Source organism: Condylostylus longicornis, unplaced genomic scaffold, assembly GCF_029603195.1.
Source record: "Condylostylus longicornis isolate FDR11 unplaced genomic scaffold, ASM2960319v2 ptg000081l, whole genome shotgun sequence".
NCBI lineage: Eukaryota > Metazoa > Arthropoda > Insecta > Diptera > Dolichopodidae > Condylostylus > Condylostylus longicornis.
This window is the reverse complement of record NW_026578049.1, coordinates 3,641,778-3,700,383: the sequence shown is the minus strand read 5'-3', so window position 1 is coordinate 3,700,383 and position 58,606 is coordinate 3,641,778. Positions and strand designations below refer to the sequence as shown.

Sequence of the window (58,606 nt, the reverse complement as noted above, 5' to 3'; positions counted from 1 at the left end):
ATTATTTTCTTTTTCAGTTTTACTTTCATTTGCTTTATATAAAGGCTTTCTGCATTAATGGTGTTGTATCCGGTGAACGATATATTTTAGAAAATATATATACGCATACATAACATTATATAAGACCTTATTGTACAATTATATTTTATGTTTTATAATGGTCATAATAAAGAAATTTTATGTATATAGACCAATGTTATATTCAAATTTTGAGGAAATTTACATAAAAAATTTTCAAAAAAATTAAAATATTTCATGAAATTTTTAGGAAAAAATTAACATAAAAAAGATATTATAAAGTTTTATTACCCTCTCCTTGAATTAATTATAAGTTTTAACACAATATTTATTGAATTATAATTAAAATATTGCAAGTGCAAGCTGTTTTTTGTCAAATCAATTCACAACGCTTTTTGGTAGATTATCCCACTTTGTTCAAGTCTGCCGTTTCCAAAACGATTAAATAACGTTTTGGAAACGGCAGACATCTTTTCGAACCAACGTGTAGAGGTGCATAGATAGAGCAACGATTAGTTATATCAGTTTCCCTATACAAGACGGTCGGTTGTTCATACCCCACATACATTTCCAGTAACATTATTAACTGGAAATTAAATATAAATATGTTCAATTAATTTTACCTTACACCACAAATAATAATTTTCAGGATACGTTCACATTTAAAAGTTGAAATATTTTCAAATGCAAAGGCTTATGTGCAAAATTTCATACCCATATACACGGATATAATAAATGATATTAAAGTTTTTTATTATCTTTTCTATCCTCTTAAGAAAAATATTTAATAATTTTCACATCTCATAATAATATTCTTCATCCATTATTACATTAAAAATCATTTATTAAATAAAATTATACAAAGTGTTCCAGTTTTGAAGACAAATTAATTTATCAAAGCAGATTTCTCAATATATGTTTGTTCTACTTTATTCTACTCTATAAGTGTAATTAACATAAACCCAAAATGACCCTAGTAACTAATATATCCTTATAATAGAACATCTTTTACATTATTTAGACCAAAGTATATATTTTATATGTTTTAAAAGGAAATGTGTTATTTTATAAATCACGAGTTTGATCATCTATATTATTTTACTATATAAGGCTAATAAATTTTATGTTATTAATTATTTGAAAATATTATTCATAAAAGTAATAAAATTTGCAATTTCGTTTTATAAAGCGTTGTTAAATTCCATATACTGCATAATATATGCACATTAAATTATATACATTCAATATAAAATTGCAATAAAAATTCTACTTTCTAATTTAAAAATAAACCAAAGGGGCAATATAAAATTTTAAAGTTTATTAATCTGCTCGATGTTTTATTAAAAATTTATTAATAGAACGCAAAGAAAATAAAATGAAACTGTTATTTTTAAATATGAAACTGCATGGGGGAAAACTGATGCAATTGACAAAACTTCTTATATTTCAAGAAATAACTAATTTCCTTGTATTTAAATAACGTTACTACTTTCCACAACTAAGATACAACACTAATTCTTGTAATTTTTCGCGTAATTGCATCAATTCGCAGAGTTTTGAATTTCTGAAACTAATTACTTAATTACAATAAATTTTCGGGTGTACGAGTAACTCACATTAATATTTTGCTGACTTTTACAAAATATTGCCAGTTATTGTGACTAATATTAATCTACCCGATAATAAAAAGAAATTTTTGAAAATTTGATAAAACTTGTATTAAAATATTTTACCAATTTCTCAATGATCATCGAGAATAATTTTAATATTCTACATATTTTTACCTTGTCCTTATTTCATAAATTTAAATAAATTAAAGATTTATATTCAAAATTTATTCATAATTTGATTAAAACCAAAATATTAAATTGAAATAAAATAAAAATTAATAGAAAAACTTCTATGAAATTTATAAATTTTAAATATCCTGTAGAATTAATATTAATTATTGGTATGTATAATTGATTAATTACTCAAACAAATATAATTTCGTAAAAAAATATTCATAATTTAAATTTCTATAAATCAATAGAATTTTTAGTAAGATTAGGTCAACTTTATGCTCATATAATTTTAACGTTGGAAATTTCATGTCCTTTTTCATTCATTCCTTATTTTTAAAGATTTTTAATTCTAATTTCCTCTTTTACTTTTCTTTATACCTACTCAAATATTTACTGAACTCAATAAGAATTTAAAATGAAAATATTTTAAAAATCGAAAAAATACAAAAAAAAATGGAAAAAATTTTAACTGTTATGCAATTAACCGCAATTTAGTACAATAAAAAAATTTACAGTTCTGTGTGTAATTCTTATAGAGATGCACAAAATTATTCTGTTATATTCAACTTATTATGATCGTAATTTTTACACTTACACAAATTTATATGTTGATATACATATACATTTATTAATATTCCAATATTTTAATAAAAATTAATTTAATTCAGTTATTTAAATAAAAAAAATAATGACCGAATTTTGAAAAATTTTCCATTTTATTTAAAAATTATATTCATATATTTATTTTTATTTATTTATGTTAAATATATTTTAAACGTTAATTAGATTTAGAAATTTTTATTATTATTTTCAATTTAATCTATTTTTATTTTTATATTTTTATAGTCATAAAATTAAATACACAATTTTTCTTTTGTCTTTTACTTTAGCTATATGAAAATTTCAAGAAGAATCCGAAAACAGGTTAAAAATTAAAATTTAATAACAGTTAAATTTTTAATTCATTAATATGATGGTGATGGTGGGTATAATACTAAAGATAAAATATAAAAAAAAATTATCCGCCTACTGATATGCCGCGTTAAACTTTACCGTTCGAATACCAAAATTAGACTGATTTTACCTTTGAAAGAAAATTTTCAAATTGAAATACCAAATTGTTTTTTATTTTTTTTTTTCTCTTTTTTTTTTGTTTGTTGCTTTCCTATTTTTTGTTTTTATGTGCCAACGAAAGTAAAAAATAACTACACAAAATATTATACAAGTTGCATGATAGAATTTTGTATAATTGTATGAGTAAAGGTATAACGTATTTATTAATCCTGTATGGCTGTATATAAATAAGAATGAGAGAATTGCTGCAAAAGTAACTGTAGGCAACACTGTTAAAAGAAATATTTAGTCTGAATAAGAATTTAATACACAACATAATCTGTTTGTCTTCTAAGCAAAAAGGAGAATAATAAAATAACAAAATAATGGTTCATCCTTGATCTTTCTCAAAGTGCAATATGTTGCGTAAGTATGTAAGTGTTAAAATGCTGTTATAATAGATGATTTCAAAAAATATTTTATCAAATTAACTCTTTAAATTTATTTTTATGTTCTGACGGTATTATTGGTGTAAATAGGAAAAAACAACAAAAATTTAAAATTTAAATTCAACCCTCTTGTATAATTTGCTCACTCTTTTCATTCTGGAGAAAAAAATAGAATGGAAAGAGTGATCGACGGATAAACACGCTTTCGGGAAACTAAAGTTTTTTTTGCAAAGTACGATCACAAGAACGAATCAAGTAAAATGTGTAAGATTCAAGTATGAATTCTTGTACAGGCTATTAGAGTAATGAAAACTTAAGGCACTCCTTAGAAATCTCGGCCTTAAAAGTTAAAAAATAATTAAATAATTATAGGGTCAATTTAAATTCATTACCATTGAAAAATGGAATTTTTTTAATTGACAATTAAAAAAAATGGAAACATTTATATACATCAAGGCAAATTACGACTTATTAAAATTATCATAGCTGCATATTCTTTTGTGCTTCTACCAAACGTTATATCCTCTCCCATATCATACAGGTAATATTGCAATTATGTTCTAAACAGGAAAAAATTAACTTCATAATATTTCTAAGTCAATATTTTTGTACATACTCCTATTTGTTTATGCAGAATTAATACCAACTCAAAAAAATAATGTACAATTGAAATTTATTTTTAGTTTAATAGGGCAAAATAATATTATTTTCGTTGAGTTTTCAATCTCAAATTAATGCTCAAAAAAAAAGAGAGAGTAAATAAATATAGAGAGAAAATTGTATAAACTGAATTTAGTATATATACCTATACAGTTGATTAAGCATGTACATGTGCTATGCATGATTATTATTATGAATTTTCCGGTAAAACAACAAGTGTTTCAATTTTCTCTTCATGATTTTTATGTTTTATTTTGTTCGACTCAAACATCTTCTTCAAACCAAATGTTCGAAATGCACAAAGATTTTATAAATAACGAGTTACTCTAAATTTGCATTTACCACAATGAAATATGAATTTTACAGTTTTTTTTGGCTTATAGGAAAGCAAAATTACAGACTATTTCAGGCAACAGTGTAGTTTTTCAAACAAATGTTTAAAAACTATCATAATAAATAGGAAATAAATAGGAAATTATGATTCTAGAAAAAGTTGAAAGGACGAAATAAGAAACATTTGCAAGTTCTCAATTGTATTTTATAATTTAAACATTTTTGTAAGAAAATAACATTTTGTGAGTCTATAATTTTTTAAGGCAAAATATAGCTTTTCTTCCAAAGAAATATAATTTTACAAAATGAGAAAATACTGTTCATTCAATGTAAATCCAAAGCTATTCTATCTTAAAATTTACAAAATACCATAAATATGTGTGCGTCCCGGACGAATAGAGAATCAGAATAAAACTTTTAAAGATGTTTTATTCCAGTTTTGTGTAAAATATGCTCAACAAACATGAAATACAGCATAATATTTTATAAAATACGACTAAGTATGATAATTCGAAATTTATTTAAATAATTTAAAATTAATTATCAATTAAAATGAGTTTAAATTATTAATTATTACCCAATTTTCGAAGATTATCATTAAAATACCATTTATAATTAAAAACTCTAGCAATAAATGAATATTAATTAATAAAGTATATACTGACATTATCAGAAACCAATTGATATTGTCAATTTAATTTTATTATGTTGACTATGTATTACAAACACGTGTATATGTTCTCAACATTATTTTTTCAATTCAACTCTATTTTTTCAATAAATTTTCTATCTTTAAATTAAAAATATATGCTTTACTGGCTTTATAAAAATTCAATATGCTTTGGAACCCTTTCTTTACAAAATGAAAAAAAAAAAAACACAAACAAACAACAAAATTAATTCCAAAATTTATTACCTTTAAGGTTTTTTAATATCTTAAAAAACAAACAGCCAGTTAAAAAAAAAAAACAAAAACAAAAAGCTTAAAAAGTCATTAATGTGATGGAGTTGGGAAAATTTATTACCAAATTATTCAAACGTTTTTGTGCAAAACATTAAAATTGATTTACTGGTGTTATAATCACTACCATAATCCTTTAGAAACTCATAATTAATTTAGTTTATTTTTTTTAACCCTTTTTCTTTTCCTTTCTGTTTCTTTGTTTTTATTTTCTACCTCTAATTTTATTACTCTTCTTATTATTTACATTTTTTTACTGCTATTCATTTCAAAAAAGTTTAATTTGTTTATCCTTTTGGACAATGATAGTGAAATATTTTCCTAGGATTCTGGTATTTTTAAACCGAATATATAAAATAAATAATAAAATCTAAACAAACAATCCTTAAATCCATTTTAAGGAAAATTTCATTCATTTACATTTTGTATACATACATATTTTTAATGTTTTTACATATAAATACATAGTATTATACATGTTTATACAATATAATATATATGTGAATGTATATGTGTACATTACAATTTATATGTGTCAATTATATCCTAGCACAATTTTATTACTTTTTTGTATATTGTATACAAAATTTTGAGTACCCAATAATGTAGATAAATGCTGCAACATAAATTGTTTACTTAGAAATTTTATGCAAACAAATAATTAATATCAAAGCTTTTCCATATATGATTTCTTCAGAAAAAGCAATTAAAATTAATTATAAAATATTGAAAAGTGAATTTTAAATAAAAAACTATTAAATATCGACCGCAATTTTATATATAAATTCTCTAGATTTTACTTTCAAATACCAATATAATTTAATCTAATTGGTTTGGTGAAGATAAACTCGAGGTGATTGCAAGAAAATTTGAAGTTTATCTTGAAAAATATGATTTCGGCTCTTAGTAGAAGCTAACTTTCCACATTCAAATCTTTCCAAAAACACTTCACTATACTATGCTTTGTCAACAACCAGAATTTGCGCAAAAGTTTACTATTTATTTGTTTATTATTCAGTTAAGCTTCAGTTGCTACATTTCGATTTTTAAAATGGATTCAGATGATAGATGGTCGGACCTGAAATATCGATGAATGACAGATATGTCACCAAAAAATAGTCCCGTTTGAATTTCTCCAACACAAAAAAATATATTTCCGTGGTAAACTCTATATATATGAAATTTGATGCAATCACAGTTCCACTCTTATGATAACACGTATATTACAGCAATGAATTCAATAATAATTTAAATAATATTTATTACCTAAAACTCCATGATCACAACTGGAACAATTTCTGCTTGACAGTATGCGATTCGCTTAATACGATTTCTGCTTCGCCCATTTTCTCATTCATTTTCCTATATGGTTAAGATAGGTAATCTATAGCTTTATTTTTCATACTAATAATTAAAAATTTATAGATCAAAATTTAAATATTCTTCACAGCTATCCTTCATTGGTGTAAATATACCCTTATATATAACATTTAATATACTCTTAAATTTTAAATGATTTTTAATACGAACAACATGAAAATTATTCTTCAATAATAAAATTAACATAATTTCATTTTCATATCTATTTTCATAGCTAAATTTAATAGCATTGATGTATGAATTTTTATAAATTTCTGTCAAAAAAAAGTACTTAATTTAACCTTTTTTTCCTTTAATACACTAAAATACCATCATAATCCAACACAAATTATAGAAAACCATTAAAACTTTGACCTTTTATCGTATTATGTTAATGGTTATAGAATAATCCATTGAATTTACCTTGTTAAAGTAGATATTTGTATGTAGTTTTAAAACTTGTTGAAATAAATTTGTTGCAATACTAAATATCTTATGCCGTAAAACTCATCTTCTTATATGTATACACACTCACAACCAGTTCAAATAAAATATATTGGATTATTTTTCATAATTTATCCGTATTAATGATTTTTTCTTTATATGAACTTAAAAAAACTTTTAAATATTTTATAAGATTACAATTATTTTTTAGTATCTGTATTTTTTTTTACTCATAAACTGGAGTTACCTATCCAACTTTTGTACATTCTTGTTCTCAGATATTCTTACGTTTAGATATTAAGGATCAGTGTTTGTAAGAGTAAAAAGTATTAAGATTATAGTGTAAAAATAAACATAAAAATTTTTTGGGGAGATAATCATTATCGAAAAGGCAAAAGTTTTTGAAAAGAAATAATTTTTTATTTACTTCAATCTAATGTTTCGATGTTGCACAGCTTCAGTTGAGAAAGAAAACTGTATAATTGAATTCGAATTTTTTCGGGCAATGAACCAAATTTGTTCAAAAACAGAATTGGTAGTTTTGGTTTGCAATCTGCGTTTTATGTAGTTATTTGAAGAAATATTAAAACACAAATTTATTTTCACCGAAATCTTACCGAAAACACAGTGAAATTGTACCGGATTTATATTTATTTTAATATCGTTTCCGTTCGAACATCAAAATTGTATGATTTTAAATTTTGATAATCGAAATATTTTCCTCCATATTGTTTTAACAATTTAAAAGGAAAACATGAAGGCGAACAATTTCATTTCTAAGCTCCGAAAAAGAATGGTCAATGTCAAACCAAATTTGAAGGAGTCATATCCATTTATGTATTCAAACTCTCATATTAAAAAAACCTTCTAAAGCGGATCATTATAGATAAACATTAAATGAAGAATATGCTCTAAACATATATGGGCAACTAGCAAAACGAAACTCTTTTGCCAGATAAATAATTTTTGATTTCACTATCTTTGAATTTTTTTTTCGACAAACTTGTAATGATTGCAAAACTTTTATGACTTTGCTTTTCTAATTTTACTTACACTTTATATTATAACACTATTATAGAGAGAAAAAAAAAAGGTTTTTAGTTTCATTCAAAGTTATAAAATAGTTTTGGCCATAAATTTCCAAAATTTTCGAAAATGAATTTTTATTATAATACAAGCACATATACACATACATATAGTTAGGTATAAATTTATATTTACCACTCACAAACTGTTGCGTTTATGGAATTTTAATAATTATTAAATGCTTGGCAAAAAATATAGTAAGCAAAAGTATATATTTTAATGATAATTGGTAATTTATAATTTGATAATTTTTTTGGACTAGAAATGTCGTTATTCCATCTTATGCGTTTAAAATAATCCCATTATTAAAGAAATACGCGTTTAACGCATAATATTTGTCTGATATCCAAGAGTCGAATATGAAATTATACTTTAGATTGTTTAATTTCAAAAGTATTCAGTGTTATACATTAAACTAGATTTAATTATACAACAAGACACTTAACAGGTTGAAGAGATCATCGCAGCTACCAAAATTTATTGTAACATTCCAATTTAAAAGGAAAAAGGGAAGCAACAAGCCCGAAAAACTGAAAGCTAATTACCGTACGTAGGTAAAAAAGTCCTTTTCAGTTCAAAAAACAAAGGCTGTCACCATGCATTCTGGCAACAAAATCTACTCTATTGATCAGTAACCCGTTCAAGTTTGTGCTTATGGTAATTTAAGTTATATTCCAGTAATTTCAGTTTTAAGAAATCATCTTGTTCCTATTTAGTTTTGAATACTTTTCGTGTCTAACAAATCGGAAATTAAAAGTTTGTTTTAGTATATAGTGATTATAAATGAAAAGTTTGGACAAATATTGCAATTTAACTTTGTTCACTTTGTCCAAATGTCACAAAAACTTATAAATTTCTTTAAAAATAGGAATTTTTTTTTCAGAATTAAAATTTACATTTTAAAAATGCTGCAAGGCCAAGAGCTATTATCATAAAAAAAAAATCCATTTTTCTTGTTTGAATTCATTTTTTAAATTCCTTGTTTTTTTTCACTTTATAGTAATTTACGATTTTATGACAATGAATTTCCTATTTCTTCCAAACAAAATTTTTATTCTTTACCATGTTCCGTAATAAAAACATTCAGCCTAGGTCAATTATTAGTTTATTGCAATAATAAAGACGATATAAAAAAAAAATAAATTTTTATATTCGGACACTACTCGTATACACACATACAATCGCAATCAGGAAAAAAAATAGTGTTGCCAATTTATAAAAATAGTAGTTAAAATTTTTATTGCAGAGGTTACACAATTTTTCTACAATAGAAAGGGTTTTTGTAGAAGTCGCATGATCTTTTTAAAATTCTCGATTTAGGCAAATTATATTTAGTGCTTGTGAACTTATAATACTGCTAGATCCACAAAATCCCACACCCTTACGAGAACCAGCTCGAACTTTTCAGAAACCGACTAAGGTCCTTCGCATTTGCATTCGTCAGATCCGTAGTCCGTAAAAACGCCTGATCCTTGTCAAAGCTGGACATGAGCAAAGGAAATGCACCACCGTTTCCTCTCCCTCCTTGCCACAGCAGCTTCTGGTGTATTCACCAATAAGACAGTGACCTATTATGATCCCCATTACAACTCCAATATTTCATTGTAAGTATATATTTGATTACAAAATTATTGCGAATATTGCTTCTCACGAAAGCTTCTCACGAAGAAGAAAAAAAAACACGTTCATCATGATTACCATTTTAAATCACAATAAATGGCAACACTTTAATCGACATTTCATATGCACATTTCTGTCATTATCCTTGTGAATTATTTGTTAGTACATACATATATTTTTTTTTACAATCAAATAAATTTATTCAGCATAAATAAAAAATTCTAATACAATGGTTTGGTTTTTCTTGTTTCATAACTTTGTTTAAAATTTACTTTCTAACATAAAAATGAAAACAACAATTAAAACAATTAATTTTCTTTTTTTACATTCCTTATTTTCTCCCAGTACTCGTATAACACTATAGTCTCAATCGAACAGAAAGGAAAATACAATGTTAAATAAAAAAGAATTGAAAATTTCAAAAATTTTTATTTTATTATTTTTTTATTTAAATTATTCTAAGACTTTAAATTTAAATTATACAATAATTTCAAATATTATTTCAAAATCAATTATTAATTATCAAATTGAAATTATTTTTATATTCAAAAACAATAGAATAAATGAAATTTTTCAAAATGATTATAATAATGAATTACTAAATAGAAAATTTTATAATACGAGTATTGTAGAAGAAACAGCAGCAATATTATTTGTAAATAAATTTAATGAAAATTTTGAAAAATATTTTATAATGAATTATTCAAAACAATCTTTATGTATTTTAGCAATTGATAATAATGAAAATAATAATAAAATATTAAATGTATTTAGTAAGGCTTTAACAAAAAATCATATAACAAAAACAATAATATTTTATATGATAAAAATTGAAAATCTTAATGAAATTCAATGGATTTTCAATTGGTGTTGGAAAAATCATTTTTTAAATATTATACTTATTGTTGAATTAAATGATAAACAAGAAATATTAACATATAATCCATTTCAAAAATTTAATATTATAAATATTACTAAAAATTATTTACAAAATAAAGAATTATTTCCAATAAAATTTAAAAATATTTTTGGTTATAATTTAAAAACAAATATTCAAAATGATCCACCCAGAATGTATCAATATTTTGATAGGTAAGTGAACATAAATATACATAATATAATATATAATTATTTAATTTATAAATAGAAATATAAATAGCAAATATGTAAAAATTAAAATTTGGATATTGAATAAATATTTACAAAAAAATGTTAAAATAATATGAAATTCTGTAATTCTGAAGAATTTCAAAATATACAATATCAATGAATAGAATTCATTCACTAATTTTGGCATACATGGATTCTTGTCATGGGTAATTTTTCAGAAATTTCATTGGAAAAAAATATGCTTATTAGTTTTATTCCGCCTATCTATAATAAGTTCTATTTTAATAAAATTTTATTAAAAACCACATCATTTTTGTGGAGAAAAATTTTCCAAGTAATTTTTTTCTACACTTTAAAGGTATAAATACACTTTCGCTTTCCGAATTATTGCCCCTTAATATTTACACAAATTTGTATGACAAATTTTGTCCTCAACTTCTTCAACACTAAAAATTTAATAGTAGCCATAATTTTACCCAAAAGCATACAGATATGCCTAAACTAAATTAATTAATAATATGTAAGAAAGGAAATGTGCAATTTTGCAAACCCAAATTTTGATCAACAGCATTTTCGAATTTGAATTTGATGAAATACGGGCACTATAACGAAAAATTTTATCATTATCAAATATTGTTAATAATTTAAAATTAATTCTAAAATTAAAAATTCATAGTGGTTACAATGCAGCAAATTAACAAATATTATATTAAAAATTTTGTCTAGACTATTAATTAATTTTATATTTACATTATCGTATTTGAAATGTGGTTTTAAAAATGGTTTTATTATTTATAATTTGCATATTTGTAAATTTACAATTTCTATTTTCTTAATCAAATTTCATTTAATTAATTTTTAATAAAATTTTATTTTATATTTTTTTAATATCTATATTATAGAAAGCATAAAAAATTCATCAATTCTGGTTATATAAAACATTTTTATGAAGAATTTTTAAAATATATTAATGGTACATTAATTATTAAAAAATATTTTAAACAAAATGAATGGCAACTTGACTCCGATATAAAATTATTACAAAATGAAATAATTGATATTTCAATGGATTTGTATCCATTATTATTAAATTTATTAAATAATTTAACGTATACAAATCCAAGAACAATATCAAGTTGGAAAATAATGATACCGTCAAGTAATGAAATATTACCATATAAATATTTTATAAGACCATTTCAATTCAATTTATGGTTTTTAATAATTATTTTTATATTTATATTAACATTAATTAATGCATTAACACTATATTTAATAAATGGTAAATTAGATTTAAGTAAATCATTTTATATGATAATATTATATTTATGTTATTTACCAATATCATCACAATTAAAATTTTATAATATATCTAAAATATTAATGAAATCTAAAAAATCTCGACATTTCGCATCATATAATAAATTTAATTGGAAAATTTTAATTACAACAATTCCATATATTAAATTTGGTTTTATATTAGTGGTTTTATATCAAGCCTATTTAAATAGTTATTTAATTAGTCGTATATTTAATAAAAATATTAATGATTTTAATGATATTATTAAAAATGATATAAAAATTGCTACATTTAAAACAGAATTTAAATTAATCTTACAATCGGGTAATTATAGTGAAAAATTTTTAAAACAATTTTTTATTATGAATTTTCAAGAATTTGAAGAGAAACGTTCAAAATTAAATTTATCACATGGTTATACAGTTAAAAGAGATAAAGGTAAATATTATTTATCACAGATTAAAAAACAACAATATCCAATAATGAGATTAATCGATCAACCATTATCAAATTTACATTTTGCATTTCCATTACATATCAATTGTCCATTTTCAGATATTTTAGAAAATTTTACAAGTAAAATTCAACAATCTGGTCTAGTTCAAAAATGGTTTTATGATTCGATTTTTGAATGTCATCAATATGATTTTCTAAATTATATTGAAGAAACAACAACTATATCTGAAAATGAATGTAATATTGGTTCTATTAGTTGTTTTAGACAAATAACATTGAATTATTTACAAAGTGCATGGATGTTATTAGTAATTGGACTAATAATAAGTGGACTAGCATTTTTAGCTGAAAAATATTATTATAAAAGTATTTTAGCAAAAAAAATAACAAATAAAAGAAAAATTAATAAAAGAAAATATTTTTTTTATACTCGTAAAATGTAAAATATACGCATAACTTATATTTTCTTTAAAAATTCATTAAATATGTGCACTATCCGAGCAATTAGGCAAAACTGACTAAGTCAGTTTTCATAAACTAATTTAAAAAATAAATTTTTTACTTAATTTTTTACTAGATTTTCGAAATTTTGTATATTTTTGAAAAAAAAAATAAAAATAGGGCCTAATATACTTTTACGGACACAATTTAAAATTTGACTATCATAAAAATTTTTCGAATCGTTATTATTATTGTTATTGTTACAGATACGTCATGTTTTATTACAGTAGTTGGAAAAATTTCATTAATATAGTTGTAAATATATTATTTATTTTATACATGTATGCTTTCTTATGTATTTAAAACTATTATATAAAAATAAATAAATAAAAAAATTAAAAAAATAAATTGGGTTTTATTTTTTGTAGTTTTTCATTCAGGATTTAAGTATTTAAGATTAAACCAACAAGAAACTAATTTGAAATAATTTTTTGAAATCAAATCTCTTAATTTAATTGATGTTAAATTTTATATTGAAAATTATTACAAATTTCGAAAAGGAAAATTTCTACCTGGACGCTTTTAACTTATTACAGTTATTACTTTACATTTAAACTTATTACAGTATTTGTTTCCAATATTTTTATGTTTATTTAAATATTTTTACTGTTTATATTATTTTATATTTTTCGAATATTTAATTAATTCTAATTAAATAAATTTATTAAATTTCACATTATTAATAATCTCGAATCACATAGGCTAACTATTCTTTTATCAACTAAAATATTTTCCTTTTTTTTTGCAATTCGTATTAATATTGTATAAATAATAAATCGACGCACTGATAATTTAGTTCAGTCAAATACGGTTCCCTAAAATGAATTTTAAAATGGTTATTTGTAAGAGTATACTACAGAATTCTTTTATAAACCAGAAAATTAATATAAAGACTTCAAACCAATTCCATTATTTATTCTAACTTGTTCGTTGTTTTACAGAATAAATTTACAGAAACTTATACAATATAATCGGAAAACTTTACAACTGAAATACAGTTGATCTATACCTCTTTAAAAAATGCGAAAGCTTTGCAATTCGTAGTTTTAGCGTAAATAATTTGCTGAGTTTTGCGTTTACGTTTTTTTTCTAGCGCATTCTAAAAGCAAAGTTTAAATAGAACAAAGCTAAAACTATATTTCAAATATTTTAATATTTTTACAAAAGCTTTTTTTTTTAATTCTAAAATTGTAACATAAAATAAACATATTATAGTGAGTAGTGACGTATGTATACAATGTGAATTCTGCGTAAGTGCCATTATTATGATTATGCACGTAGTTGAACTAATATATAATAATATACATATGTATATGCCACATATTTATACAATACATTGTCAGTATAACACATGTAATCTACAAATATATTATTTATACGCTTTCTAACACGCATTACGTATGTGCATAATTATTCATCTAAATTTATACTTGATCAATATTATCAACAAGTTGCTGTTGTAAGATTATTAGCACATACTAAAACATGAACTTGCATACTAAAAATATTACAAAGTTGCAATTTTTTTTTTTCGTGATACGTAATTTTTCTAAAAAAAATGTATATATATATGTTCCATTATAATTACAAATTGACAATAATTTACTTTTCCTTGAATGTTGGAAAAAATAGATATATTTCGGAGTTTATAAAGGTTAAAATTAAGGTGCACTTAACATTAAGGTAATTAAGTTAAAAGTTACAACCCATTTTGTAAATATGATAAACATAGTGACCTAAGGTTCTATCAAAATAAAGCCTAATGCGTTGATCAGTTTTGAAAATAAAAAATCCGAAAACATCATAAAACCTTAACATGTAACTTAAATAACCGGACTAAAGTTTTTATGTTTAGTAAAATGGAACACTCCATTTTGTTTTGAAAAATTAACACTCATATTTATTAAAACTTGAGCTTTAAAAAGAAGTATCTAAAATCCTCGAAAAAAAAACAATCGATATTTGTTTTTTTGTTATTCGTATCGGTTTTGCATAATAAAATTGCAAATGAGTTTTACGCAGTCACACTCTTCTACGTATAACATTACTTTTAACAACACTTTTATCTTCCATAATTTGTCACGAAAATCGATAATAACATTAAAGGTTAATAGATGATATAATGTAAGGTACGTATATCGACATGTAAGGATTTTTATTCTTCAGACACATTTCTTTTATATTGTCGTGTTAAAATAATATCAGAATTTGCCACTTGTTAGTTTATTTATATCTGAAATATTTGTCTTAAGCAGATATTATTAATTATGTGAAGAGGTTAAAGAATTTATTTTTAGAATTTAAGAAAGTTCAATTTATTGATCAAACATTTAAATTCTAATAAAGTAGAATTTTTGAGAAAGAACGTTTGGAAAAGTTTCTTATACAGTCACTAAAACTCAAACTCTTCAAGAGTTACATAATCACTTCATAACCACTTTCCGTGATGCTTATTAAAAGATGGTTCTTTTAAAAAAATTATTTGAAAAATATTGTCGCAAAAAAAAGCAATTAAAACCTGGAGAAATCTTAGATCAAGTAATCTCACAATCGTCATCTTCAGAATGTCTTTTATATAAGTTAGCTGATTACAAAAGGGGTAAGTAAAATTTGATCTTTTTCTTTTATTAAAATATTTTATACTTTTCAAATTATTCTTTTTTTAGGAGGGGATCTCATCGATGCAATTCAAATATCCGGTTCTCTTGCCGTTGAACAATTAATCCGAGAACAGTTTGGTGTTTTTCTTTATAATAATGGTAAAGGTGAAATTATCAATAGAGCAGAATTTTTAAAATGGAAATATCGAGATAATAAAACAGTCATAATACCAATTGAGAAATCATTATCATCACATGATCCGTTAGGTAAATGGGTCGATCATAAAGCATGTTGGCAAATGCAATATCGTGGCTCATTGGGTGAAACTTTATTACATGTACTTATTATATGTGATACAAAAATACATACAAAATTAGCTCGTATACTATTAAAAGCATTCCCATCGATGGCAATCGATATTATAGAAGGTGAAGAATATTTAGGTGCAAGCGCCTTACATTTAGCTATTGCGTATAGTAACAGTGATTTGGTAGCTGATTTAATTGCAGCTGGAGCAAATGTTCATCAGCGAGCTTTGGGGAGCTTTTTTTTGCCGAGAGATCAACAACGCGATCATCCAGCAAAACATACTGACTATGAAGGTTTGGCATATATGGGTGAATACCCGTTGGCATGGGCTGCATGTTGCGCTGAAGAAACAGTATACAATTTATTAATTGATGCTGGAGCAGATCCAGATGCACAAGATTCATTCGGTAACATGATATTACATATGGTTGTCGTATGTGACAAATTGGTAAGAAATTATATATATATATGGATAAACCATTAATTTTCAAATAATAAATCGAATAAATTCATATTTTATACGTATTTCAATTTTATATCGTCGAACTTAGGATATGTTTGGTTATGCTTTACGTCATCCCATAACATCAGCTAAAAATGGAATATTAAACAAACAAGGATTAACACCATTAACATTAGCATGTAAACTTGGGCGAGCAGAAGTTTTTCGTGAAATGTTGGAACTTTCCTCAAGAGAATTTTGGAGATATAGTAATATTACTTGTTCCGGATATCCATTAGCTGCTCTAGACACTCTTCTGCCAGATGGAAGGACAAGTAAGTTGATAATTCTGAAAGTAAACCACTTGGTTTAACCAATTTGTTATTTAGATTGGAATTCAGCTCTTTTTATTATTCTAAATGGAACTAAAGAGGAACATCTAGATATGTTAGATGGAGGAATTATACAGCGTCTTCTTGAAGAGAAGTGGAAAACATTTGCTCACAGACAATTTCTTAAAAGACTATTAATTTTGTTTGTACATTTATTTTTTCTGTCGTGTTCGGTTTATTTAAGACCCGAAAATAATGAAACAGCTAATGCAGAAAAAGAAAAGGAAGAGAACGATAACGATTATGATATTCGGCAACTAATGAGATACGCGTGTGAAATGACAACTTTAATTGGTGTAATCAGTTTTGTTGTATTTCAACAAGGTGATGAGATAAAAAATCAAGGATTTCAAGCTTTCTTAAAACAATTGAGAAATGCGCCAGCAAAAGCAATTTTTTTGGTATCAAATTTGCTAATTATTTCATGCATACCATTCCGTATCATGGGGGATGTAGAAACTGAAGAAGCTATTTTAATTTTAGCCGTTCCAGGAAGTTGGTTTTTATTAATGTTTTTTGCAGGAGCCATCCGTTTGACAGGTCCATTTGTTACTATGATTTATTCAATGTTAACTGGTGATATGTTTACTTTCGGCATTATTTATTCAATTCTTTTAGTAGGATTTTCTCAAGCATTTTACTTTCTGTACAAAGGGCATCCGGAAAGAGAAAAATCTCTCTTCAATAACTTTGGAAGTACATGGATGGCTTTATTTCATACCACTTTAGGTGATTATAATTATCCAGAACTAAATCAAACCTCATATCCGAATTTGGCGAAAAGTGTTTTTGTTATATTTGTAATTTTTGTTCCTATTTTGCTGTTGAACATGTTAATCGCTATGATGGGCAACACATATGCTTTGGTTATTGAAAGATCTGAAAAAGAGTGGATGAAACAATGGGCAAAAATTGTTGTTACGTTAGAAAGAGCAGTACCACAAGCGGATGCGCAAAAATATTTAGAAGCATATTCCATTCCGCTAGGTACAACTGACGATGGTCAAGAACAAAGAGGTGTGATGGTTATAAAAAGTAAAAGTAAAACTCGAGCCAAACAGAGAAAAGGTGCACTTAATAATTGGAAACGAGTCGGACGGGTTACATTAGCTGCATTAAAAAAGAAAAACTTATCGGGAGAACAAATGCGACGACAAATGTGGGGAACAGGAGTAAACACTTCTCCAGCTAAAGTGAGTTCAAGGAAAACTCGGGACCCTCAAGATATTTTATATGAAACAAATAGTGCAATGTACGCCGTAGCTGATGCTTGCTTATTTACTCATGATATTTTAATAGCACCTGAAGCCCCCAAAGAACAACCACTACCAGAACAAGAAAAAAAGAAGAAAAAGAAAGGAAAACAAGTGTCAAAAATTAATTTGCAAGCAACTAAAACCACTTTTAATGTTGATCCCAATACTGGGGAACTAAAACGCACTACTGAAATTATAGGAGACCCTTTAAGAGATCTTGTTTTAATGTCGGAGAAGGAAGCAGAGGAAACAGATCCTACCCAAATACAAACATTAGCTCATCGCGCATCCCTAATTGGTAGCGAAGAAATAAAAATACAAGTAGTTACTCCAGCTGTTCAACCAAGTCAGCCATCAACTCCAACAAGTTTAGCACCACCACAACCCTTACCATCAATTACACCGCCACCTTTACCTTCAACACCACCACCTACAATTACAACCACACCTGCTTTAAAATCAGAAACACCAACACTGACTCCTCAACAAGCCAATTTACCCGAAAATCAAATGACAGACAATTTACACGCCATGTTTACTGAAGCTACTCTAGATCCTGAAAAAGAAAAAGAATTTTACCGAAAGCTTGAAGCTCTTGAAGATACTGATGATAGTGATGCACTTATTGAGCGTCCACCTCTCGGCAGAATATCTTTGATCCGTCGAGCTAAGTCTGCTATATCAAAAAGTTCCGCCCAAAGGTCGGCACCCAATGATAAATTGACTTCTAGTTTTAATTTTGCTTGGGATTCACAAGTATAAAAATAAAATAAGTTTATTAATTCAGAATTCAAAAAGAAATTTAATTTTGTTTTTATATTAAGACCCCAAAAGTTGCTTTCCGACCAGTACAGGAATCTGTAATTCAAATTGAAGATTACAAGGATGAGAATGAAATCGTTACAGTAGATGATGTAAAACAAAAAATGAATGAATTTCATTTGAGAAGACGACCCGACTTGGAACGTGAATTTCGTGTTAAAAAATCAAGAGGACCAAGATATAAGAACAAGTTAATTGTAATTATTATTTTGTTTTTTCTAAAAAAAATTTATTGTTATACAATTACAGAGTTTCGCCGGAAAATACTGCCAACGAGGGCAGATATAAATCAGGATCACATTCTCAATCAAGTGATGAAGCACACAATCCCTTAGAACCCTGGAGCACCAGAAATTTACAAAACATTAATCAAATTTTAAAGCAAAAATGAAGTTCTGTTTACAATAGTTTTTAAGATAAAAATCATTCGTGCACAATAGTTTCTTCTTGAAATAGTTCTACAGTTTAAAATGCAAAAATATCACTAATATAGTAAATTATATTGAAAATGAAATAAAACACGATATTCATTGCGTTGTTATATCTCACATAGTTTTTATTGCAAAGTTTGCTCTTCCTCTTCATAACTTAAAAAGGTAATAATAAATGATCGAAGAATGGGGTATAAATTAAACATCAAGTAGGAAATAGTTGGTTCCTATTTATTTTTCTTATTACTTAAAAAGCATTTCTTATTACAATAAAAAGTAATCGTCGGTTAGTTCATTCTATTAAGCACTCCATTCATTAGTTTATTCATTACATACATACATTCTATTCTATTTTTATATAAATTAATTTTATATAAAAATCTAAGCTGTATTATGAACTATCGTATGAACAATAGGTTCGCGTAGCTACCATATATAACCTTAAGAGTTAATTTTAAATATTCAAAAAAGTAACAAAGCAAGCTGCATAAAAGTTAACACACCTTAAAAATATTGCTTAGCTGGATCACTATGATTTGATTTTATAATCAGATTTTCATTGCGTAGTTATACCCTAAGGTTAATTGAAATATTTGTACTTGTTGTTTTTTTCAATACGTCGATAATAATAGTTCCGGATTTTTTTTTTAGCCTTAAGATTAGTTTTCAATAGCTTTTATAAATGACACTGAAAATTATCTGTACATATTTTAACATAATGATTATTACTTTAAATTTTATAATAAAATTATTTTTAAAGTACTACATATTTATATTCACGCTCCACTTAGTTTATTAAAAAATAGAATTAGGAACAGCTATGTATTTCTGATAAAGCGAAAATTACAAACAATAAATCTTATAAATGAAATAGCATCAAAAGAAGGAAGAAAATTTGATATGGTCGCAGCTTGTGCATAACCAATTGCATTTTGTATTTTCTAAATAATATTCATAATAAATTAATAATAAGCGTTGCTAAAGCTTCCTTAAAGAACTTTGAAAAGTTTCAAAATTAATTTATTAAAAACTGTCCATATCAGGAAAAAATAAATGAAGAACAATATTATTGGCTACTTTATAAATTTAAATTAATATTATAATTAATTCTCCCGGGGTTTATTCCTAAAATATTAACTTAAGTAAAACAAACTTGTACCTATGATTTTTATTGTTGTATATTTATGTGCACAGCATGCTCCATAGTTAACAATAGTTAACAATCGATTTATCTTAACATTTTTTTTTTAATTAATTTTAAATTATTTTTAATAAAAACAGGTCATGTATTGCTTATTATAGATAATTTTAAATTCAAATTCGAATATTATTCTTTTTCGGATTTCTTTTATCTTTGTTATTTAGGAGACCTCAAGAAAAAATTCTAATTTTTCTGTAATTAAATATTAAAATGTCAGATTTAGTCTTTTGCTGCGCATAATGAAATTAAAGGAACCAAATTTTGGTACTGTAAAATTTTGTGGTAACGTTGCCGCACTTTTGATATTCAGAACAACTAGAGCTTAAATGTTAAGTGCGGTAAAGTTGTAATTGCGGTTTTAATGTTAATTGCGGTAAGTAAATTTATACATAATTTTACCCTGATATAAAATTTTCTGCGCCTGCTCAGATATTCGTTTTAATTAACAGTTTTTTCTTCAAATAACAATTATTAATGGACTGTTTTAATATTTTTAAAAATTACATACATATTCATTTTTCCGACTAAATAAAACTCTTTATACCACAAAATATCACTCAATCAATAAATTAATACAATATGAAGGTACCGCTTATAATGAATGCAATTATGGTCTATCTAATTTAAAACATATTTACTTGTATATAAAAAGAATAAAACATTAAATAATTTCCAATAATTGTTTGAATTTCCGACATTTAAGAGCTAAAAAAATGAAGCGATTATTTTCTACATGTGTTTTTTTAATATTACGTAATAATATTATAATAATTATGTAAAATTTTATGCAATTAAATATTAATTTTATTTTTGAATATTTTATACAGTTATAAGTCTAATTAATTTATCAGAAAGTCATCTTCCCACTTCTTGTGGGATATGTTCAAAATGTGAGGTAACTTGTGAAAATCCTTGTCCAATGGGTGATAAAGGAGCCAAAGGTGAACCTGGTACAGAAGGAGAACCCGGAAACGATGGTAATGTTTGTTACAAAATCAAATATTTTAATTTGTGAATGTTTTTTTTTTCGTAATTTTATGAAAAATAACAAAATTATGTATGTAATTTATTTATATAGGACGTAGAGGGCCGGTAGGACCTCCAGGGCCAGCTGGACCGAAAGGTGAACCAGGTATATGTACTTGTCCTGAACAGAGACCAACTTATGATAAGAAAACCTACTATCCTTCAAAATTCCATGGTCATCATGGCTAATAAGTGAATGACAATATCTTACATATATTTTTTTTTTTTAATTAAGTTTTGTGAAATAATAATAAATTTTTAAAATATAATAAATAAATTTTGTATATCAATGGTATTTGTTTGAATTAAACAAAAAAAAGAAATGTTTGTGAATGGACATTTAATTTTCTTTTTCAACAATTAAAAAAATTATAATCCACCCAAAAAAAAATTAACTTTGATAGCAATGATCGAAAACAAATCAAATTGAAAAAATATTAAGTTCTTCTAATTAATTTTCCGCCTTTTAATTTTACTATAAAATCAATGACTTTCATTATTTATATAAAGGAAAATGGAACCATGAGAACCAAGAAAATTCACTATTAAATTGTTAATATCATTATTTTAATAATATTAAATAAAAAACTAAATTTGAAATCAATTAAAATGTCAAAATGAAAAATGCTTTTAATGGATTTCCCTTAATCATTTAAGGAATATAGGCATGTACATAAGAATGTTAGAAACCATATAAATGACATGAGGAATGAAAAAGGTCATTGTAACAAAATATGTTTTTTACGGTTTTCCTGATTATTTATTTCTCTAAGAAAATCCTAATTTAATGCTATTGGATTTAGTTATATAGTTCATTGCAAAAGTAGTTTTATATAGTTCTTACTTAATTGTTAAAATAGCTGTACCTATATATTTAGGTATTTTTTGTTTAGCTTATGGTACAAAATTTTCAAATCAACAAATACATTAATTATTCCCGAAAATATTACAGTAAAGTAAGCAATGTAAGCCTATAATTAATAATAATAATAATTCCAATATAGCTCCCTGTAAGAAATTTTCACTAATTTAATAAATCTAATTTAATATTTTTATTTTCAAATTAATGTCATGTACATACTTAATCTATATAATTAGAATTTTACTCTACAAATTTTACTAAATTTGTATTATTCGAAAATTTTTATGCACTTTAATATTTCAATACATTTTTACTAATATAAGGCAAGATTTTTCTTCTTCATGAAATTTTTGCTATTATAATATAACAATATTATTTTTTATATCATTGGTTTCAAAGTTCGGAACCTTAAATATGACAATTAATAGCCATATTTTCGCTTATTCCAAATGATATATAATTTACCAAAATTATGTACAATGAAGAACCTTATTTCTTATACATATCATTCATACTATTCCGCAATCAACATCAGTTGTATTTTGTACAAGAAAGAATATGACTGCGTCTTTGTATACTCTTATTAAAATGACTATATGCTGTTCTGTCATCCTATTTACATAGATAGCATCCATAACAGTTCACAGCTCTTCTCATTACATTGTATTTTTATTTTGTCTTTAGTAAATTTAAAACTTGTTTGTGGTCAATGTATGAAACTTTGTTTTTAAAACTTCAGAATACTAAAAATATAATTTTGTTTTTTCAATAAAAATATTTTAACAATAAATTTATTAAATATTTTTTCTTTTACAATGCATGTTCACTGAATGAATGATAAAATAAGCACAAACTTTTTTTAAGTGAAATACTTAAAATACTTAAAAATCACATTATGCGTGAAAGTTTTCAAAAATAAAAATTAAATATTTGGTGTAAAAAAGAAAAAAAAAACAAATAGAAAAAAAAAAAGATTTTCTCACAAGTTTTCAATATTTTTTTTCTCTTCAATTTCTGTTATATTTTAATGTTGTCACAATATAAAAAACTTTCTTAAACGATTCTTTTTTTTTATTTAATTTTTTTTAAAGAATTTACTTACTTTTTAAAAAGTTTTCCATAAACAAAGAAAGTAAAATTATTTTTTTTCAAATTTTCACACTAAAATAAATTTAATACGCTTTTAAAAAATTTTTTTTTTGTTATTATAGTTCAAATATGTCTCAAAAAAAGAAGAAAAAAAAATGTCATCCGAAATGTCAATGATTTCACCTGCCAAATTTCTAATCTAAATTGTATGTCAAATTTTAAACACATACACGTACCCACATAGTTATGACTTACTTTACAATAAAATGAAGAAGTTTCTTTACATTTTAAAGCCGATTATGAAGAGTTCAATATAAATTACACAAAGTATAAATAAAAAATAAAATTCTATACTAATTCACAACATTACGCTAAGAGCATTGGATTCAAAAAAAAAATTCAAAAGTTAAGCAAATTTAAAACTGCAAAACAGAATAAATTTAAACAAAATTAAATAAATAAATAAAGAAGAATTAATGTCGTTCATGAATTCGGATCATGTCAAATTGTTAAGAACATTTTCATTAAAAAACGCAAGCTTTTAAAACGATAAAATATTTGCAAAACTGTATTCGCCTTAAAAATCTCCTATGTATGTATATTGTCTAGTTTAACAAAAGTGTTGTACAAGATTATGAAAATATTCTTTTTGCTTTTAAATTTTAAGGGCGGAAATTAAGCTTATACCTGTAAAACAATGTAAATTTTCGCAGAGATTCATATAATCCGAATTCCCTTAAATACTCGTCAGCTATAGTTCCGGTTGCAAACTGAAATCAAATGAAGGAAACACAGACCAGCAGACTAAAATCTCACCTGAAATAGTTTGTTAGTTTTTTTCTACCACTCAATATGCGAAATTATTTATTTATTTATGTACATCTATTTTACTTACAAATAAGAATATGTCAGTTATACACCCCACTCCGGCTACAATAGTTAGTTTGCTCTTATGTTAATAATGCGATAGAAAAATAACATCCAAATTATAATATGTACATGGCATATCAAAATATTCCACAATTTTTGCATACTTTTAGGACGTGAACATAAATTAAAACAAGTATTAATGTAATAAACGAACTTATTGGCTAATCAGTGCAGCTAAAATAAATAATTAACCATATTTTTTAATGTGAAGAAATTTATCTCTAACTTTATGCTATTATATCAAAAACTATCGCAGGCGCTATCGTTAAGCACAAATCTATAGCACAATATTGATCGTGATGAATGAATTTCATTATTTTATACGAAATTTTTTAACTGTTACAATATCGCTATCAAATGCATACATCTGGAACTCTTATGTTCTTATACCTATTTAGAGTTTTTAACTTTTTTCTAATTTTTTAAACATAAAATAAATTAGATTATCTAACTTTCACTCTCTATATGTCGTAATGAAAATAAATTAAAATATAAAAATAACCTACCCAAATTTTTTTTTTCTTTTCAAACAAAATTTAAGAAAATTTTAAATCAAAATTTAAAAATTTTATTCTAAAACATCTTCTAAAGAACATGTTAAATTTTTTTTTTCAGAAAACTAATGAAATTAAAGTTTAAAGTTCACAAAAGATCATTTGAATGTTTCTATACGCATAAACTTGTCTTTATACACAAAACTATAAATAAATTTTGCAAACAAAAAGCAAAAAAAAGAAATGTTTATTTCCTCATACAGTATATAAGTAAAGTCTAAAACCCTATCAACACTAAAACTTTTATAATCGAATAATATACTATTTAAAGTCAATTAATTAAGTTTTAAAATGGAATTTACACATTTTTCACTTAAAATTAATTTTACCCTAATGACTAACTTTAATATTATAAAGAACTGAATATATAAAACATTCTAAGATTTAAATTTAAATTTATTGTATTATATTTTTGAATTTTCGATTTTAATACTATGAAAATCTAAAATACTTAAATGTGTACTACAAAATGATTTTTTTAAACAAATTAAATTTTTAGCGTAATTTTCATGTGGTGCAGTAGCAACTTTAATACCAAAAATTGCAATTTTATGCTATTGAAACATTATAGTTTAATTGTATTAAATAAACCGAATTATTTTGCATATATAGAACAGATAGTTGCGATGCGTAATGAAACTCACAACTAAATTACTATTCTACTCGTAAAATTCTAATCAAATCTAACACAAATTAAAAATTATATCAAGGGCACTTATAATATATTAAAGACTCATATTTATTATCAATGAACTTTGCAAGATGCATAAAATGTGATTAATTATACGAAATCATAAAAATTTATTATTGCTCTAATTTGCTTATCAATCAAGTCAATTACTTCGTGCATCATTTGGAAAAAAAAAGCTTTCATTGTGCTTGATATTTCAATACTAGACAAAAAAATCTAATTTATTGTGTCTTGGATCTTGTTATTATTAACATTAAAACTCGTATGCTTGAGCCTTTTTCCTTTTCTTGCAAAAATGAAAATCCTATAATTTTCTTAACATTAAAACTATTAATTTTCTATATTTAATTTTTTTTTAATTTTTAAATATTGAAAACTTTTAAGTTTTTTTAAGAAAATTTTTCTCTTACAGTTTAAAGAATTTTAAGGAAATTTTCGCAAAACTTTTTATTTTTATTTATTTTGGTTTTCATTTTTTTTTATAATTTTATTACTTGTCCTTATTTTTAGCTTTGTATATAATATTTTGTATGTGTATAATGTGTGTGTGTATGCTTATTATACCATACATCTGCTTTGTTAAAGAAAATGGAATTTTGTTTTTTTTGGGTAGATTTTTTTTAAATTTTTACTTTTTTATGATTTTAGAATTCATAAAATTTTCAAAATAAAAAAACTCATTTGATAGCCATTTTATTTACTGTGGGTGTCATTTAAGGTTTTCTTTAAAAATAATTGCCCCATATTTGTTATATTTTCGTTTCTGCCGTTTTCTTGCATTAAAATTCAAATTTTTCATAATTATCAATTTGATTTTAATTTTTTTCGTTTTATTGGGACTTCAAAAATGTCAATTGACATTTTGTGGAATATTCTTAAAATGTTCTTAAAATTTAAGAACAAATGTTAAAAACTGATCATGATCAAATTTACTAAATTAAGTATAAATCAGCAGGTAATTTGCAAAAGCATGATAAGTCGGACTTTATTGATGGGGAATTATTAATTGCGGCCAATTAATTAAAAATTAAACAATTTCTTCCAGTAAGACTTTATGCGACATTTACCAAAAAAAAAATCACAATAGCCACGAAACTTTCAATATGCTAAAGCTTTTTTTGATATACACTTGCAGCCACCTACACAGTATTTTAGATATTCCAAGTAGGTAACCGAGTTGATCAAGCCTTTTGAATCCAATTATATTAGCATATTCTCGGAAGCATCGACGGCATATATTCAAACTACACTTGTGAATTACATTAAATATTTTTTATTTCAACAATAAAATATCAAACAAAGAAGCTTGGTAACACTTTAATAAAACACATCAAAGTAAACGCTATGAAATGCTAAAAAAGTCCTATATTTTTTAAACACGATAGATAATTAAATATCTAAGTTTCCTCAATAATTGACTAGAAATTAATAAACTTAATCTGGAAATTGAAATTAATATTAGAGAAAAATAATTTTCCAAAAAAAATTTAAAATGATACACCTTATCTTTACAGTCTATAGAATATGACATTATCCTATTAATAAAAAAAAAATGTACAATAATACGTGTACACATAATCTGTACATATACATATGTACAGTGTAAAATCTGTACATACATCACTACATGTTGGCACACACATAGTCGAATCGAATGTAAAGAGTTTTTGTATGATTGTATAAACACCAATAAACGTGTTAAAAATAAGTTGATTTTTTTATTCTTTTATCTAGATTTTTAAATTTTTTACTACTGTTGTTGTTACAATATTACATGTCTTTATGTATTCTAATAGAATATTCAGACATTGTATACAATATTTTTGATAACTTACTATATTCTTTAAAAATGAAATAAAAAAAAAAGAAAAATATACATGTAAAGTTTAAATTGTTAGCTCTCAACACATTACAGAATTGAGAGACTACAAAATACTTTAAAAATATTTAATGACCGGCTACTTTTGGGTATTGAATTCTAAAAAATTTGATTTTATAAATATTCTTGCGTACAATAATTAAAATACTTAAGACCTGAGCCAACAAGCTAAAAAAACGTTTTTATTCGTTGTAAATCAAAAATAAAACTTTTGTGAACGAGAACAAGTGCAACAAAAATTCGGTGACCAAATCATGATTTAAAGCAAACTAAATTTTACTACACAATAAATGGAAAATGATTTTTTCTGTACTGCCTATAAAAATTTATTTTATTTAATAATAATTTAAAGAAAAGAGTGTAGTGCCTTAAAGAAAAGCTGACAAAACAAAAATAAAAAATCAAGAATCGATAACAAAAATATAATATAGAATTATACAATTTAATTCATACATGATTTCCGAAAAATAAGTAAAAGATTCTAAATAGTATATAAAAACAGCACATTTCTCTTTAATCAACTTTGAAAAATTCTGTTATATCAAAGTCACACAAGTCGGAGTATTAGAATGTACACGCGGAAACGGTGTCTCGATCGGCTTTCAATGCTTTTCCAATCAGAACGAAAAAATCTCCAATTTCTGAAGAATAATTTTAAAATTTTAGAACAGTCGCATTAAATTGTTTTGCAATATACATAATTTTCGAAAATCTATTCTATTTGCAAAATGACAATGGAATGAATTTAATACACTCACTATCGCTTATCTACTCCTGTGTACTTGTTTGTACTATTGAACTTGTTTGTATCAGTTGAAACATTCTAATTTACGCCTTTCGAAAATACACCTTTTTTTTAATTCGCCAAAAGCAGGAAAATTGTATTTTCTTTCTCTCTGTGAAACAGCATAGTCAAACATTATAACTACAAAAGAGCCGCCAGAATTATCGGTAATTTCAAATTTTTTATATTAATTGTTTATTATATTTTTTATGACACTAGGTAAGCTTACTAAATTCATCAATTTGTTGCGGTTTCTTTTAATTTTGTTCTCCTCCTAATCGTATGCAACTATTTTGACATATTAGTGTGATATTAGCCGAATAATGTTAAAAATTATTCAAAGAAATATTGAAGTTGAATATATAATTGAATAACATATTAAAAATATAAAAAAAAATTGTACTATTCGGGCAGACATTCTTACCCAATAAATAAGGAAATTATAATTTTTAAAAATCTAAACGTATACGAATTTTCTCCCTCAAAAATCAAACCAAAATAAGAAAAATTTTTTAGTTATTGAACTCAATATTGTAATATATGTATGTATTTAAATATATATAGTACATATATATTTACATGTACGACATTAATACAAGTCTGTATAAAGTATTATAAGAAGTACACAGAAATATAAAATTTTGAAATTGGTATCATGTCTGATAAACAGCCATGTGTTACTGATATTAATATATTCGCGTTCATATTAAAAGTTGTTCAATGCATAAAAATAAGGTGTAAGTATGTTTTGGTTATTTTTTCTTTTTTATTTTCTAAATTATTATACCTACGTTGAGAATCAATGAATGGTGGCGGTCTTTAAAGAAAATATCAATAAGAAACTGTTATATAATATAAAGGATCGAATTTTAGCTCAGTTTTTTCCTTTACAGACGTTTGTAAAGCACATTTATTGTATGTACGTTATGTTTAGGTAATTCACTTTAGGTAATACACTTTTGCTTTCTTTATATAAACTCTTTTATTCGGAAATCTAAATGAAAGATTTGTGAAACGAATTAATAACATTTGAAAAGAAAAAAAAACGAAAAGGATTTTGAAAGGCTTTTTAAAACGTAATAAGAGTGTTAGTATGTATATGTATGCATATATATATAAGGTAAAACCAAATAAATTAATTTTAAAGCAAAGTTTGTGTCTTCAATTGTAATATAAATGTAAAAATATTTCAATTGTGTTAGAGTTGTTTTTTTTTGTGCAAATACATAGGTCTAAATAAATGGTTACTTTATTTAATATAAGTTAGGTGGTCGTCGGTTCAACGAGGTACTCGAATTACACAATATAACACATATGTTTCATTTAATTATTTAATTTACAATAATTTAAGTTAATAGATCCGTATTACATTGACAACTTCCAAACAAAATAGTTAGATATATGCGATATTTACTAAATATACTAAACGAAGTGTTATATTTTAATTTTTAGCTTTATTTTAGCCTATTATAATAACTTTTAGATAAGAACGTTCTTATATCCATACTAGAATCTATTACATCCCTTCTTTTTAAATTATGAGATTCTTACAGTAATGATAATGCTCGCCACTGGTCAAAAATTTATGCATACAATTATACTATCGTTCCTTAATTTTCTTCTTCACAGTGTCACAATTATAGTAATCATAATTTTATAATAAACTCTTTTATATCAAGTTTAAATTATTCCTTGTTAAATACAATATACATATAATATGCAATCAAAAAATATTACATAATTATGCATTGAATATACATAATTACGTAAATATTGCAGATATTCAATTATATTGTATACTAATTATTATACAGTCAATAAAGACATTTCATATTAACATATAAACTTTATTTTAATGTCATACATAAAAGTATTGCTTTCATGAAATTAATAAAGCACAATATTTTTATGATAATTTGTCACAATTTAATTAATTCAACGACAGGTGAGTTCCTTATATATACGTTCCTTTAATTATAACAACTTTTTAAGTTATTAAGTAGCGGTTAATAATGATACTATACTTTTAAAAGTTCTTTTGAAAGGAAATGAAATATACACATGTATGAACATATACATAGAATGTAATATTATATAATTTTCAATTAATATACAATTAAGGTGAACAGGAGTGCATATAATTGGATACATACACATATAAGTATATGCATATATATACGTAAACGATATTATTTACGACATAATTGATATGCAAAGACAAATACGATATGTCGCATGTTTAAAAGCAAATAATGGTTATACATATACGAGCCACGCAATTTATAATTTAATGTAGAGATACTTTTTAGATACTTTAATCCGTTTATATGATATGTATGTAATAACATAATAATATATATGAAGATATACATATATTCAAAAATATGAATAAGTTTTTTAAAATAAAATTTCTCCAATCAACTTCTTATAATTAGACTTGAACGAAATTTAAAATATTTAAATACAATTTAGATACTATTTTTATATTATTCAATAGGACCAGGTTTATTCAACAGGAAATTATGCAACGTACTATAATTTGTGTACGATTGAGAACATAACATGCTTTTCTATTCAATAATATTTCTATTAATTTTATTCATTAGACACACGCACAATATTAATGAATGATGATATTGATATTGTTATGTAATAAGAATAAAATTTTTGAAAACAATTCACAATAATTCATGCCCCTCTGTTCAAATAAACATAAATGGTATAATGACATCAAATGTTGTGCATCTCTTCTTAGCAAACATATTACAGCAAATTAAAATTACTAATGTATTTTCTCTTTTAATAATTCTCTTTATCGTAAAATTTCTTCTTACTCTTCTTTAAATTTAACATTTCATATATTGTAATCATGGCCAAATTAAATGCATTTTAATTCACTTGTGTCAACAAAATATATTTAAAATAATCCGAATATTTCTACATCCATATTCAATAATAATGTAATAATAAATAATTTGAAAAATTTAGTATTAAAAAATTATTTGAAACGGTAACAACTACAAAATACTTGTAAAAAATTATTTTAAAAATTTTATTATTGAAAAAATGAATATCGGGTATTTATTAGAAATATTTGCATTAACCGCACCGTTTCGATCATATTTTTATCAATGGAAAGAATTTTTACAAATTTTTAAAGTTTTTCAAGAGACTTTACTTAATGTTCAAGTGGATTTAGCTAGAGTTCGACCAGAAATAAATTTTCTTTGTAAAAATACGTACGTTATATTTTTAATTATAAAATAAATTTTTTAATAATAATAAAGAATTTTTCTTTTTTTCTATATAATTTTATATATAGTTATAAAAATCAACCATTTGATATAAGTTTATCACAACCGGATTCATTTCAATTATTAAATTCAAATTTTCCATTAGCATTTATTTTGCATGGTTGGCAAGATGATGGTGAAAGTGATTATTTAACAAATTTACAAAAAGGTATTATTAAAATAATTTTAATTAAAATTAAATTATAATACTAGTATTATTTTAAATATTACATATTATATAGAATGGGTTAGATATCAAAAAATTAATGTTTGTACAGTTGATTGGGGTACAATGGCTAATGGAAATTATAAACGTTCTATGTTAAGTATTTTTGATGTTGGATTAACTATATCCGATTTAATAATAAAATTAAGACCATATGGTTTTGTACCAAATGATATAACATTAGTTGGTTATTCATTGGGTGCACATGCTGCCGGTTTTGCTGGTAAACTATTAAATGGAAGTTTAAATGAAATAATTGGTTTAGATCCAGCTGGACCATTATTTACATTACCATCAGATGTTGGAACTGATTATCGTTTAGATAAAAGTGATGCAAAATTTGTACAAGTAATACATACAGCTGGTGGTACACTTGGTACATCATTAAAATGTGGTCATGCTGATTTTTATCCAAATGGTGGTGTATCACCGCAAACAAATTGTGTTTTTACAAAATTTACCGATGAACCAAAAACAAGTAAGAATTTAAATAATATTTAAATTTTAAATGGAAAATGGAATGGTGTGTATGTGCGTCTCTGCAAAACTAAAAATTGTGTAGAATTTATTCTTGTATACAAAAAATTCCAATATTTTAATTTTATGTGTTATATTAAATTTCAATTCTTTAAATAATTCGTTCAAATACGTGCCTATGTTTAATATTTATTAATTATTGAAATAATTGAATAGTCCAAAATCGAATATTCTTTTTAAATAGAAAAAGAAATTTATTTTCTATTGACAAAATTTGAAGTTATAATGGTTTAATCCCAAAAGACATACACAAAAAACCTATATTTTTCAACCTTGAATAATTCAAAAGATCCAACTTAATTAATATTGACACATCTGTGATGCAAACTATTTACAAATTTTGTATTATATATTAATTTTATATATTTACTTATTGTTTACATATGAAAGAAAGTTTTTTAATATACAGGAAGCTTAACTGCTATGTAGTTATCATACAAAGTGCAGTGTTGTAACTAGTTACTGTTATGTAAAAAAAAATTGAAAATAACAACAAAAACATATGCTTTAAAATTTTTCTGTTTTTTTCTCTTCTTTTCTCAAAAAAATTCTCTTTTACTTTCATATTATATAATACATACGCCGCTCCGTATGTCTAATCCGTATAATAATTTGTATAATGTTAAATTTTTATTGAATAAAAAATTAATCAACAGAATAAATGAATAATTCGATTTTTCAACTGAAATATTTAAAGATTTTTTTAATTATAACAAATTAAATACTTAATTACAATACTGCTACTGTTTGTCTGAGTGGGGCTAGACGCCGAGAAACTTTTTAAAATTACTCTCCATTTTACTTCAATTTAGTTTGGCCAATGAATATTGTTTTCTTTTAAATAGGATTTGTGCAATGAGACAATTATTAACTTCTGTTATACAAATGCTATTCATACTACAAATACTATTCATATTTGAGGCACCTTTATGCGCAATCATTTCCTTTTTCGCTTACACTATCTTTAAAACAAGAAGAGCCTCAATGGTTAAAACACACTTAATATTCAAATAAATCTTTTCTATTCTCTTACTTTACTTATCTTCTATTACAAAAGCCGATCACTTTTTATATCACTAGCATTCGTGAAATTTATGAAGCACTCCTCATACAAATTTGCGTATGATTTCTTTAAGGGTATCTTTCTACATTGAAAGTTTTATATAACCTTTTACACTTTTTATCACACAGAACTTTTGAAAAATGCCCTCAAAGGATCTTTAACACTTTTAGTTTGTGATATTTTAAAAATTATCTGCAATTTATTTTCTACTTCTATATGTTCTTATGTTATGCATAGTATATGCTCAAGTAAAGAAATATGACCCAAATCTTTGCAAAATCTGATTATTTCCATAATATTTATTGTATCCATAATATTTATTGTATTGCAAATACACACTTTAATAAATTTAAAACATCATAAAATTATTACAATAGAATAAAATAATAATAATTAAATTTTAATAAGTACATGGTCTGCACCATTTTTCCACAGCTTAATTAAATATTATAATTTTTATGTTATAAATAATATTTTGTAAACGCAATATAACATTGTCTAACGTTCCCATTTAATATTTAATATTTACATCATATATTTGTATATTATAAGTTACTGTATGTATATATGCATACACATTTGTAAAATAAATTTTACTTACATATGTATTTGTTTTTTTTTTAGATCCAGTTGGGTGTAGTCATACAATGGCTGTAAAATTCTTTGAAATCTCTATGAATCCAGAATATCCTTTCAATGGATGGCACTGTTCCAGTTATCAGGCATATATTTTTGGTTTATGTTTATTTAAAAGTAATAGCCGCTTTGGTATACATTCAGAAAGAATACCAGGAAATTATTTTTTTACTACATCAGTAAGTTATCCGTATGTTCAAAGGGTAGTTGTATAAATTTTTATTATAGAAGTATATACAAATACAGACACTACGCATTTTTAAATATGCTTAAAAATTTTACAAAATAATAATTAATTTAAAATATAATAGAATAGAATATTTTTGTATCACATTTAATAATATTATTATGTATGTTTATTATGTAATTAATTTATTAGATTAAAATTTTCCGTATATTTTTTTGTAATAAGAATAAAAATAATGAATTTAATTATACATTTTAATTATGCTGCACTAAAAATAACTTAATTCAAGTGTTATTACCAAAAGTTTACATAAATTTTCGAAAATAAATACAAATTTTCACTATTAGAACGTCTTTTTGAGGAAACACTTTCTAATTATTAAACTAACCGCAAATTCTTTAACGTCAAAATTTTGTTCTTAGTCTTCAAACTGTCTGACGTATAAAACTTTTACGGACAGAAATGTAGTAAACTTTTTACCCGTAATTGACTTTGAATTTTTTTGATCATTTGCAAACATCAAAACAAAAAAAAATTTTTTTTTAGATTTAAAATAATTTTATACTTACATATTAAAAATTAACAAAAAAATATTTTTTATATTTTATTTTAACGTAATAATAGTCACTCAATACATCAAATTTATTTACTGAATTACTACGTCAGACTGTCTGCATGTAAAAAAAAAATCTACAATTTTGACGCTTAGTTGACTTTTTTTAAACGTTTAAGAATTTAAACTTTGACTGAAAGTAAAAACGCAGTAGAATATTCGTAAACTCAGACAAGTCAGATTTTATAAAATTTGACGTTTAAGAATTTACCATATATAATAGCAAATCCCAAGAGGATCGCATTTCATTTTCAAATATGTAATTGCAAAGAAAACTTTTGTTTGTGAATTTTTGTTGAAACAAGGAGATCTAAAGATCAAAAAGGACTGTCGTTTATGAGAGCTTTTAGTGTCTTTTCGTTTTCTTTTGCTCCGATGCTTCACTATTAAATAAAAAATTCAGGCTTACAAATTATGAATACATACGAAAAGCTGATTTTGTAATTAGCCATTTTACATTTTCTATATATAGTACTAATACTCTATTTCGCGAATACTGTGGTTATATCAAGTAAAGATGTTAAATTAGTAATGAATGTAATATATGTATGTATGTAATATATGTATGTACATATGTACATATGTCTGCAGGTATGAATGAATTATGTAATGAGTTAGTCATGCACTTGCACATCAAATTTATTCCAAAAAAAAATCACGCTTATAGGTATTAGTAAATTTTTAAGAATCAGGGAACATAATACTTTCTATAAAATGAATTTGTATTTTAAATTATTAAACAGCAAATCCTGATCTAATATTCCAAAATTAAATGCATAAATTCTTAATTCCCTTATATACCAAAGTTAATTCCATAACTTTTTGTTTCGTCCTTTATCAAATAATGGCAATGAAAACTTTAATAGTGAAATGTTTTATTGCTATCAATGAATATCATGAAATTGTTCAAATACCATAATAAACCTTCGAGTCTGATATATTGAAAATTGGAAAGATAAAAACGCCATTCTTTAAGACATTTAAATGACATTTCAAATAATTATTTTATATTTGAAAAATATTTTATTAGTTTAAGATTTTTAAAATTTCAAAAAATTTTAAAATCTTTAGACATAAATGTATGTGTGCAAATTCAAATAAAAATTTAAATTAATTTTATTATTGAAGGTCGACATAAATTTTAACGTCACCATAAAAAATGCATTTTATTTTATTTCTAAAATTTAAATAATAAATTTGAATTTTTTGACAATGATAATAAAATAGAATCGACACACATATTATGACAGTTTATCTACATATGTACATATATTTACATTTATCTATACCTATCCCAAAGGTCGGTAAATATTAGTATGTTCTTCCCTTAAGTTCTTGCTAAATATGAAAAAACTCCACTTTCTACCTTGAAAAATAGTAAAAAAAAAAATCTAACATATTTCATTCTTATTGAATAGCCATAATTTTATCTTTCGTACTTTTTTTCAAGATAGAAGACATCTATCTTGTTGTTTTTTATTGGAAAAATAGAAACTTTAAAATGTTCATGTTTACACATACATATGTATATTGTACAGTCCACATGATTCCAATAATTGATTTAAAACCAAAAAAAAAATAAATTTATTACTACATATACGAGTATGTACGTCCTTAAGCCAGAATTAGTTGTACTAAGTATTTCATTGTGTAAGAAACTGTAATATCTAAAATTTTTAATGTGTTAAATTAATAGAACAATATAAGTAGGTAAGTAATTATTGTGAGTAATAAAATTGTATGAAAAATTCAGTAAGGCGATAAAATCACTAAATAAATTTTATTATTGAAATTTTATTATTTAGATAACATAAAATGTTAACGAAAATTAGAACTGTGAATGAAAATTCTCATAGACCCCGTTATTCCCAAAATTATAATTTGTTAGGATGGAAAATTGAAAATTTCTGAAAAAAATTTCGAATATGTATTTTCGAAGTCTCCCAGTCAATATACAACATTTGACAATTTTTCTTCAATTTCTTTTTAACTAAAACTGCTCAAAAATGGAGTCATCATGTTTTCCAAATTTCCTTGAAATTTTCATACAAAATTAGAATTCTATAAAAAAAAAATGAAAAAGATTATCATTAAACGATATCAAAATATGATCAGGTCAATACAAGCATTACAAATTTAACTTAAAGTTACTTACCTATATCCTAAGAATAATAATTTAAAGGTGAACTAAATAAATTCAAAGATTTATATTTTTTTTCATTTTACAATAATTTTTAATTAAAACAACCATACTTAGTACTAAGTACAACCACATTTCTAGTTTTTTTTATTAGTGAAAAGAAAGTTCACTTAGTAAATTAGTGTGTAATTTTAAAATTAGAGTTGGCTCCATCCACTATGTGATACTCATATGACAATATTTAAATATGATAATATTTAAATATGAAAACTCATAGGGAAGTTCAGTCAATCCCCATTTCTGGTTTGCAATCGATTATTAGAATTTAAACAATATAAAATTTATAATCTAATTTAATTTTTGTTTTTTTGAAGTTGTATGGCTTATCTTATCAAGACGACTAAATTTTATCGGCATAAAAATCCTATTCGCCTATCCAAACTATTACTAGAGAAACTATAAGTCTTTATATAGGGTTTGTAAGTTATCTATACCAAATAACTAAGGGATTTTTCTCTTCAATTTGGAGTACAAAACTTAAAGAGCTTCATGTAAAGGGATTTTCATATTTAAAATCTGAATTCTCACATCTAATTGTAGTTAATTGCCTGTACGTTAGTGAATCTTATTCGTTAATCACTGAATTACAATAATTTCAATATTTTTTTTTGTCAAAACATATTTTTAATAATAATTTTCGTTAATTATGAAAACTATTCAACCTTAAAAACCTAATTGTATTTTGACTAACCGCAAAATTATTTGCAAAATATTTGGAAACTAAAAAATAAAAATAACCAATATAATAATAACCAAATACCATTAAATTTTTATAGATCATTTGATTTCACGAAAACATATATGTACGTATAACAAAAATCCTAATTATATTTTATATGAAAACCATGAACGTACTTTGAATAAAAAGATTCTACTCAAATTGGTGGACAAACGAAAAATAATTGTAAAAAAAACGATCAGATTGTTGTATTTCCTTAATTATATTCATAAATTTTCCACAATATATAAACTAAAACGCACATAGTTTTCATAAATAGTCTCGTAATTTTGATATCGAATTTTAGTTATTAAAAAATGTGATAAGCAGTATAAAAAAATCTAAAGCAATTCAAAATAAGAAACCCCACAAAAGCAGGCTCATTCTAGTTTTACCAAAAATAAAAACATGTTTTACAGAGTGCTTTGAGTTCTTTTAAAACCTTAAGTAGTAAGGTAAACTCACTTCTTATAAAATTTTAAATCACTTTTTCAGCTCTTGCTACTACTGAATTGAAATTCATCTAGTCTGTAAATTTATTTATTATAATATGGTGTTGGTATACTAAACTAACAAATTGTACAGCATTCATTACTATTTTTCACAGGAAACCCAATTATTTTCCATTTGATTATAAACCTAAAGTTCATTTACAAAAAAAAATACAATTTTTCTTTACAAAAACTACAAAATTTCAAAAGAATTTTAACAGTACAAGTAAAATTTAAAAAAATATATAGTTTTCGAAATACGTAGGAGAACGTATTATCCTTTTGTAACTTTAGTAATAAATAAATGTTGTGATAAAAATTATATCACGTACTAAATTTTTAATTAACTTGACTTCTGCCAACATTTTCTGTCACTTGAGATTCTTGAGAATTTTTTGTTCCCTTTTCTAATCTATTTGAACTTTTCAACATTCGTTAATCATATTTTGTATAATAATAGTTTTATATGTATATAGATAGGCAAATAGACCTTTCCATGTTCAAAAATGTTGGAAATGTTAAGTTTAAAAGTTGTTTGATTAAAATGGAAAACTTTAATTACTTGAGAGATCATGTTCAGTTTTTAATAATTCAAGAATTGTAACTAATAATTTTTAGACTGATTGAAAAAAAAATTGCATCTAGTAAATTTTAATTGAATGAAAATTGTTCACCTGTTATGAATTGATAACAATTTCTTTTCACAAACTTACTCTTGTATAAGGAGAAATTCAATATATTGTATATTGAGTATATAGGAATACTCAATATAGAAACTCTCACATTTTTTTGGTTTTTTTTTTTAATATTTTTTATATATTTTTACCAGTTTACTATAATAACACATGTTCATAAAGTAATAAAGGCATGTTAGCCGGTATTCTACAATAAAGCGCTTCAAGAATAAACTCAAAAAATTTATTATTTATGTCGCTGAAATAATTAAATGGTGATATCAATATTAAAAATATGTATTATTTAACCCTACCAGCCGGATTAATATTTATAAGTTTACAGAAAGAAATAAATTGGTGAAAACTTTTTTTTATTGCATTTTCAACAATTCCAGCGTTTTACGATGATCAACATGCTGAAAACTTTACTTTTCATTTTACACCTTCTTAAGAAGGTAAAAAGAGAAAATGAAGCCAATTGTCTCATTTAGCTTATAGGATAAAATATAAAATATAACGCTTTAAACATGTTGACTGGTGTAAAACAGGGAATTAACGAAACAAATATTAACTTTGTGTTTTTAAGTGATTCAAATTTAAGAAAAGGATGTGTAGATTTTAAACATCTGATCGTTCGGATTTTTGTGAATTTAATATTTGATTTATATTTTGCAATTCTCTTGTACTCCATGGTTCCAAAGGGTCAGGTGGCGAATCTTCACATACTCTTTGGGATCTTTGTGAAGTATATTTTAATGGAGCTGAACGATGACGACTTGATTTTGGTTTAGAATCATCCACTGTATTGTCAGGTGATATTCTAAAAGAAAAAAAAATATAAAATAAATTTTCAAAAATAAGTCTGGAAGAGGTATGGAAATATTTTGTATTTTTTAACTTATTCTTATATCTCCTATTTTTTCCACTTTTTTCTCGTTTTTGTCTTTCTTCTCTTTCTAAATCTGGTCGTCTTCTCAGATGAAATTCTGCCATCTTTTGTTTCACTTCCTCAACAGTTGGTTCATCATCTCTTCTTGTTGGTTTCGATTCATTTTCAACTTCTTCAGCAGCTTCAGTTTCAATTTGTATAATTTCATCACTGTTATTATCTCCAAATCCTGCATTTCTAATCCCATTCGTAATAGGATGGTGATTCTTAAATTATTATTTTTCAATTTTAGTATCAGATTGTTTTATTTTTATATTAAAAAATTTAAAAATTACTTGTGGTTCCCAAGCAAAGTTGAATAAGGGAAAACGTTCGTCATTTAAATTTCTTTTAGCTGAAGTTTTTGATACAGCAGATTTTGCTCGTCGTATTAGAGAGATTTTTCCTAGGACTGGTCTCTCAATAAAACCATCACTATCTTCGGTATCATCAAGAGCTTCAAGTTTACGATAGAATTCTCTTTCCTTTTCGGGATCTAACGTTGGAGCTGCAAACATTTCCTGAAAACTTGTAATTTCTTGACCACTCTTTGGTAAAGATAAAGATGTGGCCACATTATCTGTTGGTTTTGGAACGTTTAAATGAGATTTTATTTGTCCTGATGTTGTTGCCTGGTTGGAATCCTGTGCATCACTCATCGTTGATGCTTGAGCAGCTAATTTTTGAACATTTGCATCGTCTGGTGGTAGAGTTTCCGAAATTAACACTAGTTCTCGTAATGGATCATCAATATTTGAAACGCTGGCCGCTGGATCTATTTTTGTAGTCGGTTTTGCAGTACTTACAACGGTAGTTGTTTTTTTCTTTTTCTTTTGGTCAATTATCGGTTCATTTGGTAAATCTGGTGATATTAAAATATCTTGAGTAAAAGTCATGACATCCATAGCAGCACCAATAGCACTATTTGTTTCGTTATAAACATTATATGGATCCAATTTTTTCTTTTTAGCTACCTTAGTTGGACTTGTAATAGAAGCACGTCCCCACATAAGGCGTCGCATTTCTTCTCCAGTCATACCGCGTTTCTTCAATGCTTGTAAAGTTACTCTTCCCACACGTTTCCAATTATTAACTGCCCCTTTACGTTGCCGTGCTCTTGTTTTACTCTTACTTTTAATAACCATAACACCACGTTGCTCTGTACCATCATCCGTCATACCAAGCGGTATAGAATAAGCTTCTAAGTATTTTTGTGCATCAGCTTGTGGTACTGCTCTTTCTAACGTAACAACAATTTTTGCCCATTGTTTCATCCATTCTTTTTCAGATCTTTCAATAACTAAAGCATATGTGTTGCCCATCATAGCGATTAACATATTCAATAACAGAATTGGCACAAATATCATGAAAATAACAAAAACTGTTTTTGCTAAATTCGGATATGAAGTTTGATTTAATTCTGGATAATTATAATCTCCCAGAGTAGTTTGAAATAATGCCATCCATGTTGAAAAAAAATTACCAAAAAGTGTTGAATCACCATTTGGATGACCTTTGAATAAGAAATAAAAGGCCTGAGAGAATCCAAATAAAATTATTGTATAGATTATACCAAATGTGAACATATCACCAGTAATCATGGAATAAATCATTGTAACAAATGGACCTGTTAATCGAATTGCACCAGCAAAGAACATAAGTAAAAACCAACTACCTGGTACTGCAATTATTAATATGGCTTCTTCTGTTTCAGTATCACCCATCATACGGCATGGTATACATGCCAATATTAAAAAATTTGATATCAAAAATATTGTTTTAGCTGGATCATGTCCCAATTGCTTAACAAAAGCTGAAAATCCTTGGTTTTTAATTTCATCACCTTGTTGAAAAATTAGGAAACAAGCAACATTTACTAATGTTGCAAGTTCACACGAATATCGTGCTATGGTCATTGTATCGTAACCACTGTTTTCATTGTTGTCGATCGCTCTTTGCCGTTCTTTAGTTGCCGCATTATTATTTTCTGGTCTTAAGTAAACCGATATGGATAAGAAGAATAAATATATGAAAAGGATTAATAAACGTTTCAAGAATTGATTTTGAGCAAAAGTTTTCCACTTTTCTTCCAGAAGACGTTGTATGATTCCACCGTCAAGCATATCAAGATGTTCTTCTTTCGTACCATTTAATATTATGAATAATGCTGAATTCCAATCTAAAAATATGTAATACAGTTAATAAAATGGAAATAGATTTGTTATTGAAGTTCTTATTGAATTAGACTTTTGGTTTAGGCTTGCACATTGCTCACAAACTTATGATAGTGGGGTTAGGAGAAATGTCGTTTGAACTTTTACAATCTTGCGGTTAGGGCATTTTTAAAATTTCATTTATTTACAATTACTGTTATTTTTGATAACAAGTGCTTTATTATGTACAATTGAGCTATCATAAGGCCTTTACATCTTGTATGCATTAATATACACACATTTGTCTATACGTTGAATGCTTAGTGAATAATTCAGTGTTTCACATAACAATATTAGTCAAAATTTTGCAGTGCTTTCCATTACGTTTATGCACAATTTTTTTCTTAACTTACAATGATTTTCCCAAAAGAAATACTCGTTTTATTATCCAATGCTGTTTCATAATATTTTTTTAATATTTAAAATTTTATATGTATATTCCGTAAATTATTAAAGAAGTAAATCTTACTCGTTCTTCCATCTGGTAATAGAGTATCCAAGGCATTCAACGGGTAGCCTGAACAAGTTATGTTACTGTAACGCCAAAATTCTCTGGCAGATAACTCCAACATTTCGCGAAATACTTCTGCTCTTCCCAATTTACACGCTAACGTTAATGGTGTTAGTCCTTGATTATTAGCAATACCATTTCTTGCCGGTGTCCTTGGATGTCTTAAGGCATATCCAAACATATCCTACAAAACAATGCATATTAAGGAAATATTCCTATGAGAATATTAAAAGAGCAGGTAAAATAATAATTTCAAGAAATTAGTTTTAAACAGAAAATTTTAAATCATTAGTTTTAAAAGTAAATTGATTAGGTTCAAGCAATGTTTATAAAATCTTTAATTTTGAACAACCGCAATATCAAAATATTAAATAAATCTATTTTAAAAATGATTACAAAAAAATCTAAAATAAAAAACTTACTAGTTTGTCGCAAACAACAACCATATGTAATATCATATTTCCGAAAGAATCTTGTGCATCTGGATCGGCTCCAGAATCAATTAATAAATTATAAACACTTTCATTAGCACAACATGCAGCCCATGCTAATGGATATTCACCCATATATGCCAATCCTTCATAATCAGTATTTTTTACTGGATTATTTCTTTGTTGATCTCTTGGTAAAAAGAAACTTCCAATAGCACGTTGATTTATAAGAGCTCCTGCTTCAATTAAATCAGCAACTAATTCATTATTACTATATGCTATACTTAAATGTAAAGCACTTGCACCCAAATATTCTTCACCTTCCATAACATCTAAAGCTAAAACTGGAAATACTCTTAAAAGAATACGTGCCAATTTTGTATGAACTTTTGTATCACATATTATTAAAACATGTAAAAGTGTTTCACCCAATGAACCACGATATTGCATTTGCCAACATGCTTTATGATCGAACCATTTACCCAATGGATCATGTGATGATAATGATGCTTCAATTGGTATTGTAACTTGATGATTATCACGATATTTCCAACGTAAAAATTCAGCACGATTAATTACTTGTCCTTTACCATTATTATACATAAAAACACCAAATTGTTCACGAATTAATTGTTCAACAGCAATTTGACCACCAGTTTGAATTGCATCAATTAAATCACCACCTTAAATAAATTAATAATAACATTTTTATTTTAAATTTTATAAAGTAAATTATAAAATTTTTAAAAGTATGTGTTACGTAACTCAAAAATGTAAAATATATTTTAATAACCTCACCTCGTTTATAATTTGCTAATTTATAAAGAAGACACTGATTAGCACTTGCTGATGACTGTGAAATAACTTGATCTAAGATTTCTCCAGGTTTTAATTCAGGTTTTTTCTTACGAAAAAGTTTCTTAAAAAATTTCATTTTAATTTTTTTCTTCTTTTTCGAATAGCTCTCGTGATTTTTAGAATTAAGTTGAAATAAAAATTCTGTTTAATCAATAACAAATACGGTCTCCTTTGGATACTGAGAAAAATCGCCATGTATGCCTTAAGTTTGGATTTACAAATTATCAACAATTATTTTGTTTATACAATTACGCTAACTGTTGCTTACATGTATTTCTTAGCAACAGTTAAATTCGCGCAACAGGTACCATCCTTCATGTCTGTTTATAGTTTTTCATTTTCAACGAACTATTTTAAGGCGTTTCTAAATTTTTATTGTTCTCACAAAAACTCATTCAACAAGTGTGATTAAATTTGTGTTTATAAGTCTTCTTAATTAATTCCATTATTGAATGATAACACGAAAATATTTCGTATCATAAACTTTGTGATCTTAAAGTAACTTCTTTCCAATTGTTTTTGTAAAGTTCACTATAATTTTAGTAGAACTTAAAAATTCCATTTCTAAATTTGCTTTATGGATGACCTTTTTCCATTGAAATTCTTTATTAAATAATACTCCTTCAAGTGGCCGCAACAGTAAATTATAAAAAAAATTGTACAGAAACTTGTTTTTGTTGTATGACTTGCAAATACAAAACTATGTGACCTAAAAATTTGAAAATAGTTTTAGTTCAAATATGTATGTATGAATTTCTAATATTAAAGTAATGAAAGAAAAGGAACTTTTTCAATTAATTAAATTAAAGGTAAGTTATTATATAAAAAAATATTAAAAAGAGTAAAAATTTAAAAGTTAAAATGAAAAATTTTTTAAAGTGATTTTTAAATAAAAATAAAATATTGTACACAAATTTACCTTTACCTTTAAAATTTTAATGCTCATGAGCAAGGAAATTTCAACACTATTGCAAATATTTATATTTCTTTTAAGAATTAACAATTTTTAAATTCTTTATTTGATTTTAAGTGTTGAAAAATTCGCTACAAAATAGAATTGTTTTAGAGAATATTACGATTTTATTAAAAATTCTGTAATATTTTTATTAACTCGACAATTAAATTAGAACAGATTGATTGTTGTAACAAACTATTGGAGCGACTCAGTAAAATTATTGCTTAATTCTGTTTTCCATTAAGATAATGATGGAACTTATCACTAAAAAATATTAAAACAGGAGATGTTAAATTTTTTTTTCAAAATTAATTAATAATTATTACAAAATCTGCCCTTATCCTGTTCGAGTTTTCCAAAACCATATAGTAAATTGTGCATCCACTCTTTGATTTCTTGAACCTTATAATCTTGAACGAATATTTTTGCAATCTTGAACAAACTGATGGGAAGAAATCGCTTTAAACCTAAAAATTTTATTTTTAAATAAAATAATGAGAAGCAAATTCCTAATTTTAATTCTTTTAATAAAATTAAAATTTTAAATAATAATTTTTAGTACTCGTATCATATACTAAAGATTTTTGGTCTTTAATTTCTAAAATTATTATTTTTATTAAATATATACATTTATATGTTTCTATAATTAAATTTTTTCACAGACAACATTAATAATTATAATTAAATGTGAATCCTTTTTAAAAAAAATTGCTTATGGTTACTTTAATTTTTAATTTTATATTAAATATTTTTCAAAATAAATATTTACTTTTATATTAAACATATAGAATTTTCTACATGTGTATGGATGTACATTCTATATCTAAAATAACCATAATTTTTATATTCATCAGTCCATAACGAATTATAATCGTGAAATTAAATAAATTTATTTACATAATATTCATATATAATATTATATTTATAGTATCACAGGCATATTACAGTGTGTGTTTTATATATACATTACATACTCGTATATATGAGTATATATTTAATATTAAACAAAACAATCCTTAAATTATATGCGTATCCTTATAATTTCTCATTATGAAAATGATACAAGGTCTTGTGGTTCAAAAAAAAAAAAAAATTATAAATAACTATTCTTTCATTATAAGAGAAAACATATAAAAATTATAGGCAGTTTATATGAAATAAGTGTTATCATTTTGTTGATATTATTAAATATACATATACATATATGTATGTATATAAGTAAAATAATGTATAAAAGATATAGAAAGCATAATTTAAACCATTTTTCTGGTTAATTATAAGGCACCTTAATGTAAACAGCCTTCAGTTGCCAAAAAAAAAAATTTTCTTCGACAAATCTGAGAATACCTTTTTTTAAAATTCTGCCTCTTCAGCTGCGGATTTTCAGAATGCGGAATTTCATTACAATATTTTAAATTTATGGCCTTTAATCCTTTCCTCTTTGTACTGAAATTGTAAGAGTAATCAAACTAAAATATATTTAGAAAAATTTATAAACAGCTATAATGGATCATCTTTTCTCTTGGAAAGTAGGTTGTAACTACCGATATTTAATTCTTCTAAGCACAGAAATTTTTAAGTTATAACGTGTGCGAAAAAAATTTAATCAAATTTTTGTAAAACAAGAATAAAAACATTTCTAATTTTAGGCATGTTCTTCAGTCGCGACACATAATATTCTCACGCCAATAAATAAAGCTCTCTAAATATACACTACGTAAATATTAATACTTATAACATTTCAACCCGAAATTTACATCATAAATGGAATATCCAATTCAGTATACTTCAAAAATTTCATTCCCAGAAATTATCGAAAAACAGAAGCACAATATAATTAATAAAAACTTTTTGTATCCTTTTAATTTATATATGTAGACTTTTAATACATTTATATGAACATATCGACATTCATCTATACATAAACATAGCAAATAAACAGTCGTAAAAGAAATTTAACAAAATTGTTCTAATCAACAAAAGGATGCCGACCTTTCATTAGGCTTAATTAAATTTTGAGGTTTTTACGATGGGTTTTCCTAATTTTTTTCTTTTTTTTTTGTCTTTTATATTCGTTTACTTGTGGTTTTTTTTTTGTTTCTTGTAATTATTATTTTTGTGAAAGTATTTAATTCATGATTATTTTTCAACACTAGTTTCTTATATAACTATAACTCACATTAACCATGTTAATAACCAAACTGTTATTATTTAGTTTAATAATGTAAAAAAAAATTTTATTTAGCAAACTTTTAATTTATTTTTATTCTGATATTTTATCACAAAAATTAACATAAATAATGGCTGAATTTATGCTATTTTAAATCAAATAAAAAAATAATATCCAACAACTACCCGAACTTGAAAAAATTCCGAAGAAAATCAATTGTTAAAGTTGATTAGAATTTGTAAATTTACATTTTTCGTTTTTTTATATATGTATGTGAGTGAAGTTGACGGAAATTTTTAGAACTTTAACTTGAAAACGTAGAGCAGCTATAAAATAACTAAGATTCCAGTTTTGAAGTATTTTCAATATCAAGTATTTTCGAAAATTAATTTTCAATGCAGATCTGTAAAACGCAAATACGTACATAATTTGTAATTGGATCGTGTATTCGAAAATCCAACGATTCAGAAAAATATATTTTGTAATTGAAACTTCAATCGAAGACCTAGATACATGGCACATACATTCTGGAGAATTCGGTGAAAATTTAAGGGATTAGTTTTTGCAATTTCTTTAGAGCTAAACTGCAATACATGACTTAGTTTCTTCACTATTGAAACTAACGCGTTATAATTTCAAAATAAAAATGCGAGTTCCTTTTTGAAAAATACCCGATTTTTTCGTATAATCTCTTTTTAAAACAACTTCTAGAAAACACTGTAAAATTGACAACCAAAATTCTTCTCTAACTATTCAATTATTTTAAAATATTTTAAAGAACTCTACTTATTTCAAAATTTGAAATTGTTATTTTGAAAAATTACCTTTATGGAAAAATTTAATTTAAGCAATCGATAGTCTAACCGCAAAATATTTCATCAACTTCTTCATATTCTTATTAATTATGAGCAATTAAACGAAATTTATTATATATGCACAAACGTTTATACGTTTGTAGTATGCAACAAAAAAAATAAGACATCAGATGAAAATAATGATGAAACAATTAAAAGTTTTCCTAACAAAAATAACATTTGAAATGAAAGGAAAACAAAAACTCAAGAACAATAAAGGAACAAGGAAAAAAAAAAACGTGCCATATTTATTGTGGTTCTCTTAGAAGTATAAAAGACAATAGAATGAGTATAACGTAACAATCATTAATAGAATATAACAACTAATAATGTAAAACTCATAAATTAGTTCTATTGTATATTGATAGATATTTAATCTTTCAAAGAATATAATAAAAAAAAAATAGAAAAGGATCATTTCACGAAAATAAAGGTTAAACATTCAAAGTGTTAACACCCTCCAAAAAAATTATCTATCAAAAAGTTTTTATATAGATCTTCCAGATTTTACAAAACAATAATACAAAATAAATTAAAACCTTAGACCAAGAAAGTTAAATTTAAAGTAAGTAGATTTCCTAATTTTTTTCTTTTTTTTTTTGTGATAAAATCTTATTTTGTTCTATATTATAAATAAAAAAAATTGCATATATCAAGGTGCATTTGACTTATTGAAGTGAAAGCAAGTAAAATATTAAATAAATCGGGATCAGGTAAATGTAAGTGCATTTTTTTGTTCCATTTACTCACACTTTCTCGGTAAAGCAATTTAGGAAGAAGTTGTCTGCTTTAACTACTAACGAAAAAATTTTCTTGTAGTAAAAATTATTATTTCTCAAAAACATAAGAAGAGTTTTGAGGTAAAAATTCAAATTAAGTGAACTGTGGATTTTCAACTTTAAGTTTTTAAATGTTACAAATAAATAACTGTAACTCATAGTGCTACAATCAAAACGTTCCGAGTATAAATCTGCAAGTACTTATAATGGAGCTAATTATTTCCATGTAACGTCAAATTAAACCAATTGTTTCCATCCTAAAACATTAACTACCCAGAAGATAATGATAAAAAATTATTTAAATACTATGATTAAATTAATTCGGATTACCATTAATAACAGCAATCCAAATTGATTTAATCTTTGACATAACACCGAAATAATATCCAAGTAACGACATATGGACAAAGGCCAAAAAACTTTTAGCACAGATTTGTACAATTCAATTTTCGAAAAAAAGCAAAATATTTTTTTAATTTTTGTTTTTTCTTTCATATTATATTTTGTATCCAATACGAAAATATTGTTAAGATGAAATCTTCTCATTAAAATAAATTAATCTTTACGTAAAAATATAATAAAAAAAAAATCAAATAAAATAAAAATTAAGAAAATTCGTTTTAAGGGCTTACTGTCTTAATGGCAACCATTAACACCAATATCCTTTTTAACATTTAGATTTTTCGGATATTCTATAACATTATAATAAAAGTATAAAAATTTCTCACATGCACAAAATATTGTTTACGTTTTTCCCTTTTCTTTGATTTTTTGTTTTATTTAAGGAGTAAAGTAATATTATAATAAAACATAGCCCGATTTAACAATCTTAAAAAGTTTTAGCCGAGTATTAAGACATTATATTCCTTATTATTTTTCTTAATTTTTTTTTTGCCAGTAATTTATTACGATTTGGTGGCAAATTTTTACCCTATTCAAGTCTTTTTTTTTTTGTATTCTTTTAAATTTTTTTTTCACCTCTATCGCCTTTTATCTCATATTATATAAAATCCTTAAATATATACTTGTATCCTTTTTTATTATTCTTATTTTATTTCGTTTTTCTTATTACTAAATCTTTATTCTTCCTTTTTATTATAAATTATTTTCTGACCTTCCACATAATATGTACTCGTATTGTTAAATTATTTTTATTTTCAATTTCATAAAAGCTTAGTGTAAATTCAATGAGAAAATATTAATTATATGAAAAATATTCAAAAGGATATCTTAACACAAGAATCCTAAAATTGTGTTATTGTTTTAAATGTAGGTGTTATTTAGTTTTTTATTTAAGGTGTTAAATTTTAATATCGAAATTTATATTCAAATGATTTATTACAAATAGCTAATTTTCATTGTTAAAATTTAAAATAAAAAATTTTATATTAGCGGCTTACATTTATAAGAAGCTTATCATATATATATTTTTTTTAACAATAGCATTATCGTAATAATATCATGGTAATAAAAAATAAAATATGGTAATAGAAAATAAAAAATATTTTGTCCCTGTTATTAAAATTATATTCCTGGAAATCTTATAATTAAACCGATATTATTAATTCAAATAGGCTTTATTTAAATACATTTAATTTTACTCTTGATACTTTAATAACACCATAAATACAAACATGTACACACAATTGTATAACAAAAATCAAATATATATAACTATAAAAATATCAAAATATAAATGTCATATTATCTAATTTATAATATTGTAAAATGTCTTTTACATATTTACAACTAAAATTTACATATGAATAAAAATATAATATATTATAGTAAATTCAAATTAGTTTATTTAATGATATCCAATTACAAATATATACATATATATATAGAATTTAAGTATTAAAATGAATTATTTAAATTTTATTTCTCTTTAATTATTATTGCATTTATAATATTAAATTTTATGTAATTAATATTTCAAAATAAAGTTATGCATTTATATATATGTAATACAAGTATATAAGAGTAAAATGTCACGGTTAATTAATTATCGATTTTCTACTTAATTTCATTACACATATATTTTATATACAAATAAACACAAATCACAACAATCTTTAACTCATTATAATATTATTTTTCGTTAATCATTTTAATTATGTAATAAACTTAAAGGATAATATAATTACTCAAGAATGACATAAGATACCTTTTAAACAGGATTGTAAATATTATCATACATATATGTACAATCAGATGTACATATATGTATGTATGTATACAAATCTGATTTTTCTTATCTTGTTCTATATCTAGTCAAATGTAGTCAAGTTAACTTTAAAAATATCCTTGCATCGTATATAATTTAAGTTTTAAAATTGAAATTCTTATTAAAATTTTCTCCTTAGAAAACCCTTTTACAATGTTTTTATCATATACGTTATGTATTGTGTACGCAGTTAGAAGAATAAATTTTCAATCTGATTTTGTGGGGGCGGTCTCATCGACGCCCCCACAAAATCAGCACAGGGAAAGCCCAACTTCCCCAGCCTATGCAGGTGGTACTTCACTGGGCAGTGCCCCGTGAAGAAATTCGCAATAGTACGAACCCGCCTCCTGATCATCCTCATCATCTCTGTGGTGAATCCGTTGGAGTATGCCGAAAGAAACACCTTCGCATGACGGCACCCTTTCGTGTCCCACCAGTGACGGTCGCATTCCGCCGCGAGCAGGCAGGCAAACCTGGCAATAACAATTCCTTTATTTAACAATAATATTGTTGTTATTGAAAGGAATTGTCATCTTATTTCTTAAAGATTATTTCCTCAAATATATGGCAGGAACCAAAACTAATAAGCAAAATTAAAAAAACAACTCAATTATGTGAATATTTTACATGTATGTAAGCACTCTGGAAAATATTGCAATATTTAATTTGAATTTCTAGAATTTTTTTATATTTTACCAAAATATATGTACATACATTCACATATTAAAAATCGGTATTTTATTAACCGAGTTAAATCTTTTTAAAAAATTTACCTAAATTGACTACCCTGACTAGATATTCAAGTCTAACCTTAAACTACTAATATTATACGATTATATTGTATGTACATACCTATATATTTTTAAAATTTAATCTTTAGAAATGGAAATCATGATATTTAAAGAAAAAATTCCGAAAATATTTGCATAGATAAAATTTGCATATCGTACGGCTAAAAATAAAATCATTTAAAAAGTGTTTTTTTCCTTCCGAAAACCCGTGTATTTAAAATAACTCTTAAAAAAATGTAAAATTTTTTAAAATAAAAAAAAATACATGTTTTTTTTAAAGAATTTTCTATTTACTTTTTCTTTATTAATATATTCAACATTACATATACATATGGAAAAGAATTCGAACGCGAGTCCTTGAAATTTCTTTCCTTTCCACATAACCTATTTTATTTAAATCAGTAACATATTAAGTAGCATATAGCTAATTAAGTTGGAAGTAAAAGACGCGACAAAATAAGTGTACATAAATTATTTGAACTGTTTGCTTCTGGAAAAATATTATACAAATATATTTTTAAAAAAGTTTTAAAATTAAACCACACACAGAATATTTTTAAGCGCACTTGAATTCTTTATATAAGAGCTATTTCTTTTGCAGTCACTTTTATAATAGTATTTTACTTGCCTATGTTTAAAAGAATTAAAAAGAAGTCAGATTAACTCATAAGGAACTTGTAGACTCATAAGAATATGATAAAACTGTTTCCATCTTTATACGCCTTTTTAATCGCATTTATAAAATTTCATAAATTCTAGCCGAAATTAAACTTGAAACTCATAGCCTATAAAGACATATTCTAGAGGTTAGGATCATTATAAAGATAATATCTGTGAAATAAAACCTAAAACGTAATCAACATATCATAATAAAATTGAATTTCAAAATAAATACAATTTTTATAAAAAATTTCAATTTTTCAAAAGCAGCTCTGGTTTTGCTAACTTAAAATTCCCATTTAAGCAAATTCTGAAAATAACATCACAATGTATAACAAAATTTTTGTAGGTTAAATTTTAGTTAATTTAAAAAGATTTCTTTTTAATATTAAATTTCTATAAAAAAAATCAAAATATTGAATTTTGTATCACTTTAATTTTAACTGGTCCCACTAGAAAAAAAAAGGAATTTTTTTCTTTCTTACATGGTTTACAAAATTACATTTTTAGGCAACTATACAAAAATAGCTGAAAATTAAAAAAAAAAAAAAATGAAACAAAAACTATTTCACCTTTATAAATTTTCTTTTCCCATATAAGTGATTTTATCACATCGAAACACCTTATGGTATTCAAAGAGAAGAAATAAAAATAACTAACCTTCTTTAATAAATGGAAAATTCTTTATATTGTTCAGCACATAAAGAGCACAGTATATTTTGAATTGTGCATGTCAATTTTGTGGTACGTTTAAACCAAATCAATATTTTACTAAAATTTAAGGTAGTTTGTTAAAGAACAAAGACAAATTTAATACGTTTGAAGATTGAAGACAAACTTCTATGACGAAAATAAGTCTCATAGCTTATATGTATAAAATGAATGATCATTTTATATAATTGTAAAACTTACAAGACAAGAGAAAGTAAAGGATTTAGTATAATTCAAACATAACAAACTGCTTTTGCAATATTTACATTATGCTTTTACAAATAAGATTTAAGAAAGCAAACGTATTATTAAAATTAAAAATGCAGTTGAATTTTTAAAGAAATATTGAAATTTTTTCAAAGAGTTGCTATATTTAACAATAAAAATTAAAAGAATTGCATGACTACCTTCTGATCTTATAAACGACATTAAAAACTTTAAAACTAATTCTGATCATTTTACCGATTTTTTCATAAAATATATAATTTTATGTGTATAATAATCAGAAAGAAAAGGATTTTAAGAAAATTTTAATATCCCGAAACATTATTTACCAGGCTTTATATTTAAGGAAAAATTAATGACCCGAAAAAATTTATATATATAAGAAAATAATTTTTAGGAAAAGTAAAATTAAATTTTTCAAATTCGAAAACTTTAAGAAGACTGGAAAGATAAAACAACAAAATATTTTTATATTAAATCAAATGTTGTTTTCAAAAATTAAATTTAATTAATTATAAATCTGTATTATAAAATATAAATAATGTAAGAATCAGTTTTTAAACTTAATTTTTTCATATTATATTTAGGAAGAAACAGGATAATTTTATTATGTATTATGAATAATTAGTAAATTTTCTGAGAATAAAATGAAATGTTTTCTGATTCTACGCACAAATAATATATATTTTGGATTTTAAATAAGTGGAATAACAAAATATTCTTATGTTTATTGAAAAAACCTATAGTAAACCTTATATGTAATTGCTAACTGTGACTCATCGCTTCTCTGCACATTAATTCAGATAAACATTCTAAAACTAACAATTCAAAAATAGAGAAAGAAAATATTTTATAAAAAATTCTACTCACAAATTTTACACTATTCTATACTAAATTGAAAAATTATTATAGATATGATTTGTTTATAAACATTTAAAAATTAAAATTTTCATTTTTAAAATTATTTTTCAAAAATTTAAATAATTCAATTAATAGTTTATTTAAGTTTTATTCACAAGTTTCTCCTATAGTATGTAGATGCATGAAGTTTAAATAAGATATAAGTCATCGTATTGAAAATATTCAAAACAGACAATTCATATAATTTAAAATTTATAAAAATCTATTTTTTATTTGATTTCACAACTTAATATTATAATATGCATAAATACATTAATGTATACAATTCTATATATTGAAACATTCAACATTAACACTCTATATAAAATAAATTTTAATATTAAAACCCAAAATTATTTTCATATCTATGGGGACTTTTTGCTTATCCCTAAATCGAAAACATTTTTCCGTTATCAAATAAAAATAATCCTAACACAAAATTAGTGAACTATAGATATTTATACACAAGTATGAAAATATAGATATTTATAAGATAAATATTTTTGTAAATTTAACTGATTAAAAATAATTTGTGTTTTAATTTCAAAATATTACCAAATTTTATATAGACAAAAAAAATTTAAAATTTTATTATTATGAATGGTGAATTTGAAGATTTAAATCAAAAAATTATATGTAAATTTATATATATGTAAATTTATTTTAAGAACTACATAGAATTTTATAGAATAACAAGAAACAAGTTTGCTTGGTTTTCAAATTCTTACGGTAACTTAGACTTATAAGTTTATAAATTCAAATCCTTAACACAAAAATTATGAATTATATTTAATTAAAAAAAATCAAATGTACCAAAAACTATATTAAAAAATACATTTTACTTCTTTAAAAACTGGAAAATTTTTTTACCCAAATGAATAGCTGGAAAATCAAATTCAGAATTAAATTTTGAAATCCATGAAATACACAAAAAATTCTTATTAGCACACTTGCCATGAACTTTATCAGTAATAAAATTGGTGATTTAAAAATTTCTTACATGAGATCCCCTACTATAAATCCTAATTACCACGTACATGAAGGGCAAAAAATTACCCGGTTAATGAATATCATAAATCTTAAAATTAAATATTCGAAATAACATTTACTGTATTCCTTTTTTTCACTAATTTATTTATTGTAATAAAATTTTGCTATTTTAAATTTAAATGATATTTTAAAATTATACCATCATATTAAATATTCAAAAACACGTTAAACTTCTTATTTTGGCCTTTTTAAAACTCAAAATTAACTTAAATGTACAAATACATGTAATATTATTAAATTAAATACTACTCATACTGTTCACTTAATAATACATTTAACAAATGTATAACTATATGAGTACCACTAGCATAATGAAAAAAATAATAATAATACATAATTTGAAAATGTATAAGAATTTTCATTTTACATTTTATAATAGAATCTATTTGAAATTTCATTACAAAAATTTAATTTAAATATACGAAAAATATTAAGCCAAAATACAACAAAATGTGAAAATTCCTAAATTTACATATGAATATAATATGAGTTTCAGTTCAAGAGTGTGTTTATTATTCAATATTATTTAATTTTTGTGATTTGGAATACATTAAAATAAACTGGTTTTCTCTAGAGTGTTAATTATTTTGTTTATTTTTAATTTTTTTAATTAAAAATTAATTTAATATATATTTAAAATAAATTTGAAAATTTTAATTTTTAATGAAACAATATACTTTTAAATATTAATAAAAAAAAACATTTTGCTGAAATGCAGCCTCTTTATAACGAAATATTAAAATTTATGATTGGACTTTATTAAAAATTGGAGTGAGATCCAGTTTTCGGGCAAATAAAAATTCAAAATTATTCGGAAATTATAAAAATAATTTAATAAAGAATTATAAATCCGAATCCGAGGTAAAGCGGTTGTAAATTTTTCGATAAAAGAAATTGTATTTTTAATTTTACAAAATTTTTCGATAAATTTTTGTGCATTATCTTTTATAATATAATTTAATTAGTTATGTAATTTATGCTTGCACGTAAAATATCAAGTAAATCTTTTTTACAATCCCAAATATTAGGTCTAATAAATTTTCTAACCTATCAGGTTTGTAATCATCAACTACAATCGCATATTGATCAAAGCATAAAAAGAACTAATTTTCAATTTAGTCCAATTCTGGTAATACCGAAGTTTCTGGTGAGTTCTGATGATACCTAATGATAGCACTATTTAAACTGTAATTTATTCCAATTTGAATATTGAATCTGATTGTAAAAACCAATCGACAAGAATTGAATTGTATTATATTTTTTAATCTATCCTCTTTAAGCTTATAGTAGTTTAACAATTCATACAATATTTTACCATTTCTTACTTAAATATTAACTAATCAAAAAAATATACTGGAATATTTTAATTTCAATTTTCTTATTCAAAGTGCTATTCTAGGATTAAATTTAATAAAAATTTATTATGTAACTATTTAATATAGGTTAATGTTTAAATGTCAGTCGCTTATTAACTAATATAATTTTTTATGACTTTATAAACAATTTCTTGTATAAATACAATTCTCTACTAAAAATACTAAAAATATTTTATTTTCACTAGAAATTCTTTACTAAAAACTAAACACAATCTTTATTATTTCTTTCTATTTTTATAATAAAAATCCTAGAAGATCATGAGACAACCATTTTTTTTTTTAATTTACATTTCGTTTATGAATTATTTATAATGTACATTTTTTTTTCAATCCTTTTTTGCACTCCTTTAAACATGCACATTTTTATTTTGCAAAGAAAATACATTTATAAATACCTACATACAAACAAACAAAATAATAAAAATGTCAAACAAAAAATCATTTTCATTTCATATTAATGTTGGTTTTTAGTTTATTTTTTTTTTAACAATTATTTTATTAAAATTATACAATTTTAAAAATAAAAAAGAAAAAGTTTCAAAAGAGTTATCAAAGTGGAATATAATACACTCTCATAAAAAAAAAAAAAGTAGAAAAAATTAAATTTTTTTATATGACATTTTGCACATGTCCTTGGTTAAAAAACAAAATTTTTACACTCTCTTTATGAATTATTTTACGCCTAAAAAAAAAAAACATTCAAAAGTGAAACACTTGTGTGTGGTGTGAAAACAAAAAGTTTCACTATAACTTTCTGTATACTTTTTCTTTTTTTCTCATTTCTGTTCACATAAATCTAATTTTCAACTTTTATGCTTCCATAAGTGTTGAACCGTTTAACTCCCTATACTAGAGAAATCCGCAACAAGCAAAAATTCAACATAAACATGAAAAACAGTAGAAAGAAATAAAAATTAACTACTCCTTTTATGGTATGTGTCCTTTACAAAATATTAAAAACACGAGTTTTAATTTGAACTAATATGAATATACTTTGCAAATTTATATACGTAATGTATAAGTAGATATTCTTTGTATATATGATATGCATAAATATGTAAATTTAAACTAGTAATTAAGGTTTGTTAAAAAATTTTCAAAAACGCTCATATAATATCATCATTCATTATACTGGTAATTATACATTTACAACTAAAATGATTTAAGTCCAAAATAGTATGAATTGTATATTGTGTATAATTTTAAATTTACAAAGAAATTAAGTAAAACATTTTGCTTGAAATTGTATTCTTTTTTAATAAAATTTTTTATTATTTTAGTGCGACCTTCAGATATCATCGCAAATGATAATGTTTGTTCCAACTTTGTAACAGAATAGCCACAATTTTAAACATTAAAACGTTTCAGTTACTCATATTTTGCACAAATTTCGCATCAAATATGAAAGAAATGCTTTTTCTCTAAGACAGACATATAATTAGCTTTCTGATATAGAAAAAAGAATCTTGCATTTGACTTTTGTTTTAATACACCAACATTTTTTCTAAGCTCTAAAATTATCTAATTATTTTTAATTTTTAAACACAAACAAAATATTATGTATGCCGTAATATTATAACGCATAAAGTTGAATCCAATTATTGACGAATTAGTTTAAATAGATTCATAAGCAGAAATCTAAAATATCGCGTTGTTAGCATGATTATATTTTTATTTTTTTTTTAAATCAGTCAATTTTTGTAATATTAAATAACAACATTAAATTTAATTAATAAAGTAGCTATGTATTTAATTTAAATATAAAATCTAAAACGTGTTCCCAAAAATCTAACTCTAAGACCTAAAGTTTATGTATTTAGTATTCAAATTTAACAATTTTTTTCTCTTAGCAAGCAACTAATATTGACTACTTATATTAAGAACCCTCAATCTTTCCTCTAATTTCTTGATTTCCTTAAAACTTAT

The 58,606-nt window shown here is 24.2% G+C and overlaps 4 protein-coding genes across 4 annotated transcripts; 3 read left to right on the top strand and 1 right to left on the bottom strand.

Moving 5' to 3' along the window:
- Positions 1-12,539: 12,539 nt before the first annotated feature.
- On the top strand, positions 12,540-19,389 carry LOC129613315 (uncharacterized). The gene is made up of 7 exons (XM_055527315.1): positions 12,540-12,941; positions 15,595-15,733; positions 15,801-16,492; positions 16,596-16,821; positions 16,876-18,890; positions 18,959-19,146; positions 19,206-19,389. The coding sequence occupies exons 1-7, from the start codon at positions 12,540-12,542 to the stop codon at positions 19,345-19,347; spliced, it is 3,804 nt and encodes a 1,267-aa protein (XP_055383290.1). The 3' UTR covers positions 19,348-19,389.
- Positions 19,390-21,263: 1,874 nt separating this feature from the next.
- LOC129613259 (collagen alpha-1(III) chain-like) lies at positions 21,264-21,904 on the top strand. Its single transcript, XM_055527246.1, has 3 exons — positions 21,264-21,341; positions 21,416-21,565; positions 21,667-21,904. The coding sequence occupies exons 1-3, from the start codon at positions 21,302-21,304 to the stop codon at positions 21,801-21,803; spliced, it is 327 nt and encodes a 108-aa protein (XP_055383221.1). The 5' UTR covers positions 21,264-21,301; the 3' UTR covers positions 21,804-21,904.
- Positions 21,905-31,026: 9,122 nt separating this feature from the next.
- On the top strand, positions 31,027-34,387 carry LOC129613314 (phospholipase A1 member A). The gene is made up of 3 exons (XM_055527314.1): positions 31,027-31,052; positions 31,949-32,400; positions 34,147-34,387. Exons 1-3 carry the CDS (start codon positions 31,027-31,029, stop codon positions 34,371-34,373), a joined length of 705 nt encoding a protein of 234 aa, XP_055383289.1. The 3' UTR covers positions 34,374-34,387.
- Positions 34,388-39,324: 4,937 nt separating this feature from the next.
- On the bottom strand, positions 39,325-44,632 carry LOC129613183 (uncharacterized). Its single transcript, XM_055527147.1, has 6 exons — positions 43,923-44,632; positions 43,116-43,807; positions 42,652-42,877; positions 40,266-42,148; positions 39,940-40,196; positions 39,325-39,861 (listed from the first exon to the last, which is right to left on the bottom strand). The coding sequence occupies exons 1-6, from the start codon at positions 44,056-44,058 to the stop codon at positions 39,660-39,662; spliced, it is 3,396 nt and encodes a 1,131-aa protein (XP_055383122.1). The 5' UTR covers positions 44,059-44,632; the 3' UTR covers positions 39,325-39,659.
- Positions 44,633-58,606: the final 13,974 nt, after the last annotated feature.

Coding starts and splice junctions, on each gene's coding strand:
- LOC129613315 (XM_055527315.1), top strand. CDS start 12,540: ATGAATTTTCAAGAATTTGAAGAGAAACGTTCAAAATTAAATTTATCA. Junction 12,942..15,594: donor AAAGTGCATGGATGTTATTA/GTAATTGGACTA, acceptor GCTTATTAAAAG/ATGGTTCTTTTAAAAAAATT. Junction 16,493..16,595: donor TTGTCGTATGTGACAAATTG/GTAAGAAATTAT, acceptor CGTCGAACTTAG/GATATGTTTGGTTATGCTTT.
- LOC129613259 (XM_055527246.1), top strand. CDS start 21,302: ATGAAGCGATTATTTTCTACATGTGTTTTTTTAATATTAC. Junction 21,342..21,415: donor ATGTGTTTTTTTAATATTAC/GTAATAATATTA, acceptor TATTTTATACAG/TTATAAGTCTAATTAATTTA. Junction 21,566..21,666: donor AGGAGAACCCGGAAACGATG/GTAATGTTTGTT, acceptor TTATTTATATAG/GACGTAGAGGGCCGGTAGGA.
- LOC129613314 (XM_055527314.1), top strand. CDS start 31,027: ATGAATGATGATATTGATATTGTTAT. Junction 31,053..31,948: donor GATGATATTGATATTGTTAT/GTAATAAGAATA, acceptor AGAATGGGTTAG/ATATCAAAAAATTAATGTTT. Junction 32,401..34,146: donor TACCGATGAACCAAAAACAA/GTAAGAATTTAA, acceptor TTTTTTTTTTAG/ATCCAGTTGGGTGTAGTCAT.
- LOC129613183 (XM_055527147.1), bottom strand. CDS start 44,058: ATGAAATTTTTTAAGAAACTTTTTCGTAAGAAAAAACCTGAATTAAAA. Junction 42,878..43,115: donor TTGTTGTTTGCGACAAACTA/GTAAGTTTTTTA, acceptor ATTGTTTTGTAG/GATATGTTTGGATATGCCTT. Junction 42,149..42,651: donor ATTACCAGATGGAAGAACGA/GTAAGATTTACT, acceptor ACATATTTTTAG/ATTGGAATTCAGCATTATTC.